At 41.9% G+C, this 60948-nt stretch overlaps 1 protein-coding gene across 2 annotated transcripts; it reads left to right on the forward strand.

Moving 5' to 3' along the window:
• Window positions 1–33122: 33122 nt before the first annotated feature.
• On the forward strand, window positions 33123–42768 carry LOC118396112 (prosaposin receptor GPR37-like). 2 transcript variants are annotated; one of them, XM_035790231.2, is made up of 2 exons: window positions 33123–34791; window positions 39565–42768. In XM_035790231.2, exons 1-2 carry the CDS (start codon window positions 33742–33744, stop codon window positions 40396–40398), a joined length of 1884 nt encoding a protein of 627 aa, XP_035646124.1. In that variant the 5' UTR covers window positions 33123–33741; the 3' UTR covers window positions 40399–42768. The 2 variants fall into 2 exon arrangements, with proteins under 2 accessions (XP_035646124.1, XP_035646125.1); XM_035790232.2 differs by having other exon boundaries at window positions 33131–33345.
• Window positions 42769–60948: the final 18180 nt, after the last annotated feature.

Below are 60948 nucleotides of genomic sequence, written 5' to 3' on the forward strand. Positions count from 1 at the left end.
GAAGGTTACCTACACTTAGGTTGGAGTCATTAAAACTTGTTTTTTGACCACTCCACAAATTTCTAGTTAACAAACGAAAGTTTTGGCAAGTCAGTTAGGACATCTACTTTGTGTATCACACAAGTCATTTTTTTCAACAATTGTTACCTGACAGATTATTTCACTTATAATTCACTGTATCACAATTCCAGTGGGTCTGAAGTTTACATACACTACGATGACTGTGCCTTTAAACAGCTTGGAAAATTCCAGAAAATTATGTCATGACTTTAGAAGCTTCTGATAGGTTAATTGACATAATCTTAGTCAATTGGAGGTGTACCGGTGGAGGTATTTCAAGGCCTACCTTCAAACTCAGTGCCTCTTTGCTTGACATCATGGGAAAATCAAAAGAATTCAGTCAAGACCTTCAGAAAAACAATTGTAGACCTCCACAAGTCTGGTTCATCCTTGGGAGCAGTTTCGAAACGCCTGAAGGTACCACATTCATCTATACAAACAATAGAAAGCAAGTATAAACACCATGGGACCACGCAGCCATCATACCGCTCAGGAATGAAACGTGTTCTGTCTCCTAGAGATGAACGTACTTTGTTTGGAAAAGTGCAAATCAATCCCAGAACAACAGCAAAGAACCTTGTGAAGATGCTGGAGAAAACAGGTACAAAAGTATCTATATCCACAGTAAAGCGAGTCCTAAAGCGACATAACCTGGAAGGCAGCTCAGCATGGATGAAGCCACTGCTCAAAAACCACCATTAAAAAGCCAGACTACGGTTTGCAACTGAACATGGCCCCAAAGATCGTACTTTTTGGAGAAATATCCTCTGATCTGATGAAACAAAAACAGAACTGTTTGGTCATAATGACTAATGGCTATTATTCTACAACCCTTGAATGAGTAGGTGTTCTAAAACTTTTGACGGTAGTGACGGTAGTGTAAGTATTCAGACCCTTTACTCAGTGCTTTGTTGAAGCACCTTTGGCAGTGATTACAGCCTCAGGTCTTCTTGGGTATGACGCTACAAGCTTGGCACACCTGTATGCATAAGTATTCAGACCCTTTGCTTTGAGACTCGAAATAGAGCTGTGAATCATGTTTCCATTGATCATCCTTGAGATGTTTCTACAACTTGATTGGAGTCCACCTGTGGTAAATTCAATAGATTGGACATGATTTGGAAAGGCACACACCTGTCTGTATAAGGTCCCATAATTGACCGTGCATGTCAAAGCAAAAACCAAGCCATGAGGTCAATGGAATTGTATGTCGAGCTCCGAGACAGGATTGTGTCGAGGCACAGATCTGGGGAAGTGTGCCAAAACAGTTCTGCAGCATTGAAGGTCTCCAAGAACACAGTTTGGAACCACTTCCTTTATCTGGCTACCCAGCTAAACTGAGCAATCGTGGGAGAAGGGCCTTGGTTAGAGAGGTGACCAAGAACCGGATGGTCACTCTGACAGAGCTCCAGAGTTCCTTTGTGGAACCTTCCAGAAGGACAACCATCTCTGCAGCACTTCACCAATCAGGCCATTATGGAAGAGTGGCCAGACCGAAGCCACTCCTCAGTAAAAGGCACATGACAGGCCGCTTGGAGTTTGCCAAAAGGCACCTAAAAGACTAGCCTGAATGCCAAGCATTCAGTGTCAGGGACTTTTAGACTAATCAGGATCAAGGGAAAGATGAATGGACTGAGGTGAAGGTTCACCCTCCACCAGGACAAAGACCTCAGCCACACAGTCAAGACAATGTAGGAGTGGCTTCGGGACAAATCTCTGAATGTCATTGAGTGGCCCAGCCAGAGCCCGGACTTGAACCCGATCGAACATCTCTGGACAGACTTTAAAATATTTTATACATTTGGAAAAGTGTCTGAAAACCTGTTTTTGCAATGTCATTGTGAGGTATTGTGTGTTGATTGATGAGGGGGAATAAAACAATTGAATCAATTTTAGAATAAGTGTGTAATGTAACAAAATTGGGAAAAAATCAAGGGGTCTGAATACTTGACCTTGACCCCAATGACATTGACCACAAAGTATTGATACAGTGAGGGTTCATACAAATATATCTTCAAATTCATGCTGTATCTTTTTAACCTCTTTAGACCAGAAATTATTATCCAGGATTTTCCGTTCCTCTCTTTCCCCCTAACTTTTTTTCTGTCTCTCACAGCACCAACGGCACTCGTCCCATAATTTTGCATCTGTTATTTCTGTCTCTCTTCATCTCTACCATTCCTTCTGTCCCTTTCCATCAATCGCTTTGTCTTTTCTTTTCTCCTGAATCCCCCTTTCTTCCATTTATCTCCATTTTCTTGTCATCTCCTCCTGTCCCTTTCTCTCTTTCTCAGCACAAACTCTCACACAGATGTTTATCCAAACACTGTACTAGTTCTCTGTTCTCGATCTCCCAATATCCCTTTCTGCTGAAACTGCAACTGTCTTGGTCCAATTCCTCCACTTGCCACATGCAAAACCTAGATGGAATATCCTAGTTATTGTTTTAGTAATTTCTACATGCTTTTTCCTCTGAGCGAATAATTATTCTGGATTCAATTTATTCTAAATAAACTCCAGAAAGTTAATGTAAAGGTCTTGATTGTGTTCAGTTGTTTTTAGTAAAAACAAAATAGGCAGAGTTCCATAAAGGAAAATAAAGGAAAATATTTTTTACCCAATATGTTTTGCATGTCAGCATTCAAGTTTTCAAAATGTTGGACTTTCACGAAACAAAGTGTCACTTTGCCACATCATGATGATGTGGCAAGTGACATTTTGCTTCTTAAAATTCCTATATCTTGAAAATAGTTGACTAATGAAACATTTATAAATATTTTTTGAGTGGATTTTCCCGTTAATAGCTAGTGACCTTCCATGTTTAGGCACACACGCATGCACATACAGAGGCAAACCCATGATGAGTATTTACAGCTATGACCCTGCACTAACTGGATGCAGTTCCCCCCTTGCCCTTGCTTCCTTTTGATTGAACACAGTGTATGATGAAAAAAACGAGATTAATGCTGTGGGCGAGTGCGCTCTAAAAGTACATTAGTGTCAAACACCATTTGTCCTCATGCTTTAAAAAGCAATTGTGCATGGAGCGAGCTTACTGAGAAAGAATAACGTTCACACTTCTGCTTCATTTCTCTGCTGTCTCCCTCCGAAAACACCATGATCTGCCATGCTTGCCTTCTGTGAGTTTAGTCATTTTTATCCCAATACTGTTCTTTAAAGGGGGAAAAAAATAAAATTGGGATTGACACTTTGTGTTCATTTAGATACTCCATTTGTAAAGGATGTACAGTATACTGTGTCTTTTAGGGACAGACAATTTATTTGTCCTTTAATTCACTAGGCAAGTCAGCTAAGAACAAATTATTATTTACAATAACGGCCTAGCCCGGCCAAACCCTGGGCCAATTGTGAGCTGCCCTATGGGACTCCCAGTCACGATCCTGGAATTGAACCAGAGTCTGTAGTGACGCCTCCAGCACTGAGATGCAGTACCTTAGACGGCTTCGCCACTCTGGAGCCCCAAAAGTAACAAGCTTTTTACCACCTTCATGATTTCCAAAGTTTTTTTATTGTGTTTTTTGCCCAGCGCTTCATAGGAAGTGAACCCTGATGTCTGGACTAGGAAAGGTCCGTGTCATTGAAGTACCGAGATTCAAATCACATTTTATTTGTCACATGCACTGAATACAACCGGTGTAAACTTTACTGTGAAATCCTTACTTATGAACCCAACAATGCAGAGTTAAAAAGTAAGAAACATTTGCTAAATAAAAATAAGGAAATAGTAACACAAAATGATAATTACGAGGCTATATACAAGGAGCACCAGTACCGAGTCAAAGCAGAGTGGTACGAGGTACTTGAGGTACTTGAGGTAATTGAGACAATATGTGACTCGCAATTTAGATTTTGGCCACTAGAAGGCAGCAGTGTATGTACAACGTTTTAGACTGATCCAATGAACCATTGCATTTCTGTTCAAGCTGTTGTATCAAGACTGCCCAAATGTGCCTATTTTGTTTATTAATAACTTTTCATGTTCCAAATTGTTCACTCTCCACAAACAATTGAATGGTATTATTTCACTGTAATAGCTACCGTAAATTGGACAGTGTCGTTAGATTAACAATAATTGTAGCTTTCTGACAATATCAGATATGTCTATGTCCTGGGAAATGTTCTTGTTACTTACAACCTCATGCTAATCACATTAGCCTATGTTAGCTTAACCATCCCATTAATGGGACACCAATCCCAAAGAAGTTGGTCTTACTCACATCAGCTATGGAAAGCGAGATCACAGTCGTCCGGAACAGCTGGTGCTCTCATGCATGGGTCAGTCTTGTTTGCCTCAAAGTGAGCATAGAAGGCATTTAGCTGTTCTCATAGGCTCACGTCACTGGGCAGCTCGCATATGGATTTCTGTTTGCAATCCATGATAGTTTGCAAGCACTTTCACATGCGACAATTGTCAGAGCTGGTGTAGTAGGTTTCAAGCTTTGTCTGTTTGATGGTTCATCGGAGGGCATAGCTGGATTTTTTATAAGCATCTGGATTAGTGTGAAAATCGGCAGCTGTAGCCAGTGCAGATGTTGCCTGTGGTCCATGTCTTCTGGTTGAGATATGTGAGTATGGTTACTGTGGGGATGACGTCATTGATGCACTTATTAATGAAGCAGGTGACTGATGTGGTAAACTATTAATGTGGTAAAGCTATTCTATTATAGTAAAATACTTCAATTTTACGCATAAATGTGTATGTTGATCAGAGAGAGTACTTTCTGTCTGCTGATGGTGGGGACCAACTTCCATGTGGTACCACTGTGGCCTTTTGGATAGCCATACACAATTATTCCTGAAGAGAGCGAAATATGAGCGAGTGAAAGAGCACCTGTGCTGTCTGAAAACAGGTGCGCTCCCATGAGCATCCTGCTCTTTTCTCTTTTGTTTGGTTAATTTCATGACTGAGTGTATGCGGGGGGAGGGTGGGTGGGACAGAGGGTTAATGTGACTCTTTCTTGTTCTATCAATATAAAGAAAATACTTAAAAAAAAAAAAAAGGTTACTTGTCACATGAGCGTGGTCTGAAACCACCTTTATTACTATGGAGGCCCTTCTTTAAAAAAGTATTGTTTTGTTTCCTCATTTGACTGTAGCTTAGGGAACACCTGCACTGACCTTGTTCACCATCTAGAAAAGTATTAACAAATGTTTGCCAAAACCCCAAATATTGTACTTTAATCAAGGTGCTTAATCTCATTTCGCTACACTTATTCTCTTACTTTTTGACCGTCTCCTTTGAGTCTCCTTACTCCCCACCCACAACCCTGAATCCTGCAGACCGGGTAATGCAATAGCCTGCCTTCTTTCAAGCTTGTTTCCTTCTATTATAGAGCATGGATTGGTCTTTTACCCCCAAAGCAATCTTTGGAGAATATATTACTGAGCAATCCTTGCATCACTCAGAGAATGAGACAATGCAGCAGCATCTCAAATGTTAGTTGGTGGGCTCATGATGTTTGGTCACACAGACCCAGTTGAACATGTATTTTTTGACGATGACTTTTAAGCGGATAGAATACGTCACCCTAAAGCTTCAACAAATATACATAACGAACCAGGGCTGACACTGTCCAAAAGAGAGCCCCCATCTTTGGCTCAGTATTATTATTATTTGTACCTTTTATTTAACTAGGCAAGTCAGTTATTTTAAGAACAAAGTCTTATTCACAATGACGGCCTTGCCCGGCCAAACCCTAACCCGGACAACGCCGGGCCAATTGTGCGCCGCCCTGTGGGACTCCCAATCACATCCGGTTGTGATACAGCCTGGAATCAAACCAGGGTCTGTAGTGACGCCTCTAGCACTGAGATGCAGTCATAGACTGCTGCGCCACTCGGGTATGTGTTCTCATTATAAGCACACCTGGCCACTTTGGGAAGAGGATGGCAGATGTAATAACTGTAGCAAGGCAGGAACAGCTTTGGGGTTCGCAGCAGTGCTGGGCTTGGCTGACTTTGAACCAGAGCCATGCAGCATCACCCCCGTTTCTCTACTGTCTCACTGAGGATATCTTGTGTTCCCTCACCAGTCTCAGAACATTAATAATTTACTCTGCAGCTCCAACACCTGTTTCAATCTTTGGCATTTCAACACAAACAAAACTCTGGCCAACTCACAGAACTGTTGTGCCTCTCAAATAAATCTACTGCAGGTGTCTTACTAAACATTGCCCACGTCTTTGTGAGAGGTGTTGCTGATCACTTTTCATTTTTGGGAATATTCTGATATTCTGATAATGTTTCTGTGAAAGGTCTTTAATGTGCTGACATATTGGTGTCCTTTGAGGGCTGGCGGTTTTACACCCCTGCTTTAAGACAGTCCTGGTACAGACGGATGTGTCATTCCTGTCTCTTTGTCACCCCCTCCCTGTGCCACATAATTGACACCCTGTGCTCAAGTCAGCCCTGACTGTTGGACTCCTCAGAACTGTCATCCCTTTGAGTTCTGAGTGTTGCACAAGAAACTCGGGTTTTGGGAGGCAAACCTTGCTTACCTCTGTCTGCACATGAAGGAATGTCTTTCGGCTGTAGACGTTGCAGTTGACGATAAATAATGAATTGGACCATTCCCTCTGCTGCTTCCCCATGCCTGCTGGGTTAGCTTTTTTTCTCCTTGTGGAGAATGCAATTCATAGTTTCACACAAATCCATAAATGTTACTGGGAATGCTTACTTTGTCGCTTTACTAAAAGAACAAGAACAACATATGAAAGATATTTGAGTGGCATATTTAAACATGACCAGGGTACAAAATACTAGCCCATGTTGTGGCTGGAAGCTGAACAAAGCCCTTGATCAGCAGTAGTGTTAAACCGTGCCCTACTACTACCCAACTACCATGTACTCATGTGATCTCACAAATGTAGCACGAGAGGTGAGGTTCGGTTTCTGTCACCCTGAAGCTGGTCGTGAAAGTGAAGCTCATCTGTTAAAAAAAAACATTCAGTTTCGCTGATTGGTTTACCCTCGATAAGCTGTCGTTGTTTACATCACAGGAAAGATTAGGTACCATATCGCCCTCTTCTGGCTGGAAGTGTGAAGTTAAGTTGTTGCATCCTGTTACTTGTTATTCAGCAACAGTGAAATAATTAAATGACCACCATGGGAGCAATGGTCCATGTCACAGATGTCTGGTGCTGATTTCTGTCTGATGCAAAGGCTGCAACTGCGTTTTATTTTTAACAATCAGGCGTTGCAAAAAGGAAAACATTTGATATCTTATACAATGCTAAAACACTTTGACTCAGCCCATCCATGTCCGATGTACAGATGTTATTTTGAAGCAAAGCATTCGACATACATCGGTAGATGAGAGAAGTTGGCGTGAGACATGTTTTCAAACACGTCTTTGACCCCTCTTTATCCTGTTAGCCCGGGACAGAACTTATATATGCCATTTAGCTGACGCTTTTATCCAAAGTGACTTACAGTCATGTGTGCATACATTCTACATATGGGTGGTCCCGGGAATCGAACCCACTACCCTGGCGTTACAAGCGCCATGCTCTACCAACTGAGCCACAGATATACAACCTACATGAAGTTCCTGGGACCAGTCGGTTACCTGGCAACGACTCTGGCCAGTTGGATGGGTGCACCTCATATGGTGGGGGATTGCACCCGCTGCCTGACTACTGCCCAGACATACAGGACCTCAAAAAGTAAGAGGGGGCTGTCTGCCATTTCCACTAGTTACCACAGCCACAAAAAGTTAGCTAAGTCGGGAAAAAATTACGGAATCAAAAAATTGCTTTATGGTCGTAATTTAAGGTTAGGCATACGGTTAGCAATATGATTAAGGTTAGGGTTAATGTTAGGGTTAGGTTTAAAATCACATTTTAGTAAGATACATTTTGGAAATAGGTTGGGTTTATGACTTTGTGACTGCGGTAACATGAAAAGGACTAAATAATAGGAAACTATCGCTTGACTTGACATCTTTTATTTGATTGCTTTCATTGTTCCAGGATCTTGGAGACAATCTCAGATTTTGACATTATTGTTTTGTCCATATTGGAGGTGTGGAGTCTTGGTAAATATACATTTTTCACTTGTACAACATCACATTTTTTTAATCTGTTAATATTGCTTTCAGTCATGAGGGTTTGAGATGTCTTCAGATGTCTTGAGACATGCAATTGAGACTTTGTCTCAAGACACTCAAGATATTTTGTGTGTTTCAAGACATCTCAAGACACTAATGTAAAATAGTGCGATGTCTTGAGACATTTTATTTTGGAATTCATAAAATATTCTTCAGCCAACTGATGTTGGATGCAAGACTCAAAAACAGTTTGTCAAACCTAAAGGATTTAACTGTTTTTTCAACTTGAGGCTTGGGTGAAGGTAAGGCTGTATGGTCTGTTACGGCATCCCGGCAAAATAAATAGTGTCGGTAGGCCATACCAGTAAAACATGACACTATCACAATAATTAAAATAAAATGTCAAGAAAACTGTAGGCTATTACACCATTTATCATTAGGTTACCGCATGTCAAACACATGAAAAATTAGCGAATGGACTTGAAAACAAGCAGTATAGTATACACTCCAAAATGTGATGTGGTTCGATGAGAACACAGACATTTTGCCAAGGCAGAGATAAATGGCTGACACTGAGACGCTTTGTGGTGTTTTGTGTAGTGGATGTATCTGTCCATTCACTACTGTTTGGAGGCTGTAAATATGTTGCGTGTGAATGAGCATGTGCGAGTAGTCTAGTAAAGGAGCCCTTTGAAGTGATTGTTTGACAATCAGATGAAAAACATCTTGTTTGGTTGAGTCTATGCACCAATAAAAGGTAAAACATTTTAAAAGTGAAATGACAAATCTTTACTACTAGGCCCACAGAAATGTTCACGCGACAGGTATCCTAGTGGTTAGAGCTTTGAACTAGTAACTGAAAGGTTGGAAGATCAAATCCCAGAGCTGACAAGGTAAAAATCTGTCATTCTACCTCTGAACAAGGCAGTTAACCCACTGTTCCTAGACCGTCATTGAAAATAAGAATGTGTTCTTAACTGACTCGCCTAGTTAAATAAAGGTAAAATAAATAAAGATCTTATTGAATTAATAGGGATTCTATTGTATTTGTAATTCTATGTTTTAGTGTGTGCACACAGGAGGTCCCATACTGGGAAGAAATTAAATCTACTCTGACTTCAAGTCAGTGGTGTAAAGTACCTTAAAAAAACACTAAGTACTACTTAAATAGTTTTTTGTGGTATCTGTACTTTACTTTACATTACTATTGATATTTTTGACTACTTTTACTTCACTACATCCCTAAAGAAAATAATGTACTTTTCTCTCCATACATTTTCCCTGACACCCAAAAGTACTCGATACAGTTTGAATGCTTAGCAGGACAGGAAAACGGTCCAATCCACGCACTTACAGTATCAAGAGAACATCCCTGGTCATCCCTACTACCTCTGATCTGGCGGACACCCTAAACGCAAATGCTTAGTTTTTAAATTATGTCTGAGTGTTGGAGTGTGCTTCTGGCTATCCGTAAATAAATAAAAAAAACAAGAATATCATGCCGTTTGGTTTGCTTAATATAAGGAATGTGAAACGATTTACTTTTAGTTTCAATACATTAAGGATATTTTGGCAATTACATTTACTTTCGATACTTAAGTATATTTAAACCAAAAACGTTTTGATTTTTAATCAAATAGTATTTTACTGGGTGACTTTCATAGACACAGGGTTTCATTTAATGACATCAGTCAGATGAATCAGCATCATTAGCAGTGAAGTTATTAATGAAATTAACGGTTTAAGGGCTTGAGTAGCATTAACACCTGACACCCGGCCTTTGCAGAACATGAGCTACTATAGACCGAGACAAATCTCTCACTGTGACCTCTGTTTATGTTGTTGCTGTTTGTGTTCTGACTGTGCTTTCTCTTCATGTTGATATCAAATCAAATCTAATGTTATTTGTCACATACACATGGTTAGCAGATGTTAATGCGAGTGTAGCGAAAGGCTTGTGCTTCTAGTTCCGACAATGCAGTAATAACCAACAAGTACTCTAACTAACAATTCCAAAACTACTGTCGTATACACACAAGTGTAAGGGGATAAAGAATATGTACATAAAGATATATGAATGAGTGATGGTACAGAGCGGCATAGGCAAGATACAGTAGATGGTATTGAGCACAGTATATACATATGAGATGAGTATGTAAACAAAGTGGCATAGTTAAAGTGGCTAGTGATACATGTATTACATAAAGATGCAGTAGATGATATAGAGTACAGTATATACGTATACATATGAGATGAATAATGTAGGGTATGTAAACATTATATTAGGTAGCATTGTTTAAAGTGGCTAGTGATATATTTTACATCATTTCCCATCAATTCCCATTATTAAAGTAATATAAATAATAATAATAATATATGCCATTTAGCAGACGCTTTTATCCAAAGCGACTTACAGTCATGTGTGCATACATTCTACGTATGGGTGGTCCCGGGGATCGAACCCACTACCCTGGCGTTACAAGCGCCATGCTCTACCAACTGAGCTACAGAAGGACCCAAGTGGCTGGAGTTGAGTCAGTGTGTTGGCAGCAGCCACTCAATGTTAGTGGTGGCTGTTTAACAGTCTGTTGGCCTTGAGATAGAAGCTGTTTTTCAGTCTCTCGGGTCCCAGCTTTGATGCACCTGTACTGACCTCGCCTTCTGGATGATAGCGGGGTGAACAGGCAGTGGCTCGGGTGGTTGTTGTCCTTGATGATCTTTATGGCCTTCCTGTAACATCGGGTGGTGTAGGTGTCCTGGAGGGCAGGTAGTTTGCCCCCGGTATTGCGTTGTGCAGACCTCACTACCCTCTGGAGAGCCTTACGGTTGTGGGAGGAGCAGTTGCCGTACCAGGCCGAGATACAGCCCGCCAGGATGCTCTCGATTGTAGAAGTTTGTGAGTGCTTTTGGTGACAAGCCAAATTTCTTCAGCCTCCTGAGGTTGAAGAGGCGCTGCTGCGCCTTCTTCACAATGCTGTCTGTGTGGGTGGACCAATTCAGTTTGTCTGTGATGTGTATGCCGAGGAACTTAAAACTTGCTACCCTCTCCACTACTGTTCCATCGATTTGGATAGGGGGGTGTTCCCTCTGCTGTTTCCTGAAGTCCACAATCATCTCCTTAGTTTTGTTGACGTTGAGTGTGAGGTTATTTTCCTGAGACCACACTCCGAGGGCCCTCACCTCCTTCCTGTAGGCCGTCTTGTCGTTGTTGGTAATCAAGCCTACCACTGTTGTGTCGTCTGCAAACTTGATGATTGAGTTGGAGGCGTGCCTCACCACCTGGGGGCGGCCCGTCAGGAAGTCCAGTACCCAGTTGCACAGGGCGGGGTCGAGACCCAGGGTGGGTACAATGGTGTTTGGAGGGTACTATGGTGTTAAATGCCGAGCTGTAGTCGATGAACAGCATTCTCACATAGGTATTCCTCTTGTCCAGATGGGTTAGGGCAGTGTGCAGTGTGGTTGAGATTGCATCGTCTGTGGACCTATTTGGGCGGTAAGCAAATTGGAGTGGGTCTAGGGTGTCAGGTAGGGTGGAGGTGATATGGTCCTTGACTAGTCTCTCAAAGCACTTCATGATGACAGAAGTGAGTGCTACGGGGCGGTAGTCGTTTAGGTCAGTTACCTTAGCTTTCTTGGGAACAGGAACAATGGTGGCCCTCTTGAAGCATGTGGGAACAGCAGACTGGGATAGGGATTGATTGAATATGTCCGTAAACACACCAGCCAGCTGGTCTGCGCATGCTCTGAGGGCACGGCTGGGGATGCCGTCTGGGCCTGCAGCCTTTACGAGGGTTAACACGTTTAAATGTTTTACTCACCTCGGCTGCAGTGAAGGAGGGGCCGCATGTTTTGGATGCAGGCCGTGTCAGTGGCACTGTATTGTCCTCAAAGCGGGCGAAAAAGTTATTTAGTCTGCCTGGGAGCAAGACATCCTGGTCCGTGACGGGGCTGGTTTTATTTTTGTAATCCGTGATTGACTGTAGACCCTGCCACATACCTCTTGTGTCTGAGCCGTTGAATTGAGATTCTACTTTGTCTCTATACTGACGCTTAGCTTGTTTGATTGCCTTGCGGAGGGAATAGCTACACTGTTTGTATTCGGTCATGTTTCCGGTCACCTTGCCCTGATTATAAGCAGTGGTTCACGCTTTCAGTTTCACGCGAATGCTGCCATCAATCCACGGTTTCTGGTATGGGAATGTTTTAATCGTTGCTATGGCAACGGCATCTTCAACGCACGTTCTAATGAACTCACACACTGAATCAACGTATTCGTCAATGTTGTTGTCTGACGCAATACGAAACATATCCCAGTCCACGTGATGGAAGCAGTCTTGGAGTGTGGAATCAGATTGGTCGGACCAGCGTTGAACAGACCTCAGTGTGGGAGCTTCTTGTTTTAGTTTCTGTCTGTAGGCAGGGATCAACAAAATGGAGTCGTGGTCAGCTTTTCCGAAAGGAGGGCGGGGCAGGGCCTTATGTGCATCACGGAAGTTAGAATAGCAGTGATCCAAGGTTTTGCCAGCCCTGGTTGCGCAATCGATATGCTGATACAATTTAGGGAGTCTTGTTTTCAGATTAGCCTTGTTAAAATCCACATCTACAATGAATGCAGCCTCAGGATGTATGGATTCCAGTTTGCAAAGAGTCAAATAAAGTTCGTTCAGAGCCATCGATGTGTCTGCTTGGGGGGGAATATATACGGCTGTGATTATAATCGAAGAGAATTCCCTTGGTAGATAATGCGGTCGACATTTGATTGTGAGGAATTCTAAATCAGGTGAACAGAAGGACTTGAGTTCCTGTATGCTTTTGTGACCACACCAAGTCTCGTTAGCCATAAGGCATACGCCCCCACCCCTCTTCTTACCAGAAAGATGTTTGTTTCTGTCGGCGCGATGCGTGGAGAAACCAGCTGGCTGCACCGGCTCCGATAGCGTCTCTCCAGTGAGCCATGTTTCTGTGAAGCAAAGAACGTTACAGTCTCTGATGTCCCTCTGGAATGCTACCCTTGCTCGGATTTCATCAACCTTGTTGTCAAGAGACTGGACATTGGCGAGAAGTATACTGGGGAGTGGTGCACGATGTGCCCGTCTCCGGAGTCTGACCAGAAGACCGCTACGTTTCCCTCTTTTACGAAGTCGTTTTTTGGGGTCGCCGGCTGGGATCCATTCCGTTGTCCTGGGTGAAAGGCAGAACACAGGATCCGCTTCGCGAAAGTCATATTCTTGGTTGTACTGATGGTGAGTTGACGCTGCTCTTATAGTCAGTAGTTCTTCTCGACTGTATGTAATGAAACCTAAGATGACCTGGGGTACTAATGTAAGAAATAACAAGAAATAACATTCTGGCTTTGCTGTGTTTTCTATTTCATTGCTCTGTTGTGTCGGTCTTTGATTTCTCAAGATGTTAATGTTTCGGTTGTTGTAGTATCCTTTTTGATCATGTTGGGACTACCTTCATCTCTCTTTGCTTTAAATGCAGTGGCTATTATTGCCCTTGTCTCTGCCCCAGCTAGTGAGGTTTTTGTTGTACTGTGTCATCTTCTCTCTCACCCTGTCATTTGTGGTTATTAGGCTCCTGCCCCTTTCTTGAACCCTCAGTTGTTGTGATGTTATGTCTCCTCTCCTTTTGCACTCACTCTTTTAATGCTCCATCTGCTGTGTCTCTTCACTCCACCAATCCTCAGTTTTATGTTATGGCTTTCTCCCTTATTCAGCAGCATCTCATGTTGTAAAGTTACATGTCTCTCTCTTAAATCATGTGGTTTTAGTGTTATGGCTCTCCTCTCGGCTCTCTTCCCTCACCCCACTCTGGGGGTGCAGCTTCAGCAGTATGGCCTACTGATGAAGCTGGAGCTGTAGGATGGGACCGGCTCACTGGGACCCTTACTCTGGAGAGATGCAATAAGGGAGAGAAACCCACAGATCCATGTGGGGCTGTAGGCTATAAGTGTTTTGTCCTCCTGTTGTCAAACTGCTAACTCCATTAACCTTAAGGCATGAATTCTTATTCCACGTGTCAGCTGAAGATGCAGCAGCCAACCAGAAGGCACAGGAAACCATGGACAGTCTGTTCACCAGTGAGTAGCATGGGTAAGGCATTCAATACCAATCTCCATGTACTGCCACTATCATGGATCCAAAGCTTCTTATTTTTTGACCCGCGACCCTCAAAAAGTAGTTGTACCAAACTTGCAACCCACGCAAATGCGAACATGCACGCACAATCTCTGCGCAAATGTAGGAGGTCATTACAGCCATATTGTCAAAAGGCAAGACAGGCTACAGACATAAACTGCGTTTTACATCTGCATTTGGAGCTAAAAGTCATTCATGATAGCAGTCAATATTAACTAGGCATATAGGCCTATCATGTTCAGAGCAAGCAAAATCATACGGCCTACTTGTAGTGGAGGTTGCAGGATCAGACAGCATGTTTTGTCTGCACCCACCTTCTTAGAAGAAGTCGTAGTGCGTGCGCAGGGTTGCCTTTTTGTCTTCTACGGAAACTAATGCCAAACCAATCAGGTGGTTGTTAGACAAAACAAAGCTTCGGACTTCATTGATCACGTTCATTGATCATGCGCTTCTGAAGTGATACAAGCACACTGCTTCGAAGTAAACTGCTTAGCGATTTCGACACATGCATCGGAGCTCCAGTATCAAATGTAACATCACTAGTTAACACTTTGTTATAATATATTTAAATAAAAACTGTTAACTGTGTTTTAAAATATGTAATGTGCAAAAATATTGAAAGGACCTTTTTATTTATACTGTACAAACAGAACATTAACAGGAATGGGAACTATACTAATTTTGGAATATGCATATGCTTTAAAGGAACTCATAATCTAGTGTAAGCCTTATTAAAGCTACAAAAGTGTTAGTGCTCTACCTTATCATGTGTTGACAATACAACAGCACAGATTAACTGGAATTATATTTACTCTCAATAACTATCTGAACGCTGCACCCTTACTAAGCCACACCTCCAGTCTTCTGACCTGGTGGATTATAGCCCAATAACACAGCATCAACAACCCAACTCAAAGAAATCAATGGGTTGTTTTTCACCCAACATTTTTTTGAGTGTAACCTATTGTTCTGGGGAAAATGAGTCAGTAGTAGATTGCTAAACTGTATTTTATATGGATGATAAATGTAAGCCTACTCTGTTTTTTGCCAGGCAAAACTGTTCACTAATCTGGATATGCACACTCGCCTTTGTGCGCCAAGTCTGATGACTGGTCATTGGCCAACAATCAAGATGCACAACTTTTTGATTCTGAATCATAGACTAGAATTGAACTATGACTTGTGGGCAGTGGGTTCAGGACAACAATGATAAAACATGTGTAAAAAATATATAGAATTTTTGTGAAATTATACCACCACCGAAAGGGCACTTTGGAGACTGGAAGGGCACCCTTATGGAACAAACACATACATTTCACAGGTGATCACATGATCTTGTGGGACCTCATGTGAACTAATGAGAAGTTAACATGATAACATGTGACAACGTGTGAATTAAAGTGACGACGTGAAGTAGCTGATACCATAAAAGTACACGTGACAACATTTGAGCACGTGAGAACATGATCTTGTGAAATTAATGGAAAATAAATGTGACAACATAGGGATGCAAAATTTCAACATGTGAAACCATGAAACAGTCATGGTCCCCTGCAGGTTTTGTCTAGTTCTTGGTTTATTCCAGGGACTTCCTCAATAACGTTTTTAGGAGGTTCTCAGAACACTGTGTCATGGAGATTTTTGTCTCGTTGAGGTGAAAATACGGAAAATCTACAGCAAGTTACTCTATTTTTACAGCTAAATTAGGGTGTTAATGGTCAGTATGCTGCTGTATGCTGATTACTTGGAACTCAACCTCACTTGTGATTATGAACTGACAACCTCTTGGTTGCTAGTTACCTGAAGTTCCTGCTGAGCTACAAGGTCTATGGACATATTGGAGATTGGCTATATATTTATTGCCAAAAATAAGTAAATATATACAACAACTCAAAGGTATTTATTCTATAAAATGAAAGAACGCTACTGTGTTCTGATTTCAATTACTTGTAAAAATCGACTATAATTTTGTACTGTGAACACAATTGTCACAGCCTTAAATTAAACTTGAACTTATAACCTCTTGGTCACTAGCAACCTGAAATAGCCTGCTACCGTGCAGCTGCACCACCAGATCTGTGAGCATTAAAGATATATGGCCACACACTAACTGGCAAGAATGTATTTCTGCACTTTTGATCCAATGTAAAACTAGCAGTGCTCAAGGACACTTGATGTAGAGTATACCTTTGGGGATTTGAACATTTGATTGTGAGTGCATTGAGGTTTCTGCAGTGCCAATAGGTTCTGTATTAACACCAAAAAATAAGAGCATGCTTAGGGTACAATGTTTTACCCTGGGGTACAACAATATCAAAGGTACACATATAAATTCCCATGGTACAGTTTGGTACCTTGTAGGTATGGAAGATTTTTCTACAGAATATTTTGTTTGAACAGATAGTTCAGTGTTTTCAACAGGTCAATATCGCTCACAGTGGTCAAAAAGCCTAGTTCTTCCTCATCTTCCACTTCACTGGCACCTGAAATGGGTTCTAAAAGCACATTCATATCAATCTCAGTGTAGTTAATCTGTGTGTAATTATTGTTATTTTTATGATGGGTTTATGGCCAAGGCAATGTGGCTGAAATGGTTATAGCTCCCTGGGAACAAGGAATGACCCATCACTATCTTACCACTGTTTTACATTCCACATGTATCACTAGGGCTCCATCATGTGGTGTATCAGTGAAATGTGTTTGGAATGCAATGGCCATGTGGACTCCTTGTGGGGTGTATAGTGCATTCGGAAAGTATTCAGACTACTTCCCTTTTTCCACATTGTTGTTATGTTACAGCCTTATTATAAAATGGTTTAAAGGAAAAAAAAAAAAAAAAAATCATAATCAAACTACACATGTAATGGCAAAGCAAAAACTGTTTTTTTTATGTTTGCAAATGTATTTAAGCATTCAGACCCTTTACTCAGTACTTTGTTGAAGCACCTTTGCCAGCGATACCAGCCTTGAGTCTTCTTGAGTATGATGCTACAAGCTTGGCACACCTGTATTTGGGGAGTTTCTCCCATTCTTCTCTGCAGATCCTCTCAAGCTCTGTCCGGTTGGACGGGGAGCTTCGCTGCACAGATATTTTTAGGTCTCTCCAGAGATGTTTGATCGGGATCAAGTCTGGGCTCTGGCTTGGCCACTCAAGGACATTCAGAGACTTGTCCCGAAGCCATTCCTGAGTTGTCTTAGCTGTGTGCTTAGGATTATTGTCCTGTTGGAAGGTAAACCTTTGCCCCTGTCTAAGGTCCTGAGCATTCTGGAGCAGGATTTCATCAAGGATCTCTCTGTACTTTGTTCCGTTCATCTTTCCCTCAATCCTGACTAGTCTCCCTGTCCCTGCTGCTGAAAAACATCTCCACAGCATGATGCTGCCACCACCATGCTTCACCATAGGGATGGTGCCAGGTTTCTTCCAGGCGTGAGGATTGGCATTCAGACCAAATAATTAAATCTTGGTTTCATCATACCACAGAATCTTGTTTCTCATGGTCTGAGAGTCCTTTAGGTGCCTTTTGGCAAACTCCAAGCGGGCTGTCATTTGCCTTTTACTGAGGAGTGGCTTCCATCTGGCCACACGACAATAAAGGCCTGATTGGTGGAGTGCTGCAGAGATGGTTGTCCTTCAGGAAAGGTCTCCAATCTCCACGGAGGAACTCTGGAGCTCTGTCAGAGTGACCAAGGCCCTTCTCCATCGATTGCTCAGTTTGGCCGGGTGGACAGCTCTACGAAGAATCTTCGCGGTTCTAAACTTCTTCCATTTAAGAATGATGGAGGCCACTGTGTTTTTTGGGACTTTCAATGCTGCAGCTATTTTTTGGTACCCTTCCCCAGATCTGTGTCTCTACACAATCCTGTCTCGGAGCGCTACGGGTAACTTCTTCGACCTCATGGCGTGGTTTCTGCTCTGACATACATTGTCAAGTAAGGGACCTTATATAGACAGGTGTGTGCCTTTCCAAATTATGTTCAATCAATTGAATTTACCACAATTGGACTCCAATCAAGTTGTAGAAACATCTCAACGGTGATCAATGGAAATAGGATGCACGTTAGCTCAATTATTTGCAAATATAAATAAACGGTTTTTGTTTTGTCATTATGAGGTATTGTGTGTAGATTGATGAGGGATTTTTTTAAAATTCCTTTTAGGTTGTAATGTAAAAAATGTGGAAAAAGTGAATGGGATCTGAATACTTTCCGAATGCACTGTAAGTTTTAGTTATTACTTGATTATGTTTGGTAACAAATTATTTATACGTAGCTTATGAATCTGTAATAAACAGAAACGCATTGTTTAAAACTACCAAGTGCCTAATCACTAAATGCACAATTTTGATTTATGCAATCATGAGTCTTTATCAAGTACGGTATAGGGAATCAACAAGGCAGTTACTGCCCACAACAGGTTACAGTGCCTTGCAAAATTATTCATCCCCCTTGGAATTTTTCCTATTTTGTTACATTACAACCTGTAATTTAAATACATTTTTATTTGTATTTCATGTAATGGACATACACAAAATAGTCGAAATTGGTGATGTGAAAGGAAAAAATTGGCAAAATGAAAAATATATATTTTTGAAATGAAAAGTGATGCATGCGTATGTATTTTTATTTCATCTTTATTTAGGCCAGTTGAGAACAAGTTCTCATTTACCACTGCGACCTGGCCAAGATAGAGCAAAACAGTGTGACACAAACAACACAGAGTTCCACATGGCATAAACAAACATACAGTCAATAACACATTAGAAAAAAGTCTATATACAGTGTGTGCAAATGTAGTAAGATTAGGGAGGTAATGTAATAAATAGGCCATAATGGTGAAATAATTACAATTTAGCTATTAAACACTGGAGTGAGAGATGTGCAGAAGATGAATGTGCAAGTAGAGATACTGGTGTGCAAAGGATCAAAAAATAATAATAACAATATGGGGATGAGGTAGTTGGGTGGGCTATTTACAGATGGACGATGTACAGCTGCAATGACCTGCTCTGACAGGTGATGCTTAAAGTTAGTGAGGGAGATATGTCTCCAACTTCAGTGATTTTTGCAATTCGTTCCCGTCATTGGCAGCAGAGAACTGGATGGAAAGCGGCCAAAGGAGGAGTTGGCTTTGGGGGTGACCAATGAAATATACCTGCCCGTGCGCGTGCTACGGGTGGGTGCTGCAATGGTGACCAGTAAGCTGAGATAAGGCGGAGCTTAACCTAGCAAAGACTTCTAGATGACCTGGAGCCAGTGGGTTTGGCGACGAATAGGAAGCGAGGACCAGCCAACGAGAGCATTCAGGTTGCAGTGGTGGGTAGTATATGGGGCTTTGATGACAAAACAGATGGCAATGTGATAGACTACATCCAATTTGCTGAGTAGAGTGTTGGAGGCTATTTTGTAAATGACATCGGCAAAGTCGAGGATTGGTAGGATAGTCCGTTTTACGAGGGTATGTTTGGCAGCATGAGTGAAGGATGCTTTGTTGCTAAATAGGAAGCTGATTGTAGATTTAATTTTGGATTGGAGATGCTTAATGTGAGTCTGGAAGGACAGTTTACAGTCTAACCAGACACCGTGCTGTAAACTGAGTTGAGTTGCTGCTTCCAGGATGGCTGCTTAGAATAGATAGGGCCTGAAGGCTTGTCAGAAAGAGAGCCCCGCTCCTTCTTACGAAAAGATGCAGGGAGAGTGATCCATCCAGTGGCGATTTTAGCATGTAAATCTTAGTGGGGTATACTCAACCAATTTTGTTTTATGCAGACCAGCAAAGCCACTAGACAACACAGCACTAATTCATTAAATGCACTTTAACCGTGACAAACGGTGCCCACAACCTATGACTGCTTCCAGTGTATTGATGGGGGGGCGAGGTAAAAAAATGTATGTAGTCCTGCTTTGTGGCATTCCGCGAACGATCTATACTATGTTGATCGCACAATACATTGTTGTGGGTGTAGATATGGTTGTCTTTGTTCGATAGAGCCATTGGAAGTTGTTCAGTGATGTTCCAATCGTTGGATTCATTGCTACAAGCAGACATGTTTTTTTCCAATCTGAAAGACTCCAACTTGTGGTGGTGCTTCATGCTCTGACCCCCCCGTCCCTCCCTGAAAGGCTGTCTTTTTTGAAAAGGAGGCGGACACTAACAACGATCGTTTGGGCAAAACTGAAAGAACTGACCAGACGCAATGGCTTCATGTGATTCCTCTCATCAACACGAATTTGATGATTGAGCATCTATTGCAAAGAGGATTCCAAACAAAGAGTTATATTTAGCTAATGTTAGAAGCTCAGCTACAGCTGATGCCAGCACCAAGAGCGCAGATGACAAATACGGTGCCTATCTAAGTTATTTTTCCTGAAAGCCACCTAGCTAACTTCAGTTGATCTCCTGAAACACATATTTTGTAGTGATGGCTAACATACTACTGTGTTACAGTGGGTGAGGTTCTCTGAACTACAGATTGTTACACCAGATAATGGGATTTAACCAAAGATTTTTTGTATCCAATACTGGGAGTTACAGGGTATGTACTGTTCAGTGAAGCACAGAGAATTTTCAACCAACCTTAGCGATGCCCACTTTGTCCTCCATTCAGTGGAACAGGAGTCTCATAAAATGTCAGTGTTCAGTTTGAATTTAGAAAATGCCCCATTATTCTTTGCTCCATACATAAAGTTATCCAACAATATGTTTGCCGCAATTGTGTCTATTTAATGTCTTCTCATTCATTGATCGAAACTGGTCTCTGTCATCATGACATACAGCACTTTGGGGTGGACACCCATCTGTCTCGATCAATGAGAGAAGATTTGAATAGACAAGAAAATCTTTGGGTAAATCACATTATCTGGTATAACAATATGTAGATACAGTTATCTGCACTTGTGTGTCTCTACACCTGAGACCCACTCGGACACACTGAACTACAATGTTTTTGTATGTTACTTCTATCATATAACAATGTTATTGAATACCCAGTTCTCTTGAGTTAGCATTAAATAGTGTACACTCCCCTGTCGTTTAGAATTTGACAAATAAACAAACATTCATTGGATATCTGAATGTCTAGCATCTATTTGATGCTACAGAGACCGGTACAGCTTACATAAATATCTTATGTGAATCCATAAGAGCAGACACATTTTAAAGATTGATAGAAAATATCTATTTTTATTTGATGGTAGTTCTAAATCAGAGCTCTCCAACCCTGTTACTGGAGAGGTACCATCCTGTAGGTTTTCACTCCTACCTTAATCTAGCATAATTAACTGGTTTATAAACTGAACCATGTTAGTTACAACTTGGGTTGGAGCGAAAACCTAAAGGAGGGTAGCTCTCCAGGAACAGGGTGACACACCTTTTCTACCACAGAAGGTTGGTGGCACCTCATTTGTACTCACTGTATATAGACTTTTTGTTTTCTTTTGTTCAATCTTGTCGAGCTCCATAACCGCAAGGTGTGTACGTTCCCCCCGGGATTGTGTATCCAAAATGCCCCCACTTTGGGGTATTTTTCAGCAGGGTAGTGTGGAATGACTCCAGATAAACTCAGTTTTTCAAAAAGAAAAGGTAAAAAGAGAAGAGGGTTAGACTAAATTGATTACACAGCTGAAAGATAATCTGTGGTCCTCAGGCTCCCCTAACCACCTATATCTCCATAACAAAATCACAAAACATACAACCACTACCCAATTTATGTTTTTATCATGCTTACTGTAAATGTTGTTGTCTTCGCCATCAGCTTGTAAAAATGTTGTCCAATTTACCTTCACCTTATGCAAAGCTAGGGGTTGAAAGCCCATGTTGGTGGAATCAGATTATGTATCACCGCCAACAGAATACAGAACAATACACAAAATAACCACCCCACTAATTGTATTGATATCTATTAGACTGGCTTGGTAAGCATACCTAACATGGTCATTTCAATATTGTCAACTTGCCATTCGCTAAATAGCATCACTGAATTGGCAGCAAGATTGCTAGCCAGCTGAGACTGGCTGAGAACCAATTAACCAACCATAGACAATGTATACACACACATTCATCATTGCTACCAACACACAAACAGAGAATAGGTTAGCTTTATAGACAATTCCATTTTTGGTGGAGTGGAGTGTTTTCCAGACAAGGCTGGAAAGGATGGCTACCAAATTGAGATGCCAAATAAGAGTAACATTAGCCAGCTTAATTATGTTGGCTAATGTCAGTCAAAGATATAACAAACATACATGTTTACTCTGCTGAAGGTAGCTACCAGTCTAGCAGTGACTACAACAATGGCATTAGCGAAATCGATTGACAGTGTGGGCAGTATACCAAAAGTTAGCTACAGTATATGATTTAGCTGATGGCTTAAAGAGTTCAAAAAAGGACTGTAACTTTAGCTATAGCTAGCTAATTTACCCAGCTGGTCCAACAAGGCTAGCAAGCTAGCTAAATTACCTCTAATTGAGAATATTCCGTTTAGAAGTGAAAAAAAAAACAAATCAATGCTGTCGCATCACTTCTCAGTTTAGAAGTGGATTCCTAATCAATTCAGCCTGAAAATCCCTCTGATAATCTTTGGTAACCACATCATTCTTGATACCCGCAAGCCACGAGCAGAATCAGGGTTATGTAATGCAATACTCCTCACCTCCGCTTTGTCAACAAAAGAAAAACAATAACAATGGCGGTGGGGTGGGGTGGACAATGGCGCCACAGATAGAAGGTGCTACATCTCTCACATGCTGTATAAACCCGAAGCCTTAGAATGTATTCTTGCCGCAAAATATGATGATGAGAGGAAGCCCAGTGGCGGGAAGTGGGAGAAGTTGGAGTACGATGAAAGTTGGCCGACATTCTGATAATTTTCTCATCTGTAAAGCATTTAATCTCAATACAGTTTTCTCTTCCCAAAACAACATTTTGTTACGAAGAGGGTGCACTAAGTTTATGTAAACTTGACCGTTCCTAAAAGTGTCTAAAAAGGGCATTGTTTATAAAGAGGGCAAATTTAGTTATTGTAGAAAGAGAAAGTGGTGTGCTCAGCTCAAATGTTTGTAGTCACAAAAAGTATTTGGGTTCTGGATTCGGAATATACTTGACTAAAAGAAAATCTGTCACTAACTAAAATATTCTTCAAGTTTTAAATAATTTTTTGAGCAAGAGAAGTCAGAACATGTTTTGGTAAAATGTAGTGTGTTCTGACCTCCGCTAAAAGAACTGAACTTAAAGAATAATTATGTGAGTGCAGGTTTTTCCTTTATTCACAAAATAAGCTATTGCACATCCCAGCATTGGCCACTGATTTGCTGAGTACATGTGGTGGTTAGAGTTGTCAACAAAGCAGCATGACAGAAATATCATGACAAGTTTTCAAACTACCGGAGGTTTCTTTGAGGCGATATATGGAGTTGAAGTCGGAATTTTACATGCATAGGTTGGAGTCATTAAAACTAATTTTTCAACCACTCCAAAAATTTATTTTTTAACAAACTATAGTTTTGAACAGTCTGTTAGGACATCTACTTTGTGCATCACACAAGTAATTTTTCCAACAATTGTTTACAGACAGATTATTTCACATAATTCACTGTATCACAATTCCAATTGGTCAGACGTTTACATACATTAAGTTCACTGTGCCTTTAAACAGCTTGGAAAAGTCCAGAAAATTATGCCATTGCTTTTGAAGATTCTGAAAGGCTAATTGACATCATTTGAGTCAATTGGAGGTGTACCTGTGGATGTATTTCAAGGCCTACCTTCAAACTCAGTGCCTCTTTGCTTGACATCATGGGAAAATCAAAAGAAATCAGCCAATACCTCAGAAAAAAATAATTTGTAGACATCCACAAGTCTGGTTCATCCTTGGGAGCAATTTCCAAACACCTGAAGGTACTACGTTCATCTGTACAAACAATAGTACTCAAGTATAAACACCATGACGCAGCCTTCATACCGCTCAAGAAGGAGACGCTTTTTGTCTCCTAGAGATGAATGTACTATGGTGCGAAAAGTGCAAATCAATCCCAGAACAACAGCAAAGGACCTTGTGAAGATCCTGGAAGAAACAGGTACAAAAGTATCTATATCCACAGTAAAACGAGTCCTATATCGACATAACCTGAAAGGCCGCTCAGCAAGGAAGAAGCCACTGCTTCAAAACCTCCATAAAAAAGCCAGAATACGGTTTGCAACTGCACATGGGGACAAATATCGTGCTTTTTGGAGAAATGTCTTCTGGTCTGATGAAACAAAAATAGAACTGTTTGGCCATAATGACCATCATTATGCTTGGAGGAAAAAGGTGGAGGCTTGCAAGCCATAGAACACCATCCCAACCATGAAGCACGGGGTGGCAGCATCATGTTGTGGCGGTGCTTTACTGCAGGAGGGACTGGTGCACTTCATAAAATAGATGGCATCATGAGATAGGGAAATTGTGTGGATATATTGAAGCAACATCTCAAGACACCAGTCAGGAAGTTAAAGCTTGATTGCAAATGTGTTTTCCAAATGGACAATGACCCCAAGCAAACTTCCAAAGTTGTGTCAAAATGGCTTAAGGATAACAAAGTCAAGGTATTGGAGTGGCCATCACAAAGCCCTGACCTCAATCCTATAAAAAAATGTGTGGGCAGAACTGAAAAAGTATGTGCGATCAAGGAGGCCTACAAACCTGACTCAGTTACACCAGCTCTGTCAGGAGGAATGGGCCAAAATTAACCCAACTTATTGTGGGAAGCTTGTGGAAGGCTACCCGAAACGTTTGACCCAAGTTACACAATTTAAGGCAATGCTACCAAATACTATTTGAATGTATGTAAACTTCTGACCCACTGGGAATGTGATGAAAGAAATAGAAGCTGAAATAAATCAATCTCTCTACTATTTTTCTGACATTTCACATTCTTAAAATAAAGTGGTTATCCTAACTGACCTAAGAGAGGGAATTTTTTTCCCGATTAAATGTCGGAATTGTGAAAAACTGAGTTTAAATGCATTTGGCTAAGGTGTATGTAAACTTCCGACTTCAACTGTAATGCGCTATTTGCATTTGAACACCAGTATTCACTTTTGAATGTCAAAAAACAAATGACTACTGCATTATACTATTTAAAATGAGTAGCCAGTTCACGAAAGAACGAGTGTACCAGGAGTGTACCAGGAAAGCTAGCTAACGTAATGTGGCAAAGCATGGTGCACTAGCCAGTTAATTTTCATTCTGAAATAACTTCATACATCTGAGTTGGTCAGATATTAGTTTAGAAAGACGAACTAGCTACCAAGCTACCTGCTTCATATAGCTGGCTAGCTGCTTATCAAATGTGGATAGCTAGCTGGATAATTTTACAAAACAATAAACCTAACAATCTCTCAATGTTTCTGTAGCTGGCTAAAACATTTGATCATGCTTTGTGATAACCCTGTTTTATGCTGTTTTAGTTCACACAACATGTCACCCTGTGACCGACAGTTGAACCTTATAAACATCAGGGAGAAACAATAAAATTGGACAGGCTTTTTGTCCTTCCAGATCCAGGATGAGAAGGTTCTAGATAGTGTATCTCTTCACCTCTTATTGGATGAAGTTGTCCGATTAATCAGGTCCCAGGCTCCCATGACTGTTATGATTATTTATTTACAAGTTAATTATAATTAGCTTTTTGGTTTAGCAACATCTGTACCTGATGGAGCACATCAGCCGTCTGGTGCATGAGACTCATTCGGAGGAGGAGACTAGCCAGCTCGGGAGTTTTATTCCTCTGCTGGTAGCGTGACTACAGCTCAAGCTCATTACCAAAACGCACAATGCGCAAAAATATTCCTAAAAATATTTAACCTCCACACATTAACAAGTAAAATAGCTCAAATGAAAGATAAACAAGTTGTTTATCTAGCCAGCAAGTCAGATTTCTAAAATGTTTTACGGCGAAAACATAGCACATATTTATGTCAAACCACCACCGCAGACATAGCTCATTAGCATAGCCAAGTAGGAAAAAATATGCAATCAACAAACACAGGATTAAAAGAAAAATCATTTCACTAACCTTTTGAAATCTTCATCAGATGACAGTAATATAACATGTTACACAGTACATTCATTTTTTTCAATAATATGCTATATATATCCATAAATCTCTGTTTACAATGATGCATCGTTCAAAAAATGCTACCCAAATGTCCTGAGAAATGACGATAGCCCCGGCAGATAACGTCAGCTAACAAGGAATACACATCATAAACTTTGACTAAATATGCATGTTTTACATATGTATAGCAAGATACACTTCTTCTAAATGCAATTGCATTGTTACATTTAATTTTAACGTTACATTTTGCGTTCACGAGACTATAATATGGAGTCGGCGCTCCCACAGTAGCATAATGACTCCTCTATCTTGGAGTCGACAGAAACCCAAAATGAATACATTAAATATTCCCTTACCTTTGTTATTCTTCCATCAAACGACCTGTAAGGGATTATACTCACCAAATTAGCGTTCAGTTTTCAAGTCTGCGTCTTTCGGTTCTCAAAATAGCCTGATTTTGGTAAAAATGTAGTCAAAATTGAAGTGGTTGCGCACCAAAACTTCGAAAGAATATATAATATGTCGAGTAAACTTGTCAAACTAACTTCATAATCAAGCTTTAACATGTTATAAAGGTGTACAGCAATTTTGAGAACAAACAGAAACACAAGCACTGTTCAATCGATCTTGGAAAAGAGAGAGGACTTGACCATTGCGCACAGGATTTTTTGAGTGAGAGCTTACCGCGTGCTCAAACTCTCGCTAGCGGGCGATTCTCACAATGAGAAGTCCCATTGAAAGCTGAGATCACGCTGAACACGTGGAGACTCTTCCGGGTGCTGTGACTGTTTGGGAAGGGTGTTTGCGATGAGGTCAAAGGTGACCCAACTTTTCAGATGAGAAGAGATATTTTGGGAAAATGCAGATTTTGAGAGTTCTGCTATACATAGAGACATAATTTAAACGGTTTTAAAAGCTTTAGAGTGTTTTCTATTCGATAATATTTTTTATTTGCATATATTAGCAACTTTTGACAAAAATGTATCATGTTTTATATGGGTACCCAAATCCTCCAGAAGGGGCAGTAAACCGTGGTATCCTGAACAGGCTAGAGGAGACCCAGACGTTCTGACTGAACGAACGCACATTTGAGCACCCCAGGACGATCCATTTACTTTGTGTTGTTATAATTTATGCTATGAAATCCTGCGATTTCATTTTGGCAGTTACCCATCAAAGAACATAGCTGGCAAAACAGTTGAAGCAATATTCACATGACCTATGCGCCTACGGAGGCAAAGCTGGCTGTCAATGAGGGGCAGTGTCGTGATTAATTGAACAGCTCGTTATGAACAATATATTTTTTTAAACTGGAAAATGTACACATTTACAGCACTTTTATGAGCATTTAAAACCTAATCCATGAATGGTGTAATATATATTTTAACTTTTTTTGACCAATCACAAGTAGGGGCGCCACTTCTAACGCCTTTATTAGCAAGCCGCCGCTGGCACACGCACACTTCAGAGTATGCGGTCCATATTGGAAATATGCAAATCAGGGGTTGTAACAGAAATAAGTTTTGAATCGTTTCTTTCTGAACATAACTATTTTTTTTCTGTTCCACTGTTCCAACCAGAAAAATAAAGTTCTGCGCCATTTTTTCCCTTAATTTAGCTTGACATTAAATTACTTCACTAACCACTGTGGATAGAGCAGCTTGTTATGAGAGTGGGCAAAAGTTATAGTTGTTTACATGCAAGTATAGGGTGTGAGATACAACTGAAATTGTGCAGGTGGGGAGAGCGAGAGAGGGTGGAGGAGGAGGCTTGCTGTGAAGCACTGGGCAACTTCTTGTTATGACATGCATTATCTGAATTAGGTCCACAGGATTATACCTACGGAGGACTAGCTTCTATGAAGGAAATGTGAGTGTCTTTGAACTTCAGAGAGTAGGTTAAACGTTTTGAATGCAGAGCAGCACCAGAATTCAAATAAAAGTTCATAAATCCAATGTGAAACGTTACAAGCGTGATTCAGAAATTAGGGGGATGGATTTTTTTATTAAAGAACAACAGGTTTAACTTTTTCAATTCTAGTTAAGGATACAATAGCAACAAAGATACTATAGTAACTATAGTATCCTTAACTAGTGTTGAAAAAGTTAATCCATTGTTCTTTAATTCTCCCTCATTTCTGAATCACACTTGTAGCGTCAGTAGTAGGCTAGTAAACTATGCTTCATAAGGGGAGGGGCTGGTCGCCTAGAGTAGGCCAGAAGGCTAAACTGAAAAATAAAACTTCTAGCAAATAAAACTATGGCGGAGCCGCAAAAGTACTTCTGTGTAAGGGTGTTTATTTACCGTTCTTCTGGAAGAAAAACAATACTGCCACCAAAAGTAGACATTATGGGACAGCAAAACAGTGCTGCCTCATCAACAGCTCAATCAAAACGCCCCCGATCCCCCCTAACCGAAAGTGAGGCTCTTTTTGTAGGGAAGCCCCTCCCATCAGAACATACAAAACTCTTTAATTAATTTGGCAATTACCAACATCAAAGCCATTTTCCACTCAGCTAAACATATCATGAATTATATTCATTGAACCTTTGCAATCGGTTTATCATAATGCAATATAACACAATATAACCAATTTACAGAATCCCATTACTACTGACACAGTGTCTTCCAATACGCCCATTCACATGAACGCGCCAATCAGTACAGGCACTACAAAGCACACATATCCCTCTAGTGGTGTGGGGGCTCTGCTTTGGAAAAGTGGGTGGGGTTATATCCTTCCTGTTTGGCCCTGTCCGGGGGTGTCCTCGGATGAGGCCACAGTGTCTCCTAACCCCTCCTGTCTCAGCCTCCAGTATTTATGCTGCAGTAGTTTATGTGTCGGGGGGCTAGGGTCAGTTTGTTATATCTGGAGTACTTCTCCTGTCCTATTCGGTGTCCTGTGTGAATCTAAGTGTGCGTTCTCTAATTCTCTCCTTCTCTCTTTCTTTCTCTCTCTCGGAGGACCTGAGCCCTAGGACCATGCCCCAGGACTACCTGACATGATGACTCCTTGCTGTCCCCAGTCCACCTGGCCATGCTGCTGCTCCAGTTTCAACTGTTCTGCCTTATTATTATTCGACCATGCTGGTCATTTATGAACATTTGAACATCTTGGCCATGTTCTGTTATAATCTCCACCCGGCACAGCCAGAAGAGGACTGGCCACCCCACATAGCCTGGTTCCTCTCTAGGTTTCTTCCTAGGTTTTGGCTTTTCTAGGGAGTTTTTCCTAGCCACCGTGCTTCTACACCTGCATTGCTTGCTGTTTGGGGTTTTAGTCTGGGTTTCTGGACAGCACTTTGAGATATCAGCTCTGTACGAAAGGCTATATAAATAAATTTGATTTGATTTGATCCCTGTGGAACGCTTTCGACACCTTGTAGAGTCCATGCCCCGATGAATGAAGGCTGTTCTGAGGGCTAAAGGGGGTGTAACTCAATATTAGGAAGGGAACATGTAGTCTGAAGATATAGCATATAATTGTTTCCGGTAAGACCCAAGTGCAGACTGTGTAGAAGTAGCAATGTTTATTGTGATGTTTATTGTAACAACAGGGGCAGTCAAACGACAGGTCAAGGCAGGCAGGGGTCGATAATCCAGAGAAGTGGTGCAAAGGTACAGGACGGCAGGCAGGGTCAGGCAGAGGTCGGTAATCCAGAGTAGGGGCTAAGGTACAGGACAGGCAGGCAGGCTCAGGGTCATGGTCAGGCAGAGTGGTCAGGCAGGCGGGCTCGGAGTCAGGATTGGCAGGGGTCAAAACCAGGAGGGCGAGAAAAGAGAGACTGGAAAAAGCAGGAGCTGAGACACAAAACGCTGGTAGACTTGGAACAAACAAGACAAATTGGCACAGGCAGACAGAAAACACAGGTATAAATAACCAGGGGATAAGTGGGGAAGATGGGCGACACCTGGAGGGGAGTGGAGACAAGCACAAGGACAGATGAAACAGATCTATGTGTGACATATTCAGTGTTGTACAGTGTCCTTAATGTTTTTTTTTTATACTCAATGTACGTATGTACAGTATATATATGGCTGTGATAGGAGAAAACCGAGGATGGATCAACACATTGTAGTTACTCCACAATACTAACCTAATTGACTGTTAAAAGAAGGAAGTCTGTACAGAATAACAAATATTCCAAAACATGCATCCAGTTTTCAAAATGTAATATTGCAAAAAATGTGGCAAAGCAATGAACTTTTTGTCCTGAATACAAAGTGTTACGTTTGGGGCAAATCCAATACAACACATTACTGAGTACCACTCTCCATATTTTCAAGCATAGTGGTGGCTACATCATGTTATTGATATGGTTGGAATCCTTAAAGGACTGGGGAGTTTTTCTGGATAAAAAATTAACGGAATTTAGCTAAGCACAGACAAAATCCTAGAGGAAAACCTGGAATTTACTTTTCAGCAGGACAATACCTTAAAACACAAGGACAAATTTACACTGGAGTTGCTTACCAAGAAGTCAGTTAATGTTCCTGAGTTGCTGAGTTACAGTTTTGACATAAATCTACTTGAAAATCTGTAGCAAAACCTGAAAGTGTGTGTCTGTCAATGACCAACAACCAATTTGACAGCTTGAATCATTTTTTATAGAATAATGGGCAAATGTTGCACAATCCAGGTGTGGAAAGCTCTTACCTAGATTTACTCACAGCTGTATTCACTGCCAAAGGTGCTTCTACAAAGTATTGACTCAGGGGTGTGAATACTTATGCAAATGAGATATTTCTGTAATTAATTATCAATAAATGAGTTAAAATTTCCAAAAAAGACTCTGTCATTATGGCATATTTTGTGTAGATCGGTGCGGACAAAATTACAATCAATTAATCAATTTTGAATTCAGGCCGTATTAAAACACAATGTGAAATAAGTCAAGGGGTGTGAATACTTTCTGAAGGAACTGAACAACTGAACAAAAATATAAAAACAACATGTAAATTGTTTTTCACATGTTTCATGAGCTGAAATAAAAGATCCCAGAAATGTTCCATATGCAGAAAAAGCTTATTTCTCTCAAATGTTGTGCACACATTTGTTTACATCTCTGTTAGTGAGCATTTGTCATTTGCCAAGATGATCCATCCACCTGACAGGTGTGGCATATCAAGAAGCTGATTAAACAGCATGATCATTACACAGGTGCACCTTGTGCTGGGGACAATAAAAGGCCACACTAAAATGTGCAGTTTTGACACACAACACAATTACACAGATATCTTAAGTTTTGAGTGAGCCAGCAATTGGCATGCTGACTGCAAGAATGTCCACCACCAAAGCTGTTGCCAGATATTTTAATGTTAATTTCTCTACCATAAGCTGCCTCCAACATTGTTTTAGAGAATTTGGCAGGACGTCCAACCGGCCTCACACCGCAGACCACGTGTATAGAGTCGTGTGGGGTTAGTATAGGCAGGCAGAAGCTACAGACAACAAACACAATTGCATTTTATCGATGGGAATTTGAATGCAGAGAGATACCGTGAAGAGATCCTGAGGTCCATTGTCGTGACATTTATCCACTGCTATCACCACATGCTTCAGCAAAATAATGCACGACCCCATGTCGCAAGGATCTGTACACAATTCCTGGAAGCTGAAATTGTCCCAGTTTTTCCATGGCCTGCCTACTTACCAGACATGTCATCCATGTTTGGATAGATGCCAAAATAAAGGTAACACCAACATAAACTGTGTAAATAGGGCTTCGGACCACCACGAGCCAGAACAGCTTCAATGCACAATGGCATGCATTCTACAATTGTCTGGAACTCTATTGGAGGGATGTGACACCATTCTTCCATGAGAAATGTCATAATTTGGTGTTTTATTGATGGTGGTGGAAAATGCTCATCAAACCATTCAGTGACCACTCGTGCCCTATGGATGAGGGCATTGTCATCCCATGGGGGCATAGCCAAAATAATGGCCTGCCCATCATTTTTATACATGGCCTTATAAATGAGGGGATGGTAATTGTTTAATAATATACAGTGAGGTCCAAAAGTATTTGGACAGTGACACATTTTTTGTTGCTTTTAATATTTTCATCCATGTCAGTGAACCGTTTAGAAATTACAGCACTTTTTGTACATAGTTCCCCCATTTTAGGGTACCAAAAGTATTTGTATTAAAATAGTCAAAGGTTTAGTATTTGGTCCCATATTCCTAGCAAGCAATGACTACATCAAGCTTGTGATGCGACAAACTTGTTGAATGCATTTGCAGTTTGTTTTGGTTGTGTGTCAGATTATTTTGTGCACAATCGAAATCAATTGTAAATAATGTATTGTGTCATTTTGGAGTCACTTTTATTGTAAATAAAAATAGAATATGTTTCTGAACAAATCTAGATTCATGTGGATGCTTCCATGATTACGAATAATCCTAAATTACTTGTAAATAATGATGAGAGAGAAGTTACAGAGCCACAAAGATCATACCCCCAAAACATGCTTACCTTACATCTCACCATTACCAATAGGAGGGGGGCGCTAGCATTTTCGGGGGTATGATATTTATGCCTCTGTAACTTTCTCATTCATTATTATTTATGATTCATTCAGAATTATCCACAATCATGGTATCATCCACATGAATATAGAAGTATCGAATAGTACGCTGGTATTTTTTACATCGCTGATACCAGGGGCACCTGTTTAGTAAAAAAAAAAAACACAATGAGTGCATTCATTAACCGAGCGCCCCAATACGCGCAACCGTGAAATGCCTTTTAAATTCAATGATTCTGAGGCCTGTCAGGCCTCCAGGGGAGCCCTTCTCTTCTCTGATCTCTCCGCATGTTCATATCACAAGCGGTGTGCAGCTCCAGACTGAGTTTGGCACGTCCCCGACAATAAAGCACTCCATCTCGGATTCGTCGCCCCGGACCTGAGGGTACCAGTAACTACCCAGGGTGCTATTCGGACATGCTACCTCACCAGGAAACTGCAGACTTTAGACGGGTATGATTTGGATTTGGAAATGCGATATTGTGGCCACTTAAATATTTTACAATCTATACAATCTTCATAGAGGCAGTGCCGAGATTCAAGGACACTTCGTACACAGGGTTAGGAAAGAAACGTTGCTGAACTTCCCTTTGGAGCAATTCTGCAATAATACGAAATGCTCTGAGACCACGTTGAATTCTGAGAAGCACCTGACAATTGCCGAGTGCACTTTATCTAATTGGACGAGGGTTTGACAACTATTGAATGACGCTGTCAAAGAACAATGTTTGAAACTTGTGAATTGAGGTTTGACGTTGGTTCTGTCGTCTCCGATTTGGTAGCCTAAACATCAATGGATACATCACTTTGGAATACAAGCCCCTATTGTCGCGTGTTTTAGGATACACAATGCTAGTACTACTATTGAGATTACTGTGCTTTTCACTTTGTAGAGAGGTTGTTTTCACTCACATACACCGGGAGAAGACAAAGACAAATGTTACTCCTAGACATGAGTATGCCGTCACTAACGGGAACGTAAACAAAACCAATAGTAGGCAGAGTTGGCACTCTGTGTATGGCAGAGTTGTCAACGAAATGGACAGTAAAAGGGTGCATACCTCAAGTGCATCGTCTTGGGATGTGGTTAGGACATGGGTGGATAACATGAATGGGACTGTTAATATGAAAAGAGTTATGAATGAAAGAGCAATAGTGCTCAAAGGCCATTCTTCAAATGGAACCGATTATGTTACGTTACTCGAGGATGGAAAGTCAGAGAGCCTCGAGGTGGAAAAGTTGGACACCGAGCAGCATGCAACCATGGAAACGCGGGATTTTGTATATGGCCATTTAAACCCCTCCATGAGACGCACGCGAGGAGGACACCACCGTAACGAGCACAAACGGATCTGCAGACACAAAAGAGGGACCGTAAGCCGTCGGAGAAGAAATGTGAAGGATGGCAGTAAGAAAGATGACAAAATAAGTGAGCCAACCATGCTGTCAGATGCGTCTTTGGATGCACTGTTGGCCATGTGGAAACCGCTGCCTAAACCTATGGCCCAGAACCAGTCAACAGACTTGCCATTTGATACCAGTGATTATGAACAGTTCACTTTGCCAGACCTCCAGGACTATACCACACTGATTCCTCTCAATCCTCAAACAAAGAGAAAATATGTCAAAACTAACTTTTACCCCATAACAGCAGAATCATATGCCTACATGATCATTTCAGTCATCATTTTTACTGTTGGAATAATTGGGAATATGGCAATCATGTGCATTGTGTGCCACAACTACTACATGAGAAGTATTTCAAATTCTCTTCTTGCCAATCTCGCCCTTTGGGATTTTGTTGTCATCTTTTTCTGCCTGCCGCTGGTGATATTCCATGAACTAACCAAGAACTGGTTGTTGGGGGAGTTCTCCTGTAAAATCATCCCCTATATTGAGGTAATTCCCACGAGCTATTGTGTTACTCGAGTGAGTGTTATGATTGAGTGTTGCAGTGAGGTCCCTGTTCTGTCACTTGTCATATCTACATTCTATTCGGCATGGTAGGTACTTCATATGACATGCAATGATCTGTGCTCAATTATGTGCACAGTCGGGTCTCATAAACTAGACATAGCATAGTAAATCTGGGCCACTGAATTTAGTATGATATGTTACGTTTGGTATGGTTACATGAAACTGAAGGTTACTTAAGGCAAAAAATAAAGGAGGATGGTAAGATCAGGCATACATATATCTTTTTTTTTACCTTTATTTAACTAGGCAAGTCAGTTAAGAACAAATTCTTATGTTCAATGACAGCCTAGGAACAGTGGGATAACTGCCTGTTCAGGGACAGAAAGACAGATCTGTACCTTGCCAGCTCGGGGATTTGAATTTGCAACTTTCAGGTTTCTAGTCCAACACTCTAACCACTAGGCTACCCTGCCGCCCCATATAATGCTAATGTCTAGCAACCCAAAGGTTGCATGTTTGAATCTTACCATGGCCAACTTTAGCATTTTAGCTAATAAGAAACTTTTAACCACTTACAAATGTTTAGCTACTTTGCAACTAGAATGTAAGCTAACCCTTCCCCTAAACTTAACACTTAACACAGGTAGCCTAGCAGTTAAGAGCGTTGGGGCAGTAACCGAAAGGATGCTGGTTTGAATCCCTGAGACGACTAGGTGAATCACCTGCCAGAGTGCCCTTGTTCAAGGCACCCTAATTGTAAGTCGCTCTGCATTAGAGCGTCTGCTAAATTACAATTTTATTTTTTTAGCTAAACCTAACTCTTAATGCTTACCCCTAGCCTAGCTAACGTTAGCCAGCTTGCTAACATTAGCCACAACAAATTAGAATTATTAGCATATCATATGTTTTGTAAATTCTTAACATAGTGTACTGGCTAGATTCAGAAGTAAATGCCCCTAGGCAATCTATGGTCAGCGATAGGGTTACAGTCCTACTTTCTCTCTAGTCTAAACAATGAGACAGTGGCCGTCAGTAATTACTGCACAGACCCACACCTCATATTGCATCAGTTTACCATGTCTATTTCAGCAGTAAGGCAGCTCTTTTGTCAGCCATCTATTGCAAAATATACAATGGTCAAATTAGGTGTTGAGGGATCACATAGACATTGTGCATAGCCTCTAAAATAACATGTTTTACAGAGTTACACAAATCTAAACACACATTAAAGTATATATATTGTGGCCATAGCATAGGTAACTAAAGCTTTCTGAGCAAAACATTTTTTAAGTAAACAAAAATTGGGACATTAAAGACAGTAAAAACACCAGGAAATCAGTTCCAAGTGATTTTAACTTAAGAAATATGTCCCCAAGTATTCTCACACATATAGAGATGCTACACAAAAATTATTACGTTTTATTCAAACATATATGTTTGGGCTTCTTGCGGTAAATTTGCAGTCTATAAATGATTTATTATTATGTTCCGGCCACTCGACCAACCGCTCAAGAAAAAAATCAGCCCGTGACTGAATCTAGTTGACGATCCCTGCCCTAGATCTTATGCATTCCAAGAACTTGGAACACCTTATACAGTTTGCAAAATAAACTGTGATTAAGGCCACACCGTAAAAATGATGCACCTCAACAGCTATGCACTTTCTTGGTGAAAGTAGCTTTGATTAGAATAAACACAGATCTGATGAGATTGAATGAGTATAATCAACACATTGACGGACCCACATTGTCCTTGATAGGCTAGGTGCAATTTTCCCTACTGTTTACACCTATCCAATCCTTTCAAATCTCCACAAGTGCAAAACCCTAGGACTTGGTGTACCTGTCTCTGTTTTATACAGTCCAATCCTCTCCTCTTCCACAGACCTCTTTGACTTAATCTCCCGCCTTTTACCAGTCTGTCTGTTCTCACAGTCACAGAAATGTACTTTGTGTAAGATGGATGAATCTTGCAGGGGTTCACTATCATACTGAGTGCCTTTCATGGGAAATGTGTTAATTATTTACCCGGAGAAGGAAGCACACTCCTTTTAGAAGAGGAAATCATCTAGATTTAAAAGATTCCACGGGTGGCTAAATACATCTGCCCGGGCGTACATATTGTACATGATGACAACAAGACAGATAAACCACGACACAAAGACCCAAACAATCCAAATATGTCTGTAAGCTGCTTAGTGACAGAGTTTGTAAGTCCAACATTTACATTTGACATACACTCTAATGCAGAGCAATTGAGAGCCTTACCAAAGGGCACATCGACCGATTTTTCACTGAGTCGGCTCGGGGATTCAAACCAGCAACCTTTCGGTTACTGGCCCAATGGTCTTAAACACTAGGCTACCTGCCGGCCTGTAGGCCATTTTAAAACCACAGTCCCAGACCTAGCACTTTAAGTCTCTTTGAGTCGCCTACCTTCATGCTAAGAACATTAAATGCATAGCTGCAGCGGCATCCTCATTATGTTAAGTGACTCGGTAATCAAGCATTTAATGGAGCGTAATTACAGAAACAGTGGGGACATTAATTCTAATGGTTCCTGTGGCAACTGAAGTACTCTCAGTCACATGAAAATGTGTCATTATGGACACAAAGGTGACAGAGGTTAGTTACACAAGGCCTGCCCGGCATTAACAGCTGGTGCGCAATGTCTAATATTAAAGAAGTCTCGAGGTATTGCTTGCCTGAGGTAGAGTACCTTTTGATAAACTGTAGACCACATTATCTACCAAGAGATATATTATTATATATATATATATATATATTACTATATTATTTGTCACCGTCTATTTACCACCACAGAGCGATGCTGGCATGAAGACCGCACTCAACCAACTCTATAAGGCCATAAGCAAATAAGAAAATGCTCACCCAGAAGTGGCGCTCCTAGTGGCCGGGGACTTTAATGCGGGCAAACTTAAATGTCACGTGCAACCAGAGAAAAAAAAAACTCCCGACCACCTTTACTCCACAGACAGAGATGCATACAAAGCTCTCCCCCGCCATCCATTTGGCAAATCGTACCATAATTCTATTCTCCTGATAACAAACAAAGGCTCATTTTGTTCAGGACAATCCAGGGTATGACGCCATGTCATCTTGTAACTGTACATTTAACATAGTGATCATAAACATTCACATGACATGATATGACATGAGTTTTATGACATTGAAATATGAAGTGCACATTTGAATTTAGAGTGTCTGGCTTGCTTGTATGACATCAAAGCGGTGTTTATTATAATAACGTAATAACGTATAATAACGTCTCAGATTTCAAAATACATAGATTCCTCTTCATTTAAAGCATTCCCTCACCCAGAAAATTAGAGGGAGGGATGGGGTCAACTTCCTGTTGCGTAGGGGTGCTCAAGTTAAGAACAGCTGTCAGTCAAAACCCATACAGTGCTGTGAATTGCAGAGCCTGAGCCCTGACATCATTTACAGCATGTTGCTGTACAGCCGCTGCGTTCCAATTTAAACGCTTATCAATGCCCAAATCTTCCATTTTCAACCCGTATACGGGTAGGAGTGTAAAGGGCTCCATACAAATGGTGCAGTTTGTGAAGTGCAACAGATCTCACTCACTCACTCTCTCTCTCTCTCTGAGGCCATAAGGACCAGACAGATCAAAGCCTGCCCCTGTACGTCTGACAGTACTCACAACTTATTTGGCTCATGCACTGGCTCCTGTGTTTACACCTTCCTCTGCCAAGGCCCATAAGGAGGCAGTCACAATGATCACGCCTAGCAACAAAAGAACATATCACTACTACACAGTCTAGAAGACAACACTCAATGTAAACTGCACATCTGCTGTCTCTGAGTTCTATGTGTATTAGTAAGAAGCAACCACATTTGCAACAGTTTTGTGGCTGTATTGTGATAGCAAAAAAATGGAGCATAGTGAAGATCTGGGTGTAGGGATAGAGATATTGCATTGAGATATTAATCTCCATGCCTCATGGTCTGCAGTTTGTGTTCATGTTATTTAATCATGAATATGAGCTGGCTCTCTTGCCAAGTCCATAACTCAATTAGGCTATGAAATGAGAACTGCATACTGTAACCATCGAGGACTGCAACTGGTCTCCCTCGCACACAGCACGATACACTGTGCTCCTTCTTTATCACGTTACAAAGTCACCGATATTATAAGCTGTTGCTCTAAAAATACATGTAAGTCTAAAGTTCACCCTTTGGCATACAAATGGAGTCTCGTTAAAACAGTATCACTCATAACACATTACTCATGGCTACTTTCAAACATCAGTATGGGAAATGAGGATCTAGTGTGCGATGAAGGACGGAAAAATCTGTTTGTCATTTATTAAAACAAGTGTGGACATTCGAGTTCTCCAGTAAGAGAGCTGTCAAAACAGAACCTCTTCATGGAAGATGTCTCTCCCTCTCTCTAAAGCTGTTGACGTCTATTATTCTGTGCTGTACCATTGTCATTTGAAAATTGTTCCAACGCTGGTCTTTAAAACATGGATGGTTTACAGTGGACACATTCTTTTGGTCTTTTCAGAGAGCAACGTGGCTATGGGGCCTTGGTATATTATCCAGATTCCCAAGGTGCTATACAATAAGGAGAAGTATCTGGAGACTGGATACATTTTCTATACTTGTTTCTCAATCAAAAACAAAATATATCTCACTGTATTGGTAATGTGCAGTAATAACACATTAGCTGGATAGTATCTTACCTTCTCCCTTCTCTTTGTCCTTCCAGGTCGCCTCCCTAGGGGTTACCACCTTTACCCTGTGCGCTTTGTGCATCGACCGCTTCCGCGCTGCCAACAACGTCCAGATGTACTATGAGATGATTGAGAACTGTGCCTCCACGGCCGCCAAGCTGGCCGTTATCTGGATCGGGGCTCTCCTATTGGCCCTGCCAGAGCTCCTGATCCGCCAGCTGGTCACCGAAGATGGCGAGCCTCCGGATGTGACGCCCTGCCAGCGCTGCGTGGTTCGTATCTCCACTGAGCTCCCTGACACGCTCTACATGCTGGGCCTGACCTATGATGGTGCTCGCCTCTGGTGGTACTTTGGCTGCTACTTCTGCCTACCCACGCTGTTCACCATTGGCAGCTCCCTGGTGACCGCCTGTAAGATCCGGAAGGCCGAGCGGGCCTGTGTGCGCGGCAACAAGAAACAGATCCATCAGGAGAGCCAGATGAACTGCACAGTTGTGGCTTTGGCCATCCTCTATGGCTTCTGCATCATCCCAGAGAACATCTGCAACATCGTCACTGTCTACATGGCGGCGGGTATTCCCAGACGTACCCTGGACATTCTCCATCTGGTCAGCCAGCTGCTGTTGTTCTGTAAATCGGCAGTGACACCTGTCCTGCTGTTCTGCCTGTGCCAGCCCTTCAGCCAGGCATTCCTGGACTGCTGCTGCTGCTGCTGTGACGAGTGTGGCCCGCCCAGATCTTCCACCTCCGCCACTTCCAGTGAGGAGAACGAGCACGAGTGTACCACTACCGACCTGGAGCTGTCGCCCTTCAGCACCGTCCACAGGGAGGCATCCTCCTCATACACCACTGCGGCGACCCACTGCTAAGAAGGGTCAAAAGGTCATGACCTCCATCAGATGTTACAACTGCCCTGGGAAGAGGTCAAGAGATCGGACTGTAAACCTATTGGGCTTGTTTCCCCGGCACCCGGATTAAATTTACTCCATGATGCTAGCTAGTCTGGGGATATGCTTAATCTGAGTCTGGGAGACCCTTACAGTTAGGATTAGTAAATGTTTGAATCCCAACTATTTAGGAGTTTAGAGGGCACGCCCTATTCTAAATGTTCACTTAATTTCCTGAATTGACTTTGAATTTAATTGACGTAAACTCTGGTGAACATATGTCTCGGTTTACTCAAATTGTGTTTATATACAGTTGAAGTCGGAAGTTTACATACACTTAGGTTGGTGTCATTAAATCTTGTTTTTCAACCACTCCACAAATTTCTTGCAAACTATAGTTTTGGCAAGTCGGTGAGGACATCTACTTTGTACATCACACAAGTAACTTTTCCAACAATTGTTTACATATAAATGATTTCACTTATAATTCACTGTATCGCAATTCCAGTGGGTCAGAAGTTTACATACACTAAGTTGACTGTGCCTTTTTTAACAGCTTGAAATATTCCAGAAAATGATGTCATGGCTTTAGAAGCTTCTGATAAGCTAAATTACATCATTTGAGGCAATTGGAGGTGTACCTGTGGATGTATTTCATGGCCTACCTTCAAACTCAGTGCCTCTTTGCTTGACATCATGGGAAAATCAACAGAAATCAGCCAAGACCTCAGGTAAAAAATAATTTGTAGACTACAAATTCATCCTTGGGAGCAATTTCCAAATGCCTGAAGGTACCACGTTCATCTGTACAAACAATAGTACGCATGTATAAACACCATGGGACCACGCAGCCGCCATACAGCTCAGTAAGGAGATACGTTCTGTCTCCTAGAGATTAATGTACTTTGGTGCGAAAAGTGCAAATCAATCCCAGAACAACAGCAAAGGACCTTGTGAAGATGCTGGAGGAAATAGGTACAAAAGTATCTATATCCACAGTGAAACGAGTCCTATATCGTCATAACCTGAAAGTACGCTCAGCAAGGAAGGAGCCACTGCTCCAAAACCGCCATAAAAAAGTCAGACTATGGTTTGCAACTGCACATGGGGACAACGATCGTACTGGTCTGATGAAACAAAAATAGAACTGTTTGGCCATAATGACCATTGTTATGTTTGTTATGTTTGGAGGAAACGGGGAGGCTTGCATGCCGAAGAACACCATCCCAACCGTGAGGCACGGGGGTGGCAGCATCATGCTATGGGGATGCTTTCCTGCGGGAGGGACTGGTGTACTTCACAAAATAGATGGCTTCATGAGGGAGGAAAATTATGTGGATATATTGAAGCAACATCTCAAGACATCAGTCTGGACGTTAAAGCTTGGTAGAAAATGGGTCTTTCAAATGGGCAATGGCCCCAAGTATACTTCCAAAGTAGTGGCAAAATGGCTTAAGGACAACAAAGTCAAGGTATTGGAGTGGCCGTCACAAAGCCCTGACCTCAAGCCTATAGAAAATGTGTGGGTAGAACTGAAAAAGCGTGTGCGAGCAAGGAGGTCTACAAACCTGACTCAGTTACACCAGCTCTGCCAGGAGGAATGGGCCAAAATTCACCCAACTTATTGTGGGAAGCTTGTTGAAGGCTACCCAAATGTTTGACCCAAGTTAAAAATGTAAAGGCAATGCTACCAAATACTTATTGAGTGTATAACCTTCTGACCCACTGGGAATGTAATGAAAGAAATTAAAGCTGAAATAAATCATTCTCTCTACTATTACTCTGACATTTCACATTCCTAAAATAAAGTGGTGATCCTAACTAACCCAAGACATGGACTTTTTACTTGGATTAAATGTCAGGAATTGTGAAAAACTGAGTTTAAATGTACTTGGCTAAGGTGTATGTAAACTTCCGACCTCAACGGTATGATAAATTGTCCATTTGTTTACAGAAACCATACGGAAAATAATGTGAATAGTTCAGTTCAACATTTTGAATTTATTAACTCACCTGTATATTTTTGAATTTGCACTGATATTTACCATCTTTATTTTGTTTGTTGTTGTTTTTTTGTCATGTTTTTCTTTTCTTTTGTTGTCTCTTCCTGCTGTCAGAGTGTCTCAAATGGAAAGCAATATATTGAAATTGTGGGTCGTAGTGTTTTGTGTTTTGCTGATAATGGTGATTCTTGTGAATCAGTTCAAAGTTATTCCTAGCTCCCTTGCTATGTAAGTATATTATTCCGTCTGTATTTGATAGCAGAAAACTGTGCGATACACTTCAGTCAGCCAGTAAACTTACTGGAGTGGTGTTTTTTTTTTAACTCACTTTAATAAATAAATATAAAAAAGAGTTTGACTGAATGTTTCTTTGACAAAATGTAAATTATTCAATATCTTCATATAAGGAATAAACAACCCATTTACTATTTAGGGATTAATATACCCTATCAAAACTGCTAACCATTACTTTATCGTTTTGTCTTGGGAACTAAACATTTGTGATAATATTCTCCAGAGGAGAGTGGTTTCCTGATAATGGCCAGTTAGCTTTCATAGAGGGGGAGCTGCTCATCTGGCCACCGTGTCATCATCATTATCCATTCCCCAGAGTAAACACAGCAGGCCTTGTTCCCTACCCGTCACCAAGGCAACCTCTGGAATCTGCTTCTCAGATGTCTCTGTGACTTCATGGTCGGCCGAGTGGCAGGGAGTCAGGTCAGATGGTAGGATGGATGGAGAGAACGGTTCACGGGATTGGACTTAACTAGGGTATGGTGCATCTCATGCATTAACATGAAGATGGTCTGTTATGGTCGGTTGTTGGCTCCCTTGAGCTTATTTCAGACATATTCCTCGCTAACTGCTAACCAGAATGTTTCTGTCTAGTTCACTTCAGCCGTCCTTGTATATTTATCCAGTTTCTGAGGCAGTGGCAAAAATGTTTCCTTGGAAAACAGTATCCTAGAATCATGTGAAGATTGAACATTTCTGGAACATGCTCAACTTGAATGTCAAGCTTTAAAAAAACGATGGTCAAGAAACATATGCGCAGATAGGAATGGCATAGATGGACAAAATAATATTTTAGGCTAAACTGAATTGTCTCTGTTTAACAGGTTTATACATGTTTTACAGTATTACTTCCTGGTCCTGATTTGTAATACATTAGCAAGATATTGCCTGCTTGCAATACTACAGTAGCAAAACAGCCTACAATAAGGTAGCCATCACTTCCATGTACAGTCCAACAAAATGGTGGATGAGTTTTTACACTCAGTATACAAAACATTAAGAACACCTGGGGGTGCGACTCAATATTAGGAAGGTGTTCCTAATATTTGTTATACTCAGTGTATATAATTCATCCACCGTGTGTAGAGTCATGAAGGCCCCAAATCATTTGGCTGTCAGATCTGATCTTGTTATGTAACATAACATAAAACCTTATTCTCCTCACAAAATTCTCATCTGAGACGGTCTTTAATTTTCAATCACTCCCTCTGTTCTTGATGGTAATATGCATAGTAACTTTTTTTTCTCTTCACATGAAGTAAAAGGCTGCACATAGTTCACGGTAGCTGAGGGGGCATTGAACAACAACTCATTTTCCAGGTTAAGACAACCCTGAAGAAGGCACTGCATGCTGAAACATTGTTAAGGTTTTCCCGTTAAATTGTTGGGAGTATATGGAGAGTGTGTAACTTTCTTTCTTTGTTTTTGTACAGGGCAACACATTGCCAGAAATTAGCCATCATTGCTCAACATTTTGCGTTTTTGGTGGTATTTTTCATCTTGGCTAAAGGTGAGCTGCAGATAGAACGGCATGACTCCTGAGTCCAGCTGTCAGAGAAGCAAAATCTGATCAAAAGCTGAAAAGAAAATGCTCCCTAGAGCTTTTACCCTCCCATATTCAGTCTTAGAGTGGGGTTATTTTGTCTGCGCAGTGTATTGATGTTGATGTTGGATGTTATGTTATGTGCCCATGTAATGGGATGATTTATTTAAATCCACAGGCAAAACAAATTTGTTTGGTTCTGCATTTTCCCTGAGGCATTTATTATAACTGAACATGGCAGCTGAATGTGGTTTTGATGCTAAATTGATGGGCATTTGTCGGTCGGCCGTTGGATCCATAGAGTTACCATAGTGTGTGTACATCTTCAACTGAGCGTACCTAAAGAAATCCCACCACACTTTTCATTGTTTTCACAATGATGATCAAAAACAAGAAGGATTTACAATTTGCCAATTGGCCAGTATAATCGCAGTAATTCTTCTCCGTGAAAACGTGAGAGGCAGGGTTGGACATTCCTACTCCCTAGTTGCAATTAGAGGTTCCTCTATTCATTTGGAAACAATAGCTAGATGGTACATTGATGCATTACCGCTAAACAAGTTGCTCAGTGACCTTAGCCTAACTCCTTTCAGGGTTACATGGGATGGGCAGGACATTCTGTAAAAGCCCAAAGAGAGATGTGATCAGTATCCCTCATGGTTGGCAAAGAGCCAGGGTGCAATGGCAACCAAAACCTCATTTGTGATAGTATACTGCCACATGCAAACGACAGTGTGAAATTAGAAAACAGTAACTGTGGATGTAGACAGCAGAGTCTAAAGCAAGTATCTAGTCTTACAGCTGGATTCATCAGGGTACTTACTATACCTTATTTAAAAATGCAGAAATACAACTTCCACTTTTTTTAAATATATATTTTTTGATGTCCTTGACTTGTCTGCCATTGGTCTAAAACACATTCTCACCTTCTCACATTATGTTATGATGTACTTCTCACTCTGTGGTATTTCATTGATAAAATGTGCATTTGGCATCGTTCGAAGACTCTCATGCATTTTCATTAAGTCTTCCCAGTCAGAAGATTGTCATGTGTGTCCAAACCCACACATGTTAGGATGTGTAATTCAACTGCACAAGTGAACAGCCATTCTGTTGTAAGGGGAGTGGCTCATGAATATTTAATACCTGTAAGCTCTCATTGTTTCTGAGATGACCTGACACTTCAGGGCAACATGGATGGTCCACATGGATATAGTCTGTGTTTTTATATGTGATGTGTACTTTGTATTCACCTGTATGTGACATGTGTATCATGGTGCTCTCCCATGTACATAAACAGTTCTTTGTTTGGATTATGGCTGCTATGTCAACATGCTCATCCACCAATGTTACAATGTGTCCATGGTCAGCAGGGCTGTCCCCCGAGCTCTGTCAAATCCCCCTATATACGTGCACACAGACATCTACTATGAGCTCTAACACTAGCACTCTGTCCGCATGACCAGTTGGATGTTCCTCAAGAGTCTACTCTAATGCGTGTTTGCATGCACATCCCAAAGGCCCTTGGAGGAATACAAAGCATAGTACAGTATGGCTGACATGTCATGTCACACCATCCTGTGGGCAGTGCCCTGTGAGTGCGGGCACAGACGGGGCTGTCGGCTCGGCTCAGCCCTGTTGTTGTATAATCGGATCCATCTGATGGAGCGGATGGCCCTCCTGGGAGGACGAGGGCTTTATTGTCTCGCCTCAGCTCTTTGTTGGATTGTTTCTTCATTTCTAGGTCACCGCCTGTTATTGAACGCTTGAATGCATAAATTATTATTTTGCGCGCTGAGAATCCCCCCCCCCACCCGCTTCCCTCCTTTAGGGTACAATGAGTTGTCCCCCCGTCACCTCCTCTACTGGAATGAGAATCTACAATGGCATAGCTATAAGAGCTGCCAAATGATAGATTTATTTTCTCTTCACGAAAAATCTTTGTTGATGTTTGCTTGAACTTTCGTCAAAGGCTTAATTATGGTGATAATTGGTGTTCTGTAGGACCTTCAGATCTCTTCAACTCTCTCACCCTGCTTTCTCCGTCATTGATTAACCCCCCCCCCCCTCTCTGAGGCTCTCGTTTTGTCCCATTCACTCTCCTCAATATCATTATTACTGACCTCTGACCCTGATTTGTAGTCATAGCAGGGTTAAGCACATATTAGTGCTCACACCTGGCATTGACAGTTTGGTAATGATGCTAGACATCCATTAAAGCATTAAGGGTCTGCTTCGTCCTTTGTGATATACACTCCGATAGCACTGCTGTAAATGTACAAAAAATATTATGATTATAGTAGTGCAAGATGTATGATTGGAATCAACAACAAAGAATTTTGGCTTGTATCTTGAATTCAGCAAAAACAAAATCCATGAACAGGAGGGTTTTGCCACTCAGACCATAAATCCTGACAAGACTGGTTTGAACCTTTAAAGGAGCTTTGCAAAGAGATTTGGAGTCCCCTATTAAGAGATGAAGGGAATAGTTGTGAATTCGGCCAGTGCTGGCCAACGGTTGTCCTCTGTTAGCTTTCTTGGTGTGCCCAAACACAGAGTAAGTGAATCTAACCATGAAGTCCCATAAAGTCTTCTGCATAGCACACTGTGCCTTGAATCAATCAGTCACAGCAATTACACACCATTTACAGTAGCAATTGAAGTGCTGTGACTGTGGCTATCAAGCAGAACATTCAAATGAACCTTGCCCTTTTTCCAACCACTCCCCCCGGGTGAAATGCAAAGACAAATCTAAGACAATTGATCAGATTCACTCCACTGTTATTGTTTTTGTTAGCGCATTCTGCCGGGTGTAGATTTACGACCAGGCATATGCCAAACTGGCCCCAGGTGTGAGGCATAGCACAGAGCTGCTTTAGTGAAACAACATTGCCTTTTAAGTAAAGCAACGTACTTGTCCATTTAATGTTGGAATCACAAAGAGTGAGTGCACTTGGAGCGGATCTCTGGTGACCTGAGACACAATTTGACTCGATATGATTCGGGCACTGATGCACACCAGACAGCACAGCATTAGCACAAAGTGTGAATCCTTGAGAATGCTTCTCTAGGCTTAGCTGACTGTGGTACAGAAGAGTCAGAAGAGGATGTCAGTAAACTTACCAACACCATCCCATATCATGTTAGTCTGTGGTTCGGTTAGCTGTTTGCTGAGGAGAATCCAAAGTGAAAGTTTGGCAAGGAATAGATCTCTACTGTGAAACAAATAGCAATAGGGCACCTTCTTAATGTGTCAGTTCACCTAAGCAGTGTTACAATGAATCAGGCTCTATTAAAGGCTTTGTCCCCATGGATCCAAGGGGCCACAGCACACAACAATGTGAAGAAGGCCCTACAGAGGGTAGTGCAGATGGGCACAGCACATCACTGGGGGTGAGCTCCCAGCCATCCAGGCAGTACATGCCGAAAAATTGCCAAAGACTCCAGCCACCCGAGACATGGATTGTTCTCCATGCTCCTGACCGGCAGGCAGTACAGGTGCATCAAGGCTCATACCAACAGACTCCTAAACAGCTTCTATCCCCTGGCCATAAGACTGTTAAATGGCTAACAACTACTGCTCCCCCTCACACCTACACTGCCGCTAAAATGATTATTGATTAGATTTATTAGTACCACTACTCTGCTGTTCATTAATTGTTGATTTCCATTACCATTAGTGTCTATCTAATTATCCTGCTACTGGTCACTATTACTGCTGTTTACATGTATATATTACCGTTAGTATATTACCAAGTATTTCCTATATATTCCTGCTACCAGTCACTTTTCAATGCTGTTTACATGACACTCCTGCAGACACACTCACAAACACCCACACACTTACACTTACATACACACCCTCCACCATGCACACCCACACACATCGTGTGTTTTTATTTTATTTTGATTTTGTTATTAGTTATACTTTTTTATATTGAATACTGCACTGTTCGTTAAGGCTTGAAAGTTAAGCATTTCACTGTACTTGTGCATTTGACAAATACAATACAATAGGTGAAAACAACTTCTGCCACAGGTCAATATGAGAAAAACATCAACCTTCATACAGAACTTATTTGGCCTCTTCAGCCTTTGGTCTTGTTACCATGACAATAAGTTACAACATAATGAAATCATACTTCAGATTATATTAAATTTTTCAGACAATGTCACTCCTTGTGTATGATATCTAGATTTACTCTGATGGGGAACTATCATCAATCAGTCACTGTCTACTTTAAGTTGTTTCAGATTCTGTCCCTCCTTACATAAGCTAAAGCATGGAGGTACAGAATTTGCAGCCCTCCCTTCTTCTCCTTCTCTGGCCAATAACCAAATGGCTGATGAAGGCTAACCCAGCACTTACCAGGAATAGAAAATGGCTTTTGAGAGGCAGACATTGCTTATGTTCCTGTGCTTGGCCTACGTGCTGTTTGATTATTAATGAAGTGATCATGCAAGGCCCCTCCTCTCCTCCTTGCTAACGAGCTAGCATTTCCAAAGCCCCAAGCCCAGACTGTCTCATGCATGACAGCTCCTAATTATTCTGTTGTTTAGCAGTAATGCTTAGTGTCAGGTCAGAGAGAAGACGTATTTCTGACCTATTTTCAGCATTTCATCATGGTGCTGCCTAGCAGTGATATTATTAATTCAGTCATACCTTCAGATAGGTAGATAGCATTACGTTACACACACACACACACACACACACACACACACACACACACACACACACACACACACACACACACACACACACACACACACACACACACACACACACACTACCCTGCCTGGAGTCTCCTCCTGTCTTTTCCCAGGGGAAGTCCACAATGGCAGCAGTTGTCCTGTACCTTTCATCTTTGTTAATTAGAAGGTATGCAGCTTGTAGCACAGTAACAGTTGGCTTCCAGCCACATTGGTTTAGCAGCTTCTACCATGTGATGCAACCCCAGGGATCCATGGGGCGTCTGTTGTTCTTCACGTCTGTGTGTTTAACCAACTTTAGCAGCGTGTGAGTACCTGTGCTGTGTGTTTTGGGCTTTCGTGCCCTTGTGGATTGCGCAGATGATTACGGGTCTCGTCCCGTGTGTTAATCATCATGCGCGTGTGTTATTTATTAAAGGTACTCCTCGCACTTTTGTTTGGGTTTTAACCCTGTGTTTTTGTTACGTGTTTGTTTGGTCTTCGTCCCTGTGCCCTTACACGGCACACCGTAATTTGAGGTATAATTTAAAAAAATATTACGCATTCCTGCGCCTGTCTCCCGAATCATTGTTACCAACGTGACGGTATCTTGAGGCACATCAAAGCACTGACATAAAACTTGACTTATTCAGTGTTTCCAAACACAAATGTCTAAAACAGATTTTCTGAGAACTAAAACCCACATTCTTTCCATTACCATAGTAGCATCACATTATTTCTCTAAGGATCGATTCAAATCTCACTAGTTCTGATGATGGCAGTAGCCTTAAAGGAAAAAATCCACCCAAAAAGCTATCTTTTGGTATTTTTTTCATTAGTCCATTGTTGAGATAGTCCCAAAATGTTTTGTTTGTCATCAATCAAGTTTCCAAGATTTGTAACTTTCAAAATACATAAATACTCCCATATGATACATTATGTATCATATGATGCAAAATGCATCATACAGGGTGATTTCTGTATTTTGAAAGTGACATATCTTGAAAACTTGAATAAAAGGGGGGAAACAGCAATGCCCATTGAGGAAAGAAGTAACTTCACAGTGCACACGTGTGAGAATTTTCCAGTGTTTACGGAAACGTTCTTGGTCTATCAATTCTCCACAATTCCATACCACAGGTGCAATGTACACAATCTAACAGTCAATCACCATTCAACTTTGTTAATTCAGGAATTAGTAGCTTTAATTTAAAGCAATATGACATAATTGTACATTATGGAATATCAAGTTATAACTGCTATACCCTACCTACTTGCACTATGTGCACTGAGATCTCTGAACGTGAGGCTTTTAACTCAGCCATTCTGGACAGAATCATGTTTTTCTACAGTTTTTCTACAGTATCTAGTATAATCATCCTCCATATGGCCCCTTTATTATATTAGCAGGCTACTGTATCATAGAGGCCTCTGGTAACCTGCAGTGACCTTGTGAAATTACTCATCTCCACATGCAGCTGTGATTAATGGAAAATCACCATGGCACCCAGCGCACTGCCTGTATCCAGACACTTATAGCAATAGTCACGTGTGTAGCTACAGGATATTTGAAAACACTGTGGGCTTGACTTGAAAACTGTGTGGTGATTTAATTTTCCATGTCGTTTATAATTTTGAGTCTTCCTCATCTACAAGGCAATGAACAGGTTGTATGATTGCAGTTTTACTGTTCCCAGGGCAGATTTGCTCTGGGGGCAGAAATATTTTCATTGTCTTTATGAAAGGTTGGGCCTTGAAAAACTATAACCACTGAAACGTTAAGATAAATAGTTAGCTATACTAATATTGATGCTCAGAGATGGGCAGTATATCTTTGTTCAGGGACACATTATTCCATTTCTCTTTCGCCAAATTCAAATAAAATACTATAAAAATCAAACTTTCAATAAATCACACATGTAAGATACCAAATTAAAGCTACACTCGTTGTGAATCCAGCCAACATGTCAGACTTCTGTATACTTCCGGCCCGTCCTTGGACACTGTGCTATCTAACCTCCAAACGAGCTTCAATGCCATACAACACTCCTTCCGTGGCCTCCAACTGCTCTTAAACGCTAGTAAAACCAAATGCATGCTTTTCAACCGTTCGCTGCCTGCTCCCGCACGCCCGACTAGCATCACCACCCTGGATGGTTCCGATCTAGAATATGTGGACATCTATAAGTACCGAGGTGTCTGGCTAGACTGTAAACTCTCCTTCCAGACTATCCTACCGATCCTCGACTTCGGCGATGTCATTTACAAAATAGCTTCCATACTCTACTCAGCAAACTGGATGCAGTCTATCACAGTACCATCTGCTTTGTCACCAAAGCCCCTTATACCACCCACCACTGCTACCTGTATGCTCTAGTCGGCTGGCCCCTCACTACATATTTGTCGCCAGGGCCAGTGGCTCCAGGTCATCTGTAAGGCTTTGCTTGGTAAAGCTCCGCCTTATCTCAGCTCACTGGTCACCATAACAACACCCACCCGTAGCACGCGCTCCAGCAGGTATATCTCACTGGTCTTCCCCAAAGCCACCCTTCCTTCCAGTTCTCTGCTGCCAATGACTGGAACGAATTACAAAAATCGCTGAAGCTGAAGACATACAGTATAATTCCCTCAGTAACTTTAAGCATCAGCTGTCAGATCAGTTAACCAATCGCTGCAGCTGTACATAGCCCATCTGTAAATAGCCCACCCAATCTACCTACCTCATCCCCATATTGTTTTAATGTACTTTTCTGTTATTTTGCACACCAGTATTTCTACTTACACATCATCATCTGCTCATCTATCACTCCAGTGTTAATTTGCTAAACTGTAATTACTTCGCTACTATGGCCTATTTATTGCCTTACCTCCTCACACCATTTGCACACACTGTATATAGACTTTCTTTTTTTTCTATTATGTTATTGACTGTACACTTGTTTATTCCATGTGTAACTCTGTGTTGTTGTTTGTGTAGCACTGCTTTGCTTTCTTGGCCAGGTCGCAGTTGTAAATGAGAACTTGTTCTCAACTAGCTTACCTGGTTTTAAATAAAGGTGAAATAAAAAAAATATTTAAAAAATCTGCTATGGAACCTTCATGATTGTGAAATTAATTATTTTGGACACTGCCATGTAAACACGTTATTCTTATAGACATGGTTACTCTACAGTACAAACCTCATGCTAAACATTTGTGCTAGAAGCGAAGGACACCAGAGGGAGTGGTAGGCCACACAAGCTCACAGAATGGACCACCGAGTGCTGAAATTGTCCGTCCTCGGTTGAAATACACCCTACTGGGTTCCAAACTGCCTCTGGAAGCAACATCAGCACAATAACTGTTCATCGGGAGCTTCATGAAATGGGTTTCCATGGCTAAGCAGCTGCACACAAGCCTAAGATCACCATGCACAATGCCAAGCGTTGGCTGGAGTGGTGTAAAGCTCGCTGCCATTGGACTCTGGAGTAGTAGAAATGCGTTCTCTGGAGTGATGAATCACGCTTCACTATCTGGCAGTCCGACGGACAAAACTGTGTTTGGCGAATGCCAGGAGAATGCTACCTGCCCCAATGCTTAGTGCCAACTGTAAAGTTTGGTGGAGGAGGAATAATGGTCTGGGGCTGTTTTTCATGACATTCTAAACAATTATGTGCTTCCAATTTTGTAGCAACAGTTTGAGGAATGCCCTTTCCTGTTTCAGCATGACAAAGTGAGTCCTTTCAGAAATGGTTTGTCGAAATCGGTGTGGAAGAACTTGACTGGCCTCCACAGAGCCCTGACCTCAACCCCATCGAACACCTTTAGGATGAATTTGAACGCCGACTGCGAGCCAGGCCTAATCACCCAAAATCAGTACCCGGCCTCACTAATGCTCTTGTGGCTGAATGGAAGCAAGTCCCCGCAGAAATGTTCCAATGTCTAGTGGAAAGCCTTCCTAGAAGAGTGGAGGCTGTTATAGCAGCAAAGGGGGTACCAACTCCGTATTGCAAATTATTTTGAAATTAGATGTTTTGACTAGCAGTTGTCCACATACTTTTGGTCATGTAGTGTAGGTAACCAAGTAGTCTAAACCAATGAGGCTAGTGAATGCTTGTGTTTGCATCAAAGCTAAAAGTGAAGGCATTTGCAGATATTTAATGAGCAGATTCATTCTCTGTCACAGTGACAGAATTATTATTGCATGAAAGTGATTCATGATGCTAAAGTGGGTCAGTAGACAATCAGTTCACTTCAAGTTAAGTCAGTTCGACTTTACAACTCAATTCAGATCAGTTGAAATCAGTTTATTTTAATTTAGTTGAATTATTTAGTCACTGAGTTATAGATTTGGGCCATGGGGAGGGATAATGACAGGCAACTTGATGAACACAAATGGCTAACTAATAAGTGGCACCAAGCCTAAGCACATGAAACCCTTATCTTGCACACAGCAGTGTATACAAAGGATATGATCAATCAAAATATGATTCTTAATCGGGTCATAAAAAATCATCATATTAGGATTTATAATTACACGATTAAGGATCAGATTCAGCTATAACTTACTATTGTTATCACTTTGTCATTAAACACACATTACACAATTAGCCTTGTGTAAAAAAGGAATTCTGGCATGTGAGCTTTCACTGATCAGGTGGAGATCTATCAATATCCACTTGTGGTTGTGTTTGTTGAAGACACTTTCCAGCTGTGAATTCATTTCCTTTTGTGCGTGTGTGTGCATGCTTGCGTAAGTGAGTGTGAGAGCTTTAGAACCACAGAGGCTCCCCAGCAGATGGACAGAGCAGTCAAGTGGGGGGTTAAGGATGTATGTCACTGGGTCCCTTGATCCCCTTCTGCTATAATACCTAGATCCAGAGGATGATAGAAAAAAGTCCCTCCAACTTCCCCCTCCCCTCACTCAAAACTCCCTGATAGACACACACACATAGACACACGTTTCTCTTTATTGGGACCTATACAGATGTATTTTATGGATGCCTTAGGATGTGAACCCTCTGGAGGGATGTAGCCATACAGTCAGCTGAAGTCTATTGCTGGGAAGGGGCCTATGCTTGCTTTGCTTCTCTTACATTACATTCAGGAAGTAGTGAGGTGTTAGCAACTTCAATCCCATCCTTGACCTTTTTGAAGTAAAACATGGCAAAACTGGCTTGTGTAAGACTACTTCATTTGTGGTTCCCAGATAAAAAGCTTTCTAGAGGGAAACAATGAGGATTATATTTGCCAGGATTAACATGATGATGCTCCAATATGTCCATAAGAAGTTTTGTTTTTGAAGGAGATTAGATTAGAATTTATTTACCTTAATTTCAACAGGGAAGTCATATGGATGAGATTTTTAAGCACAATGTTATCAATGCTCTGTCTCTCAGTAGATGGCTAGCTTTAGGAGAGAGAGGTTTACTGCAGTGGATTAAAGACATTTTATGGTTCTTTCTTGTTTCTCTGTGTGTCCCACCCTGGGTTGGAACTTCATGGCCCCAGCTCTCTGTTTTTGAAGCAGTCTTCTCTTGGATCTGACAGTCATAGAGAAATCAAAGATACGTTTAATGCAATAAGGGAAATGCAGCAGGCGTGTGTGCTACTTTACATTTTACTACAGAGAACCCCCTTCCCCCCACACACACAAACATACATAAGTTGACAAAAAGACAAGTATGCATAAATATGCAACCCCAAACCCCAATTGCCCCAAATCAGCATGCCTAAATCCTATCAAGCACCGTCTCTAACTCTTCAGATACAAAATAGATAAATCAGTAGAATTATTTAGCATTCTCACACTCATGAAAAATAACAACCATTGGGGCTTACACTGCTGAGTACAGTAGCTTTAAGGTGCGGTTCTGAGACTACATTATTTCAAACTATTGTATTCCCCAGTGCTTTCCTTTCTCTAACTCAGGGGTTCCCAAATGTTTTCACTCATGCCACTCTTCCAGCATTGGGGAACATCCTGCATGCGCCATGGCTATTCCTATGGGCACATGCACTGGTCATGACACAAACTGTTCACAACACTCTTGTTGGAGAGACAATTTTGCAGGTTTAAAGCGTATTTCCTTCAATTCTGCACATTTTGCCATGGGGTGTAGAGAACATTTTGACAGTTTAAAGCAAATTTTCTTGCAATTCTATACGTTTTGCCATGGGGTGTAGAGAACATTTTGACAGTTTAAAGCAAATTTTCTTGCAATTCTATACGTTTTGCCATGTCTAATGTGTATGCATGTGATATTTGAAAGACTCAAACATGATGTATGGGCTAAAAAACCTAGCATAGCACCCCGTATTATCGGCATATTCAACAGCGTTTATGTCACTCCCTGACCTTAAAGATCCTTTATTCTCTATTTTGGATAGGTCGGGGTGTGATTATGGTGGGCATTCTAGTTTCTTTATTTCTAGGATGGCTTGGTATGGTTCCCAATCAGAGGCAGCTGTCTATCGTTGTCTCTGATTGGCGATCATATTTAGGCAGCCTTTTGTTGGGGGATCTTGTTTTTGTGTAGTGCCTGTGAGCACTGCATTGACAGCACATTTTGGTTGTTCTGTATTGTTCTGGTGAGTTTCATTTATTAAACATGTGGAACTCTACGCACGCTGCGCCTTGGACTATTTATTCCAACGATCGTGACAGTTTAAGAAATATATTACATTCAACAGTGCTATCTTGTGTTCTAGCCATCAATGTTTTGTGATTATTGGTGTCGTAAACAAGGTCAGCAATTAGCACATTTGACATTTCAGTGGAAATACTACTACTATCAGCTTTTTGATAAGCGGTTTCGCAAAAAGAATACGTCCCATATTATCGGCATATGGGCGGCAGGTAGCCTAGCGTTTAGAGCATCGTAGTTCTGCCCCTGAACAAGGCAGTTAACCTCTAGCGACGAGCAATCCCGAATCCGGGAGCGTAATCATAGCCTCAAGCGCATTACCATAACGCAACGTTTCCTATTCATGAAAATCGCAAATTAAATGAAATAAATATATTGAAACACAAGCTTAGCCTTTTGTTAACAACACTGTCATCTCAGATTTTCAAAATATGCGTTACAGCCAACGCTAGACAAGCATTTGTGTAAGTTTAGCATGGCATAATGCTATAATAATGCTAGGCTGTGCTGGCAGCAGGCAACATTTTCACAAAAATAAGAAAAGCAACCAAATTAAATAATTTACCTTTGAAGAACTTCAGATGCTTTCACTCAGGAGACTCCCAGTTAGATAGCAAATATTATTTTCAACCAAAGCTAGACAAGCATTTGTGTAAGAGTATTGATAGCCTAGCATAGCATTAAGCCTAGCATTCAGCAGGCAACATTTTCACAAAATTACCAAGTTCTGCTCCCAGACGCGCTCCTCCACCCCTATTCCAGGGGCACATGCTCCTGCTGACTCCATATAGTTGGTGTGAAATTCGGTAAGGGGTGCGTAATCGGTGGCAGGGAAGTCAGACACAGGAGAGCAGAACTTGGTAATAGCCGGAGCAGTTTAATATCAAAACCCACGGCATAAAAATAACAAGACATTTGGGTACAAAAACCCGTCGCACACCAATCAACACTTGCACAAGCACTTACAATGAACAATCCCACACAAAGACATGGGGGGAACAGAGGGTTAAATACACAACAAATGATTGAGGGAATTGAAGCCAGGTGTGAGGAAAAACAAGACAAAACACATGGAAAATGAAAAGTGGATCGATGATGACTAGAAGACCGGTGACGCCGAGCACCGCCCGAACAAGGAGAGGACCCAACTTCGGCGGAAGCCGTGACAATGACACAGCCACCACTATCTTGGAAAATATGAAGAGTGGTACTCTGTAATGTGTTCTTTTGGATTTGCCCCAAACATAACACTTTGTATTCAGGACCACAAATAAATTGCTTTGCCACATTTTTTGCAGTATTACTTTAGTGCCATGTTGCAAACGGGATGCATGTTTTGGAATATTTTTATTCTGTACAGGCTTCCTTGTACAGATTAGTATTGTGAAGTAACTACTAGTTTTCTCCTATCACAGCCAATAAATTCTGTAACTGAATTTATTTAGGCTTGCCATAACAAAGGGGTTGAATAGTTATTGACTCAAGACATTTCAGCTCTTCATTCATTAGTAAAAAATTTGAGAAACATAATTTCACAATTTAAAATATAAATTCAGGCTGTAACACAACAAAATATGGAAAGAGTCAAGGGGTGTGAATACTTTCTGAAGGCACAGTATATCCTTAGGTTAACTTACAAGAGAAAGCATGAACAAAAAGATGCCTACTATACCAGAAGGCTTGAAGTCTAGGCAATTAGAACATATAATGCAACAGTTCTCCAATGGACAGGACACAGGATAAGAGACAGAACTAATTTCATTGCACTTAAAACATCTAAAGGTCTAAATCTTCCAAACCAAAATCAGCCACTTTTGACCAATCAAACGATACCAAGTTTACAGCAACCTGATCACCCAGGCCCAATCTCCACAGCATGTCACAGCATCTAAAGGCTTGTGTGGGGGATGAGACCAATTTAAATACTGTAAGACAGAATCCCTGAGAGGACAATAAATTACATTTGCATAGTCCTTTAGAGTTCATTTACATTTACATTTAAGTCATTTAGCAGACGCTCTTATCCAGAGCGACTTACAAATTGGTGCATTCACCTTATGACATCCAGTGGAACAGCCACTTTACAATAGTGCATCTAAATCTTTTAAGGGGGGGGGGGTGAGAAGGATTACTTTATCCTATCCTAGGTATTCCTTAAAGAGGTGGGGTTTCAGGTGTCTCCGGAAGGTGGTGATTGACTCCGCTGTCCTGGCGTCGTGAGGGAGTTTGTTCCACCATTGGGGGCCAGAGCAGCGAACAGTTTTGACTGGGCTGAGCGGGAACTGTACTTCCTCAGTGGTAGGGAGGCGAGCAGGCCAGAGGTGGATGAACACAGTGCCCTTGTTTGGGTGTAGGGCCTGATCAGAGCCTGGAGGTACTGAGGTGCCGTTCCCCTCACAGCTCCGTAGGCAAGCACCATGGTCTTGTAGCGGATGCGAGCTTCAACTGGAAGCCAGTGGAGAGAGCGGAGGAGCGAGGTGACGTGAGAGAACTTGGGAAGGTTGAACACCAGACGGGCTGCGGCGTTCTGGATGAGTTGTAGGGGTTTAATGGCACAGGCAGGGAGCCCAGCCAACAGCGAGTTGCAGTAATCCAGACGGGAGATGACAAGTGCCTGGATTAGGACCTGCGCCGCTTCCTGTGTGAGGCAGGGTCGTACTCTGCGGATGTTGTAGAGCATGAACCTACAGGAACGGGCCACCGCCTTGATGTTAGTTGAGAACGACAGGGTGTTGTCCAGGATCACGCCAAGGTTCTTAGCGCTCTGGGAGGAGGACACAATGGAGTTGTCAACCGTGATGGCGAGATCATGGAACGGGCAGTCCTTCCCCGGGAGGAAGAGCAGCTCCGTCTTGCCGAGGTTCAGCTTGAGGTGGTGATCCGTCATCCACACTGATATGTCTGCCAGACATGCAGAGATGCGATTCGCCACCTGGTCATCAGAAGGGGAAAGGAGAAGATTAATTGTGTGTCGTCTGCATAGCAATGATAGGAGAGAACATGTGAGGTTATGACAGAGCCAAGTGACTTGGTGTATAGCGAGAATAGGAGAGGGCCTAGAACAGAGCCCTGGGGGACACCAGTGGTGAGAGCGCGTGGTGAGGAGACAGATTCTCGCCACGCCACCTGGTAGGAGCGACCTGTCAGGTAGGACGCAATCCAAGCGTGGGCCGCGCCGGAGATGCCCAACTCGGAGAGGGTGGAGAGGAGGATCTGATGGTTCACAGTATCGAAGGCAGCCGATAGGTCTAGAAGGATGAGAGCAGAGGAGAGAGAGTTAGCTTTAGCAGTGCGGAGCGCCTCCGTGATACAGAGAAATGCAGTCTCAGTTGAATGACTAGTCTTGAAACCTGACTGATTTGGATCAAGAAGGTCATTCTGAGAGAGATAGCGGGAGAGCTGGCCAAGGACGGCACGTTCAAGAGTTTTGGAGAGAAAAGAAAGAAGGGATACTGGTCTGTAGTTGTTGACATCGGAGGGATCGAGTGTAGGTTTTTTCAGGAGGGGTGCAACTCTCGCTCTCTTGAAGACTGAAGGGACGTAGCCAGAGGTCAGGGATGAGTTGATGAGCGAGGTGAGGTAAGGGAGAAGGTCTCCGGAAATGGTCTGGAGAAGAGAGGAGGGGATAGGGTCAAGCGGGCAGGTTGTTGGGCGGCCGGCCGTCACAAGACGCGAGATTTCATCTGGAGAGAGAGGGGAGAAAGAGGTCAGAGCATAGGGTAGGGCAGTGTGAGCAGAACCAGCGGTGTCGTTTGACTTAGCAAACGAGGATCGGATGTCGTCGACCTTCTTTTCAAAATGGTTGACGAAGTCATCTGCAGAGAGGGAGGAGGGGGGAGGGGGAGGAGGATTCAGGAGGGAGGAGAAGGTGGCAAAGAGCTTCCTAGGGTTAGAGGCAGATGCTTGGAATTTAGAGTGGTAGAAAGTGGCTTTAGCAGCAGAGACAGAGGAGGAAAATGTAGAGAGGAGGGAGTGAAAGGATGCCAGGTCCGCAGGGAGGCGAGTTTTCCTCCATTTCCGCTCGGCTGCCCGGAGCCCTGTTCTGTGAGCTCGCAATGAGTCGTCGAGCCACGGAGCGGGAGGGGAGGACCGAGCCGGCCTGGAGGATAGGGGACATAGAGAGTCAAAGGAAGCAGAAAGGGAGGAGAGGAGGGTTGAGGAGGCAGAATCAGGAGATAGGTTGGAGAAGGTTTGAGCAGAGGGAAGAGATGATAGGATGGAAGAGGAGAGAGTAGCGGGGGAGAGAGAGCGAAGGTTGGGACGGCGCGATACCATCCGAGTAGGGGCAGTGTGTGAAGTGTTGGATGAGAGCGAGAGGGAAAAGGATACAAGGTAGTGGTCGGAGACTTGGAGGGGAGTTGCAATGAGGTTAGTGGAAGAACAGCATCTAGTAAAGATGAGGTCGAGCGTATTGCCTGCCTTGTGAGTAGGTGGGGAAGGTGAGAGGGTGAGGTCAAAAGAGGAGAGGAGTGGAAAGAAGGAGGCAGAGAGGAATGAGTCAAAGGTAGACGTGGGGAGGTTAAAGTCGCCCAGAACTGTGAGAGGTGAGCCGTCCTCAGGAAAGGAGCTTATCAAGGCATCAAGCTCATTGATGAACTCTCCGAGGGGACCTGGAGGGCGATAAATGATAAGGATGTTAAGCTTGAAAGGGCTGGTAACTGTGACAGCATGGAATTCAAAGGAGGCGATAGACAGATGGGTAAGGGGAGAAAGAGAGACTGACCACTTGGGAGAGATGAGGATCCCGGTGCCACCACCCCGCTGACCAGAAGCTCTCGGGGTGTGCGAGAACACGTGGGCGGACGAAGAGAGAGCAGTAGGAGTAGCAGTGTTATCTGTGGTGATCCGTGTTTCCGTCAGTGCCAAGAAGTCGAGGGACTGGAGGGAGGCATAGGCTGAGATGAACTCTGCCTTGTAAGCCGCCTCCAACATTGTTTTAGAGAATTTGGCAGTATGTCCAACTAGCCTCACCACCGCAGACCACGTGTATTGTGTCGTGTGGGCGAGTGGTTTTCTGATGTCAACGTTGGGAACAGAGTGCCCTATGGGGGTGGTGGGATTATGGTATGGGCAGGCATAAGCAACGGAGAACACAACTGCATTTAATCGATGGCAATTTGTTTTGTGTGACAAAACAGCAAATTGACATCGATTGCCATCGATTAGCCTCTGAATATAGTTACAATTGTCATTTTGAGAGTGGTTACATTCCTCCACCCTCCCATTCTTCAGCCTTTTACCAAAACAGTGGCAGGGTGCGGCTTTGTTGTTATTTGAACTGCAGATTGCCCCTGTAAGAACCACTGCGTATATACAGTACACTATATCAAGATTAGGAACATTGAATATATTCCCAGATGGCCAATTGTGGCGTGTG

This window comes from Oncorhynchus keta, chromosome 17 (assembly GCF_023373465.1).
Source record: "Oncorhynchus keta strain PuntledgeMale-10-30-2019 chromosome 17, Oket_V2, whole genome shotgun sequence".
Taxonomy (NCBI): Eukaryota; Metazoa; Chordata; class Actinopteri; order Salmoniformes; family Salmonidae; genus Oncorhynchus; species Oncorhynchus keta.

Excerpts from the sequence above, each read along its gene's own strand:
- LOC118396112 (XM_035790231.2), top strand. The coding sequence starts at position 33,742 with ATGCTAGTACTACTATTGAGATTACTGTGCTTTTCACTTTGTAGAGAG. Across the intron at positions 34,792-39,564 it reads AAATCATCCCCTATATTGAG|GTCGCCTCCCTAGGGGTTAC; the intron begins GTAATTCCCACG and ends TTGTCCTTCCAG.